Here is a 72089-nt window from a genome sequence, read left to right on the forward strand (position 1 = left end):
AAAATGCAAAGTTAGTTGGGCCAAGGTGTGCACCCCGATTGATTACGGCGGCCTTGGCATCCTCGACCCGCAGAAGTTCAACAGAGTGCTGCGGCTTAGATGGCTATGGCACGCATGGAAGAACCCTCAGCGTGCTTGGGTTGGAATGGAGTCATTTTCAATGCGGTGATAGTGATCTCTATTGGCAATGGTGAACGAGCCAGATTCTGGACCTGCTCTTCGGTTAATGGGCAACCCCTTAGGACTGCTTTTCCTAGGCTCTTCAAGCACTCCCGGCGGAAGACAAGATTAGTTAGAGCTGCTCTGTTTGACGATATCTGGATCAAAGACCTGGCACATGGTGACACTACCCCTCTGCTGCATGATTTCCTGTCTATGGCACGACTGATAGCTGGAGCTAGGACGAGCTTAAAGCTAGAGGCCGAAGACGACATTCGATGGAACTGGACTGGCAATGGCATCTATTCTGCTGCCTCTGCCTACCAGGCACAATTCCAGGGCATGCAGAGATCATGATTCAAAGGCCTGATATGGGACACCTGGGCCCCGAGGAAACTGAAGGTGTTCGGCTGGCTTCTGCACCTCAACAGATTATGGTGCAACGATAGATTGCAAAGACGCGACTGGAGCAACGGGTACTTCTGCCATTTCTATTTCAGAAGTCTGGAATGCTTGGTGCATTTGTTCAGGCGCTGCTCGATCGCCAGGAAGGTTTGGGAGACACTGGCAACCTAGACCGGCTGCGGAGCAGCGAGCCCGGTAACGTGGAGCTGCATTGACAGGGTGACTGGCATTGTCGAAGCAATCGTCGCTGCCACACCAGGAGAAGGCCGGAAGGGGATCAAGTCTGTCATCCTGTTGGTGCTCTGGGAGATATGGCTCGAGCGAAACAACTGTATTTTTCGGGCAAAGCAGGTGCTGGCCAGCGACATGGTGGCAGCAAGCCGTCGTGCCATTCAATTATGGCGCCAAGCAGGAGCACGATGTCTAGAACTACCCTTCGCACAGCCTCCGACAAGAATTGGCTAATGTAATTTTCAGTTCTTTCTGACCCTATGATCCTAGGATCTACGCCATGTATTTGTTTTTCCCATTGCTTCCTGCCTAATATATGAATGCCAGCAGTGTTAGATCTTTCAAAAAAAAGAATCACAAGGCTGCAAGTAGCATCAGACCAGACCAGCGATGGCAAGGGCTATCAGTGGCATGTGACAACTACATGAGCTATTCTCCGTAATTTACAGAGAAATTCTGCAATTAAATGTTGATCGTGCCATTTCTAGTTGGACTTATTCAAATTTTAGGTTTGTGAAGTTTCTCTTAATATTATTGTATCTAATAGTTCTGCTTACAACTATACCTAAATGTGTGATACTTGTGATTCTTGGTAGCTCTAAGTGAAGCATTTTAACTTGTGGTGTTCCCAGGCTTTGACAATTTGCTAGCTCCGCCGCTAGGAAAAGGAGGAGGTTGATTAAATAGAAATGCATGCACGTAAGGTTGGCATGAAACTACTGGTGTGAGCTGTGGATGCTAGCAGCGAACAGCAAGGAGCCAAGGACCATTAGAGCTCTGTCTCGCTAACAACAGCTGGGGATGAGATGGCCTCGTTCCTTTGAGGCTTTGAGCACGCACGTACGGCTGGCTATCTACTGCCTGCGCTGTACATATTAGCTCCTGCCTCCATTGGCAATTTGGCCTCACGACGTTCACAGCTGTTCTTTCACGTGCATAAAGACGGCTTGTAATCTGTGAACTCCTACAACTATATACAGATCGACCCATCGAACAATGGCCAGATCCGGAAACAGTGATCAATGGGGTAATCCCGGTCATACAATAGTAATCCCTCCAATTCAAATTAATTGGCGCAACCTCTATACAACATAAAATATACATTGTATAAAAGTTACGTCAATTAATTTGGATTATAGGGAGTACCACTTTTGTATATCATGCCGTGTTACCGACAATCAGAACAAGGAAGAGCAACCGATTTCAAGGAATGCAAAAACTTCATGTCATATTGTCGGATTATTTTTCCCTCGAAAGGGGATTACCCGGCCTCTGCGTCACAAGATGTACACATCCATATATTAAGAATAAAGGGGTGTTTGGTTGCAAAAGACTAGACTCTTTTTAGTCATAGGGACTAAAGAAAAAAGATCCTCCAGTAAAGTTTTTTTCTAGTCTCTTAAAAAAAAAGTCCCTCCTATTTGATTACATAGGGACTAAAAGAGACATTTTCTAATCTAATCCATGTAACCAAACAGGGCCTAAATCCCTTCAATGCATGCAGAAACTTGATGCTGATCGACCAATCTAAAAACAAATACGTAGCGAACCAACCTGTGGTTGAATAATTAGAGGGACTGTGGTATCTCCAGCCCATCAGGGTTAAAATTCTGGTGCACGCATTTATTCCTGTAATTATTTCAGGATTTCCGGCGATGCACATTCAGTGAAAGGTGACGTTCCCGTCGACGACGAGGTGCCTACGGTGACTTCGTAAATTTCAAAATGATATGCCGGCTCAGTCTTTCGAAGGTGCTCATAGGGGTAGGGTGTGTATGTGCGCGTTCATAGAGGTGAATGTATGCGTGTATATGAGCGCTTGCGTTTGTACTGAGTTAAAAAAACAAATACGTACGTAAAGTAAAAAAGAAAAGACGTGCATAAGCGAAGCCTTGTTGGTGCGGGCGAAAAGAACCATGCAGCCGAGCCATGCGTGCGTGCGCCGATCGTCGTCCCCTGCAACGCTAGTGCTGGATCGTCTGGGAATATGCCTTTCTTGTGATAGCAACGTACCTCTCCGTCGTTCTTTTTCCCTTTCGATGGAAGGCTTGCTAGCTGCCCGAGTCGGACGCATGCAGTTGTTGGGAGGGCGGAAAGCTACAAGTGGGCAATGCAATGCCTGCATGCCGTAGCGTTGATTGTTGGCTTGCAAGCGACGGCACGCAGATGCGCATCATATTGCTGTCGCCGGGCTAGCTAGCTATCGCTGTGTTATACCTAGATTAGTAGATGGATGGATCAATTGGTTGGCTTAATTAGCCCACTCGTGTGAGTCTGTGAGAGAGGCACGCGGTTGTTGGTTAATGGTCACAGGACTGTGTGAGCCACATATGTTCGTTGGTTGGCCGATGAAATGTTGGGTGGTGGGACTGTGATCGATCGGTCATCGGTGTTTGCTGGCTCAATTCAAGTGAGGTCCACGGCCTCCTGTTGAACTGGACTACTAGCTAGGTTCGGCACGTTTCGCCCAACCAGCTTGGATACGTGTGTATACATGTGACTGACTAGCCTCAACCTCATGTTCTTGGAGCATTAAGTGGTGGTACGTGCACGAGTGGTGTATGAGAACAGGACAGGTCAACTAGAACATTAAAGCGCAAAAACACAAAATGCATCAAAATTGGTTCTAGGACCAGAGAACCCAACCAAAATGACAACGCGAGGCCTGAGATCCCCTTTCCTCTCGGTGTTAGATTCGATTGCACCATCAATTGCGCAATTTTAAGGAATGTGCTATATATGTTCACTCTCAAGTTTAATTGTCATACCTACTCCGGTTTAGACCATTTTTGCGGACCACACTAGCCCGACTGTTGTAGTCCACTCCAGACAATGGAATTTTCAAATTCCCTTTATATTGTGAGAGTCCAATTAAATTTTTATGAAAATGTATTTTTTTCCCCAACCACGGGATCATTTTAGGACATGATGGCACCATGTTGGACAGAGGCCCACCATGAGTTCCAGTGGGTGGTCTAGGTGGGACAAGCCTTACCCAAATTTTCGGAAAATTTGCAGATAGTAGATCTTCGGACTAAAAGCCTTCGCCATTGGTGTCAAGCTTATTCTTGTACAGGAAATATTAAATATGCCAAGTTGCCCCATCTATTAAAAAGACCGTGTATCCTCTACTGCTACTGACGGGTTCTCATGTCTCAGTTTACAATGCTGACATTGGCACTATCATGTGTGCATTTTTGTTGTTGAATTTGATGTAGTTTCTCCATAATATGTTTCCTTGATAAACCTATGTTCTTTTCCATATTAGCTTTCTTAGATTTGAGAGTCCTACAAGTCTAATGCAAGTGCAGTATGTGTCAGTGGTTTTCATTTTCCACGAAAGGAAGGAGTGAAAGTGAAGGTTTGAAGTAGACAGAAGCCATGGGGCAAGGCAACAACAAGAGAATAAAAATGATGAGTGAGCATGTAAGTAAAAACTGGCCGCCTGGATAATCAAAACATAACACACATGACAACCGAGAGGCCAAAGGGCCAAACCAGGGAACGTTGGCAGAGACAGAGGGGACCAGCAACCCCCACCACACCTAATGTCACCTATTTAAGCCTAGCATTAATGTGAACAACGATTTTTTTTCTTTTTTTGCTAAAATGATGCATTTTCATGGAATGGCCCTCCCCAACAAGACTTAAGAACACTTGGCCCTCCTCGTCCCATTTTCCTGGCTCCGCCACTGCCAGGGAAGGTTGGTCATGTCCCTTGTCAAAGAAGCCACGGCTAAAGTGTTTGGTAGGTTTTTCTATCTCTCTCTTTCAGATGTTCCACACAAATGTGTAGATAGCAATGCGGTTGAAGAAATGTTTCGATCATGTGGGTGCTACACCATCTAAAACTAGAAAGATTTAGGAGAGGATGGTCTTCTACACCGATTTTGTGAGGTGTATAGCATGTCAAAACCGAATGGTTTGGACCCAAGGAGTGTCTCCCGGGCTCTAATCTTACTTTGGAGGTTAAAATAATTTGAAATTCCTATAATAAAGTGGCCAGGATAATTTGAAAATGCAACGCAAAGATACTAAATAATTAAACAATGTGAATAACACGTTGTCACCTCCTCGAAAAAAGCAGCAACACATTGTGATCAATTCCTAAACACGCTTCTCTTCTCGGTTTTTGTCCTCTACATGTTCCACTCGAACCCGTCCTACACAACTAACGGACATGTACATGAGCATTCACACATGCATTTCACGCGATAGATATAAACGAGAAAAAAAAGAGCAATATGGTACTCCCTCCGTAAACTAATATAAGAGCATTTAGATCACTACTTTAGTAATCTAAACGCTTTTATATTAGTTTACAGAGGGAGTACAACAGAATTCACGGGAAACAGCAATATGGTACAAGATGGGTTCAACGCCCTGTGACCAAGTCTTGTTTTTTTAGATGGTGTGATCAAGACTGTTAGCACAATTGCAACCGACAAGCTAATAGCTAGTCGTCTTCCACTCACCAACAACCACCAGCAGAAAAAGAAGCAACGCCCATCATGTCTCATTTTGCACGTGCATTCCCATGGAAGATCTCTGCGTGCCCAAAGTTCGTATCAACTCGTGAGAAAAATACTGGGCACGCCTCACTCGCAGCTGAGAGATCTTGGGCGTATCATATTTCATCCGGGTCCCACTGCCCTGCGGGCCCGGCAGCAGGATATCGGAGAATTTCCTTTCAAGGCAAGAAGGAAGACCGCCGAGCTTTAGAAGGAAAGGGCATGGGTCGAAAAGCCGTCGCCTTGTATGAGCATATATCATTACCTTGAAAATGGATAATATGTGTGTATGGACCTACGCCCGAATCCGTAAAGGACGTGGATACGGACGCAGTGGAGATTGGGTCATCATGGCTACAGATCTTGGCGTGTGTGCGATGAGATCTTGTCGTGACCGGCCGTGATGCGCCATGGCATGAAGTCTCGTCTCATTGCTGGTACCGTGGTACGTCGTCGTAGTGATCCATGCACCTTTGATGAGAGATTTCCGTCTAACATACGCGGTGTGCACGTATATCTAACTTTGTTCCGCTAATGACTCCGTCCCATTATATCAAATTACGCTTCGGAACTGATTAATGATTGAAATGGTAGAACCTGCCACCAGCATATCGTTGCCAGGATTCAGGCTTACCCGCTACTGTTATAGACAAGTTATTTGTTGTCCAAGTTTTGTCGAAATTTATGAAAGGGTAACCAGAGTTCAATGACGGCTTCTCTATGTTTGGACAAGTAAGTCGATGGCGAAGACAACCAGCAGCCAGATTTGTCGAGATATGAATACCTCTCATGTTCTAACTACGACTTTGATCAGACTAAGAACATTCAGTCGAACACCATCAGATGTTTACAGGCGAGCATCTTCGCATAGTCTCGGCTAACCTGGCTGTAAGAGGTTGAGTGATATTTTTGCGTTCTGGTACACAGTACCAGAACATTTATGTAAAGATGGTACTACTCCGATGGCTGATTATCAGTAACCGACGTCATTTTCATCTCGCAACTGTCTTCAGGCTTGCAGGAGTTTCCGACTGGTAGACAGCACAGCAAAAAAGAGTAAGAATTGACCTGTCATCCAAACTTACACTATGATGACTATGTCATGGACAAAATGTAGGTTTACCTAGCTTGATGAGGACCAACCACAACTTAGGCATTCTTCTTGCCATCCGAACGCGACAGCGGGATGTCTCCTGACTGCAGCTGGTCATGGAGATGCTTGTTGTCCTCCAGCAGGCGGTCATATTTGCGCGCAAGACCTTCAGACTGCGTCTGGGCAGCTAGTGCTTTGGCCTCTGCATCCTTGGCCTCCTCCGCCTTTTCTTTCAGTTGCCGCTTCAGCTTCTTGATCTCCTCGTTCAGCGAAGCAATGTCGTTGTGGTGTGGCTTGCTCTCGTCGGACCTTCCAGATTTTGCTTCTTCTAAGGTCTTGTTCTGCTTCGACACAGCCTCCAGGTTCTTCTTCAGCCCTCGCATCTCTCTGATGTAGCTGTGTAGCCGGTCAATGACGAGAGCAAGGAATAAAATGTATCCTGAAACAAGTAAGAAGTGGGTTAATACTGTGTGACTCGGACCAAAATGTAGATTCGACTCGACTTAGAACCAGACACGGACTAAACTCTCTCCAACAAAACAATATATCACATTATAAATGATATTTTTATCACGAAACTACCAATGGCTAAACAAAACACTAATGTGCTAAAGACCTCAGGTGGAACAGCATTCTGAGAAAATCCCTGAATTTGGACACTAAAATCCACATGAACATAAAAAGATGTTACTCTGTAATTTAATACAAGAATGTCATATGCATCCAGAAACATGCTGCTGTGTTACATCAAACCAAGATGAATCACAAAGAGGGAAGTCAAGAGAAATCCCTTTTTGAGGATTAAAAATTATGGATAATTTTTCTGAAGCAACCGATCCACTGGCTTACTTGGCTGTTGACAGAATATAAAAGTCTATTTTCACTGTAAGAAACCTCAAAAGATTGAAAAGAATGAAAGACTTGTTCAAAAATAATAAAGAAAAATAATATAACAAACATAAGATCAACCACATAAAAGTTGGGCCATAACAAGGTGTTTTGGCAACGCCACAGGCAACAAAAGATAACATCACAAATATAGCCCCGGCCCAGCCCAAGTACAGCAGAGAGATGTGCAATGTTTGGCCCAAAAAATACCGAATCCTGGAGAGAGCACACTCTGGCCCAGTTCAGCCCACTGATCCTGGCCCGCCCCCTGGACTGGACTACACTCTTTTTTTAGCGGGGACTACACTCTCACTATTAAAAGAATGAAAAAGAGGACAACTGAGCAATAACCCAGGATCGCAGTAGCAGATTCCTGCTGATCAGGATTCAACTCCTGTCAGCATCAGAATTCTGGTATCTCACCTGGTCGCTTCTACTGTATGTAGAAGGTTTTAATATGATAAAAGAGCAAATCCTCCCCATGTTTTTATCTTGAACAACCTACTTATTAAAAAATGTTATTGTAATGTTTTTACGACTTCTTAAATGTACACAAGTTTGTTAGTTTCAGGACTAAATAGCTAATGAAGGCAAAAAATTGGAATTGCAAAAACTAATAGAGAAACTGACAATAAATGCTTGAATAGGAGTGATCAAGATCCCACTCCACCAATGAACTGTCCCGGAGCAAACACAAATATCAGATACAGGACAAGTATAAGAGGAAAGTCGTCCTATAAAACTTCCACTTAATGATGTTGAGGTCCGTGTCTCCTAGATATAACTTCAGTGGTTGGGTGTTGCATGATCTAATCAACTCACGTCTGAATCTTTAAGAATCATAGTACGAATTAGGCCGGTCAAATTAGCCCCCCAACTCTAGGGACCCCATCATCCAAATAATGAGATGGGTGTACCAGAACAGAACAACTTTCAAGAGCAAAGCGAAAGCTGTGTCATTCATCACCTCTGGCAAAAGATCAAGTCACTTGGAACAAGAAGAATAGTTGATGAAAATAAATCAAATAATGTGAATTTTTTCCAAGGATTTAATATATGAAAAAGGCAAAGCACCCAAAAAACCAAAATAGCATAAATGTCAATACATCAGGTATAATAGATGCCATAATTTGTTTTTGCATTTGCTATCAGGGTAATCACAAAAGATTTCAGGCCAAACTGAACACTGCATAAAAATCACAGGTTGTATGAGAACGCTCCTAAATATACCCATAAAATAGTAGGGATATAGCACAAACAGCAAATAGTATGCATATAACACAAACGGCCTGAGCAGCATAAGCTTTGTCCTATGTACGATCCTACTTCCTAAACAGAATCATCAATGGCTTATTAAACAAGGGTATGATAAGAAATATTATCACAGCTGATAAGTTGCCTCACTTTCTTGAATACTTAGGCCATACAAAGTTCCCAGTACATCTTAACAAGTCAGAGCATAATAGTTTGAGAAGTGGAACAAAATAATTTTGTAAATATGACATTGGTTTCAAGACCACCGAGTGAATTTATGAATACTATAATGTCTAGTACATAAATTATAGCAGAGAAATAAGACAGTTAACTTGAAAGGGGGGCAAATGGCGAACCCCAAAAGGTTAACCCATCTGGGTAAAAGACACCCTACCTTCCTACTTCTAATTATGCGATAAACAATTTTACTGCAGACACTATATCTATAACTCAATTGAACAGTAATCAGAAAATTACATTACAGGTACGGAGCATGAAGTAAGATATAATGGGTTTTACTCTATAACATTAAACTACAGATACTGAGCATAAAGTAAGGTACTATGAGGAAATCTTTTGCTCCATACCATATATCATTAAATCGTACTACTAAGATTACACCGGAATCTTAGACAAATGCAGCTAATAAATTAGTACTTATTAACCTTTCATAGCATGATTGAACAACTCATCATCAGACTAAAATCAACGGAATGTTGCGATGCGCTAGAGCGAAATCAAGCCATACGTGCTCGTCTAAATTCAAGAAACCGGGGACATCTGGACGATCGACCGAATCAAAGCGAGGAAAATAGACAAGAAGAGGGGACCGGTCGGTCCCCTAGGCAGGCACACGTACCCATGAGGGAGGCCTCGAGGAGGTGGCGGGCGAGGAGGACCTGGTCGGTGGGGCTGAGCGCGCCGGGCGCGTCGAGCTCGCCGGCGCCGGCGTGGCCGTGGATCTTGGCCATGCTGTGGAGGCTGGAGGCGAGGACGACGAGGACGGTGGCGGCGACGGTGCGCACCATGACGGGGGCCCGGCCGCGCTTGAGGCGGTCGAGCGCGAGCATCGCCAGCTTCCGCAGCGGCGTCTTGAAGAGCAGGACGGCCGCCACGCCCGCCTCCGCGCCCAGCAAGGTGAAGAGGAGCTGGATCATCGCAGCCGGGCAGGCAGGCGGGCGGGCGGGCGGTTGCGGCGTGCAGGGGTTCGGGCCGGGGTGGTGGGATGCGGTACGGGGGCCGCTCCTCACTTTCTCTCTGCGCCTTTTGTATCGCGAGGAGGGTGCGGTGCCTTTCCTCGCCTCGGGGGTGGGTTTTGGAATTTGGAATTTGGAACACCGGAGGCGCAAGGGGAGAAGGATAGAGTCCTTTGCTATGGTCACGGACGCCGTGTTGGAAGGGTTTTGGCACCTACGCGGCTTGCTTGGACCGTTTGCTCCATCTTTTGACATTATTAGTGTATATAGTGTGTGACATCATCTTTTCTTGCCCACGGTCCATCCATGTGTGCTATCACATTTTCCGCGTCTCACAAAAGCCAAAATTGTAGTGGGATTTTATTTGGCACCCCCAAGGATTTTTCATGTAAAGATGACTTTATTCCTTGTTTGCTGATTCCAGAGAATTTTGTCTTTTTTTTCTTCTTCTCATTCACATTTTGGTTTTACTCCTTCAATTTCGATGGTGCTATTAGTTTGCCTGGTTCATTCTATATTCCTGTGATAATGGTAGATCTTATTTTCTTGCCGAATTAAGGCGGTTGCAGCCCAACGCAAAGAGTTTCCCTAGCTTTTGCATTCACATGTACACGACCAAAAGTCAAAAAAGTTTGCCAAGCCAGACAAACACTAGATTCATACAAAGCACAATACATATACGTTGGAAAACGTTGCATGGAAAACAAAAAAAAAATCTACACACACGCAAGATCTATTCATGAAGATGCATAGCAATGAAAGGGGAGAGTGTGTCTACGTACCCTCGTAGACCGTAAGCGGAAGCGTTTAACAACGCGGTTGATGTAGTCGAACTTCTTAGCGCTCCAACCGATCAAGTACCGAACGTACGACACCTCCGCTTCTGCACACGTTCAACTCGGTGACGTCCTCCGCCTCCTTGATCCAGCAAAACGGCGAGGTAGTGGATGAGTTCCGGTAGCACGACGGCGTGATGACGGTGATGATGAAGTGATCTCCGGAGGGCTTCGCCTAAGCACTACGAAAATATGATCGAGGGTGTAAACGGTGAAGGGGCGCCGCACACGGCTAAGCAATTGTTCTGGGTGTGCTAGGCGCCCCCCTCCCACATATATGTAGGTGGGAGGGAGAGGGGAGAGGCCAAGGGGCGCCCCAAGTAGGTTTGAATCCTACTTGGGCTCCTGCCCTTGCCCCCCTCCCTCCTGCCATATTTGTCGGAGGAGGGGAGGAAAGAGGGAGAGGAAGGAAGGGGAGGCCGAATCCTCCTCCCTTTCCTTTCCCCACTTGGGCGGCTGCCATGGGGGTGCGCCAGCCCCTTGTGGGCTGGTGTGCTCCCCTCTAATGGCCCAAAAGGCCCACTAACCTTCCGGGGTGTCCGGTATCCCCTCCGGTACTTCGATGACTACCCGGTACACTCCGAAACACTTCTAGTGTCTGAATATCATCGTCCTATATATCAATCTTTACATCTCGACCATTTTAAGACTCCTCGTCATGTCAGTGATCTCATCCAAGACTCCGAACAACATTCGGTCACTGTCGTGGAATTGTCACGGCAGATGTCCTAGCAAAAGGACTTAGTCGTAGGGCCATCGCAACTAGGAAGCTTAAAGGGGTTAATCGGGACAAAGGACACGAGAGGTTTTATACTAGTTCGACCCCTTACGATGAAGGTAAAAGCCTATGTCTAGTTGTGTTGGAATTGCTGGGGTTTCGATCACCAAGAGGCTAATCCGCCGGCTTGGTTATCAATCTCTTGTTTCTTGCCCTAAGCCGCCACCGGGTCGTCCCCTTATATACACGGGTTGACGCCTGGCGGCCTACAGAGTCCCGGCCGGTTTACAAAACTTGTCCGGCTCGGTGACTTCTTTGTATGCCTTTCTTTACAAGTCTTTCTTTACATACGGCGGTTTACACTATTGGGCCTTAAGCCGCCCCTGGGCTTAAGCCTTCTACAAGTCTTAATAAACTGTAGCCTTGAATACTATTGGGCTTCTTTTGTAACCCGTCGTTGGGGTTGACCCGGCCCCTCCCGGGCGGGTCTTACCTAGTAGCTATATTCCCAACATTAGGCCCCAGGTTGACTTTGAACTTTGTTCCTGGTCAATCTTCAATACTTAGATGAAATCCATCTTCCTATCTCTGTAAAAATTCTATAACCCGCCATGACGTCATCTTCTGAAAACACAAAAAACTGTTATGACGTCATCCTCAACGGATCTTTATCTTTTAATGTCTTCCGAGAATCGAGGCGTCCGTTTAGTTGGATAGTCTTTATTTGGGTCTTCCTTGATTTCCGTGCCCGCCTGTTTGCTTATCCCCTTATAAATAGGCACGCCCCGGTCTTTCTCATTCTTCTCTCTTATTTTTCTTCTTCCTCTCGCAACCCTCCCGCTGCTCGAGCTCCGCCGTCGTCGCGCTTCACCTCTGTCTCCGTCGACCTTGGCCGCTGCATCAACCCGAATCGGTCCAGAGAACGGCGGCGACCTCCGCAGAAGATCTGTGGTTGTAAGTGCTCACCTTCCTGCTCCTCAGATCCGCATTAGGGTTTCTAGGTTTCTGCGTGTTCTTCATAGTTCATCACGGTTTCCTTGTAGTTCTTCCACTACGGCTTCTTCTTGATCCAAAGAGAACATGTGTTCATGCGGTAGTTGTTTTGTGCCCATCCTCGGTACCAACAAATCCCTTTCTCTGGTTCAAAGGCCTCATTAGAGCTCATGAACTCATCTGTGCTAGATTTTTAGGTCTAGAATATTTTCCATTTTGAACGACCCTTTGATCCAGAATAATATCAAGAATTTAGGAAACTTGTTTGCTTCAACACTTAGCCAATTCTGTCTCTGATTCCCTTCAAATGTCTGTAGTCATGGCGGCTTACGACGTCGGCTTACTTTTCCCTTATATAACATTAGCCCTTACTTAAGCCGCCATTACCTATTTGCACCATCATCATTTAACTGTTAATTTCGCCATTGAATTGAACCAGAACGTTACTTTCTTTTCAGTTCGTCTTTTGATCATCATGCCGTCAAAAGCTCTGACCGTCTGCAACTGGGTCCCTTCCACAATAACTGAGGACAATCTGAAGGAATTCTTCACCATAGGTTTTTTGCCAGGGAAGAATGTTATGTCTTACCGTGCACCTGACCCGGACGAGGAACGACCCAATCCCAAAGATGGTGAAGTCATTGTCGTTTCTGACCACATGAATCGAGGCTTTTCACCACCCGGCTCAAAGTTCTTCAAAGATGTTCTCCATTTTTTCAAACTCCACCCTCAAGATCTCGGGCCCAATTCCATATCTAATATCTGCAACTTCCAAGTTCTCTGTGAGGTGTACCTTCAAGAAGAACCGACTGTGGAACTCTTTAGAGAGTATTTTTATCTGAACCGCCGGAACGAGTGTACCAATGGCCCTAGTTTGGAACTTGGAGGCATCTCAATTCAGTGCCGACAGGGCGTCGTCTTCCCCCTAATAGTCTTGTCGAGTCATCCCAAAGACTGGAATCAGACCTGGTTCTACTGTCAAGACACTTCAGCAACCAATGAGAAACCACTGTCGGGTTATCGTGCGGATCGTCTAGATTCCAAGTTTGCGCTCCCTAACAAGCTTACTGCCGCCGAACGCAAAAAGCTTATTCCATCAATTAAAAGGATTAACGCCTTACTGGGGAACGGCTTAGCCGGAGTTGATTTGACTCGTTGCTGGGTCATGTGGCGGGTCATCCCTCTAAGTCGCCGATCCAAATTGATGTATGAATATGGTGGAGGTCCAGATGACTCTCTTCGTCACAGCTCCGTTCAACTAACTGAAGAAGATATTGTTTCAATGTTGACCCTTCTGGTGAACGGCAAATATGAAGACTGCAGTAAAGTTGGGTTAAACCCCTTCTGCAAACTTAACCCGGCGCTAGAGGTAAAAACTCCTGATCTCTTTCTCTTTGTATTTTCCTCAGTAGTTTTAAATGCTTGCCTGCCCTTCCATCTTGTTTTACTTGTTTACAGGCCAAATCTGACTTCTGGAAAGCCAAGTATGATCATGAAGCCGCCAAGAAGGCCAGAGCCGCCACCATAACCGCCAAGAAGACGACCCGGAGGTCCAAGAAGAAAAAGAGCACTGCCGAGGACCTGTTGAAGCTTGACGATGATTCTGAGTCAGAGGTAGCCCTTGACTCCTTTGGCCAATTTTTTAATAACCTTATTAACACTGACTATTGCCAGGATGACACGGGGGCCAGTCAGGTCGTAGAAGAAGAGGTAACTATTTCCTCCGACTCAGCCCATTTGCCAAGACAGAAAGTTTGACTGGTAACCTGGAAAGTAAGGTTTTCGCACCCTTTAGCTTACTTGGACCCTCATTTTCTTTTGAAAAAACAGCAACATGAGAGCCGCCTTCAGGCCCGGAACGACGATGAACCGCCTTCCATTGTACAACAAACTCCTAAAAAACGTTAGAATGAGGTCTCTTTTGACTTTATCTTCTGCTTTTATTATTGAGTCTATTCTCTTGCATTACTAACTTTATTTTACCTTTGCAGGAGGTTTCTCGCTCTTCTGGCGACTCATCTCAGACTCAATTTCCAGCCTTCAAGACTGCCCCTGGATAAGGAAGAATTCATTTTTCCTCCGTGTCTTTCAAACTGCATCTTTGTACCAACTGTCTCATAACCTCTTTCTTAGTGGTCAAGCCAAGTCCAAGAAGGCCAAGGTGACTAAGCCGGCGGAAGACCCGTCAGTTCTTGCACTTGAACCGGCCATGCCAACTTCTCCCCCTCAAACTGAAGCACCAGAAGACCTGGCTGCCAATGCTCAATTGGATCCTCCTGAGTCGTCAGCTGATGATACCATTGTTAACCCCTCTACTGCCGGACCATCCAGCTCGGCCAACCCGCCATCATCGTCTGACCATGACGTTCTGATCACTGAAAGCCGTTTTGTTGAGCCGGGGACTCCCACCGTGTTAGCTCGACACACCGCTAAACAAGAAGCCCTGGAGAGACAGAAAGTGCGTTTTGATATCTCTCACTACAGCCATCTGAACGCTAGTGACATATTGTCCGGCTATATCAGCCATGTTCATTCCAGCCATGAGTCAGAGATTGAGATGGTCAAGCAACTTCAGCTGAAATATGAGGTTGTTCTCCGGTTTACTTATACTCTGCCAGCCCCCAAGTCTTCAGATGATGATCCTGAATGATCTGGAGACTTTATACTATAGATGGATACTTTCTCTTTAAGTCTTTCAAAAGTCCAACAGAATAGTGCAAACTTCACCTGTAGTCCCCAAGGGCCGGTTCACTTGATCATAAATGAGCCGGTACTTAATTTCATAACTGTCTTGTGCCAGTCCCAATAAATATTGTAATCCGATTTAATCTTGAGAGACTTTCTGAATATCATGCATTAGCCCCCAAGTGCCAAGTGCCGTTATTTTGTAAGGTACTTGGGACTTGAAGTATATTAGAGTCATAAGAAATTGTTTTGGCAGACATTAGCCCCCAAGTGTCAAGTGGTATTACAGTGCAAAGTACTTGAGACTTGAATCTTGAACTTTAGTTTAAGCCTTGACACACCTGTGTATGTTTTGTAGAACGCGCTATCTGAATTGGGTTCCCAATTAACTGATGCAAAGACCCGGCTGGCGAATCAAGAGGCAGAAATCAAGTCTGCTGATTCTAAACTTCAATTGAGTCTTGCTGAGACGGAAAAATTGAAAACCAGCTTGACTGCCAAAAAGAAATCCTGGGCTGAAGAAAAGACGCTGCTGACACAACGCGCCGAAAAAGCTGAAGCGGCTCTTGAGGAGGTTACCATGGAGCTGGCCGACTTAAAGAACCGGGTGTCTCAAATGGTTTCCGCCATCTTTGGTAAGCCATCTGTACTGATCTTTTATACCTTCTTTTGACCCAAAATATGAGCCGCCGCTGAGCCTTAGTTTAATACTCGCAGGTCCACGCAGCAAAAATCTGAGCCAAGACAGTGTGACCAAACTGAAGGCGGTTTATACCTTGGTGGAGCAATTGTACACTGGCGCTCAACGAGCACTTGCCACCATCTCACATGCCAACCAAGGACCCAATCGGCCGAGCGATGTTTTGAAAAAACTGTCAATCTTACCCGCCAGGTTTCAAGAGGTCAAGCGATCCCGTGCCAGAGCCGGAGCTTTGACTGCCCTGAGCCGCTCCAAAGCCTGGGTGCCAGATCTAGGCCCGGTGGATGTAGCTAGGGGGTACCCGACTGTGAAGGAAGACGGGTCTCTATTTGAGCAAGATGACTTCATTGCCTGCGTGAGGGGAGTTCGACCTCAAGCTACTGTTCTTGGAGATGAAACCAATATTGATAAATATCAGCCGGGTTTTGATTTGGAGAATAAGAAGATGGCGACTCCCTCTTACAAGGTGACAGATCTAATCCCGTCGGTTCGTCAACATATGTTTGCTCCGAAAGTTGATCCGGCTGGCCTGATTGATGAAGAAGCAGAGTTCATTACCGTGAATGGTTTTGACTGGTCCAAACCCAGCTTCCAATCAGCAGAAGGAGGTGAACCGGCGAGGGTAGAGTGATAACCATCTTGTGGGCTCTTTGAAGCCTTGTAATAAATTTAGCTTGAAACAACTGCATATTTTGCCTATGCCATCGTGCATAAGATGTCGTGTGTGGCTCTTTGCTTCCTGATGTCAATATATGCGTCACATTTATGGTTATCTCTATCATATTTCGGCTCTTTTCCTGTAGAAAAAGAGAAAACTGGCTTGGCGGTTTAGCACCGAACAGGTCAGAACACCTGGTATATAACCGATGGTTTATCGTAGTAGAAGAAACAGAAACAGATGCGAAAATAAATAAGGTTGAAACAACCTTTGATTAACACAGAAACAACTGTTCATAAATAACAGTCATACCTGTATCTTTTACCTCTGGGCCACCGGTTTATATGACCCGGGTGATAAGGTTGATGATCCAGTCCTTTTGAGAAGTCAATGCTTCTGTACGCCTGATGACTATCATACCTTGGTGGCTTATTGTCAAATAATCAAGCCGGTGAAAAAAACATGCTGATCGTTTCAATTTGAAACAACAAAGACCAGCAAGACAAATAGCAGATTTCAAACAATATAAATTAACTTTGTAACTAAAAGTGTGTGTGTGTGTGGGGGGGGGGGGTTTCTGATTTGAATACGACTAGTAAACCGGACCAAAGAGGTTAAGCTAAGATTTGAATACGATCATATAGCCCCCAGTGGCTTTGACGTTGCGCCGATCAAGAGGGTACCGACAGCTATGTTCTCTTTGGTTCGAATACGACCTGTGTTTGAACAGGAAGCCCCCAAATGACCTTGAGAGGTTTTTAACGACCCTGATTTGAATACGATCCAAGTCGGACCCAAAAGGGGTTAAGCTATGATTCGGATACGATCAAGAAGCCCCCTAGTGAGTTTGGCATTGAGCCGATCAAGAGGGTTACGACAGCTATGTTCTCTTTGATTCGAATATGACCTATGTTTGAACAGGAAGCCCCCGAGTGATCATGAGGTTTACAACTAGATTCGAATACGATCATAAGCCGGACCAGAAAGGTTAAGCTAAATTCAGATATGATCAGCTCCTTAATAGTCATGAAAAATAGTAAACATATATGACCTTTGAAGAGGAAAAAGGACAGAGGTCCTGCTTTATTACTTATCATAGTATATACAACGTCAAAGTATGTACATGACGAGAGCTGGTGGCTCAGGTGTAGTATGGCCGAAGTTGATCAATGTTCCACGGCTGACGGGTCTCCTCCTCCGACTTACGTGAGTCTTTGTGCTCTCGAACGTCAATGAGGTAATATGACCTGTTGTTTAAGTTCTTGCTGACCACAAAGGGTCCTTCCCAAGGCGGGGATAGCTTGTGCGGATCTGACAGATCCTGGATGACTGGAGCACCAGGTCACCTTCTTGAAAAGTCCTGGACTTAACCAGGCGGCTGTGATAATGGCGCAGGTCCTGTTGATAAATTGCTGATCGAGCCGCTGCTAAGTCTCTCTCCTCATCTAACAAATCAAGTGCATCCTGTCTGGCTTGTTCGTTATTAGCTTCAACATAAGCCGCCACATGAGGCGAGTCATGACGGATGTCACTAGGCAGCACCGCTTCTGCTCCATAAACCATGAAGAAGGGTGTATAACATGTGGACCTGTTAGGAGTGGTGTTGATGCTCCACAGCACCGAGGGTAACTCCTCTACCCAGCAACCCGGCGTCCGTTGTAAGGGAACCATGAGCCGGGGTTTGAGACCTTTTAAGATTTCCTGATTTGCTCTCTAGCCTGCCCATTAGATTGAGGGTGGGCTACAGAAGAAACATCCGGCCGGATGTGCTCTCTTTGAAAAAACTCCTCCATAGCCCCTTGGGACAAATTAGTGCCATTGTCAGTGATAATGCTGTGTGGAAAACCAAAGCGAAAAATCACCTTTTTCATGAACTGAATCGCCATGGCTGCATCACACTTACTCACTGGCCCTGCCTCCACCCATTTTGTGAAGTTGTCAACTACCACTAGAAGATGTGTCTTTTTATCCTTGGACCTTTTGAAAGGTCCAACCATGTCAAGCCCCCATACTACAAACGGCCAAGTGATTGGAATCATCCACAATTCCTGAGCCGGCACATGCGCTCGCCGTGCAAATTTTTGACATCCATCACATCTACTGACCAGATCCTCTACATCAGCGTGAGCCGTCAACCAGTAAAAACCATGACGAAAAGCTTTTGCCACAAGAGATTTTGACCTGGCGTGATGACCATAATCCCCTTCATGGATCTCACGAAGTATTTCTTGGCCTTCTTCAGGAGAAACACACCGCTGAAACGCTCCAGTGACGCTGCGATGGTATAACTCTCCGTCAGAAATCGTCATTGACTTGGACCGCCGGGTTATCTGCCGGGCCAGGGTTTCATCCTCTTACAACTCGCCCCGGGTCATGTAAGCCAAGAACGGTACTGTCCAATCTGGGATGACGTGAAGATCCGCCACCAACTGTGCCTCCGGGTCAGGAACGGCCAAATCTTCCTCTGTAGGTAACTTAACAGACGGGTTATGCAAAACACCAAAAAGGTGTTAGGTGGCACCGGCTTACGCTGAGATCCCAACCGGCTTAAGGCATCGGCCGCTTCATTCTTTCTACGGTCAATGTGTTCCACTTGATAACCTTTAAAATGTCCTGCAACAGCGTCGACTTCACGGTGATAAGCCGCCATGAGAGGATCCTTGGAATCCCACTTGCCTGACACCTGTTGAGCCACCAAATCTGAATCGCCAAGGCACCGGAACCGGCTCAGACTCATTTCTTTAGCCATTCGAAGACTATGGAGCAAGGCTTCATATTCTGCCGCGTTGTTAGTACAAGGAAACATCAATCGCAACACATAACAAAATTGTCACCTCGAGGGGAAGTTAACACAACTCCAGCCCCCGAGCCTTCCAACTTTCTGGACCCATCAAAGTGAATCGTCCAATATGTGTTGTCTGGTTTCTCCTCTGGCATCTGCATCTCTGTCCAGTCATTAATAAAGTCAACCAGTGCTTGAGATTTGATCGCAGTACGTGGCACATACTTCAACCCATGAGACCCAAGTTCAATGGCCCACTTGGCGACTCGTCCAGTAGCTTCTCTATTTTGAATGATGTCTCCCAAAGGAGCAGAGCTAACCACAGTGATTGGGTGACCCTGAAAGTAATGTTTGAGCTTCCGGCTTGCCATGAACACCCCATACATGAGCTTCTGTCAATGTGGATATCTTTGTTTAGATTCAATCAACACCTCACTGACGTAGTAAACCGGCCATTGGACCGGATGCTCCTTCCCGGCCTCCTTGCGTTCCACCACAATGGTCACACTAACAGCTCGTGAGTTAGCAGCTACATATAACAATAACGACTCTTTCTCAATTGGAGCAGCAAGAACCGGTGGCTCAGCAAGCTATTTCTTCAGATCCTCAAAGGCAGAATTTGCAGCTTCACTCCAGACAAAGTCATCCATCTTTTTCATCATCTCATACAAAGGCATCGCCTTCTCCCCTAACCGGCTTATGAACCGGCTCAGAGCAGCGACCCGACCCGCCAGCCGTTGAACGTCATTGATGCACGCTGGTCTGGCCAGGGATGTGATTGCCTTAATTTTCTCCGGGTTAGCTTCAATACCTCTGTTGGACTACATCAACCGCGTCGTGCTAACGCTTCCGCTGTCGGTCTACAAGGGTACGTAGATCACACTCTCCCCTCTCATTGCTATGCATCACCATGATCTTGTGTGTGCGTAGGAATTTTTTTGAAATTACTACGTTACCCAACAGTGGAATCCGAGCCTAGGTTTTATGTGTTGATGTTATATGCATGAGTAGAACACAAGTGAGTTGTGGGCGATATAAGTCATACTGTTTACCAGCATGTCATACTTTGGTTCGGCGGTATTGTTGGACGAAGCAGCCCGGACCGACATTACGCGTACGCTTAAGCGAGACCGGTTCTCCCAACGTGCTTTGCACAAAGGTGGCTAGCGGGTGACAGTTTCTCCAACTTTAGTTGAACCGAGTGTGGCTACACCCGGTCCTTGCGAAGGTTAAAACAGCACCAACTTGACAAACTATCGTTGTGGTTTTGATGCGTAGGTAAGATTGGTTCTTGCTTAAACCCGTAGCAGCCACGTAAAACTTGCAACAACAAAGTAGAGGACGTCTAACTTGTTTTTGCAGGGTATGTTGTGATGTGATATGGTCAAGACATGATGCTAAATTTTATTGTATGAGATGATCATGTTTTGTAACCAAGTTATCGGCAACTGGCAGGAGCCATATGGTTGTCGCTTTATTGTATGCAATGCAATCGCGCTGTAATGCTTTACTTTATCACTAAGCGGTAGCGATAGTCGTGGAAGCATAAGATTGGCGAGACGACAACGATGCTACGATGGTGATCAAGGTGTCGCGCCGGTGACGATGGTGATCACGACGGTGCTTCGAAGATGGAGATCACAAGCACAAGATGATGATGGCCATATCATATCACTTATATTGATTGCATGTGATGTTTATCTTTTATGCATCTTATCTTGCTTTGATTGACGGTAGCATTATAAGATGATCTCTCACTAATTATCAAGAAGTGTTCTCCCTGAGTATGCACCGTTGCGAAAGTTCTTCGTGCTGAGACACCACGTGATGATCGGGTGTGATAGGATCTACGTTCAAATACAACGGGTGCAAAATAGTTGCACACGCGGAATACTCAGGTTATACTTGACGAGCCAAGCATATACAGATATGGCCTCGGAACACGGAGACCGAAAGGTCGAGCGTGAATCATATAGTAAATATGATCAACATAGTGATGTTCACCAATGAAACTACTCCATCTCACGTGATGATCGGGCATGGTTTAGTTGATTTGGATCACGTGATCACTTAGAGGATTAGAGGGATGTCTATCTAAGTGGGAGTTCTTAAGTAATATGATTAATTGAACTTAAATTTATCATGAACTTAGTCCTGGTAGTATTTTGCAAATCATGTTGTAGATCAATAGCTCGCATTGTTGCTTCCCTGTGTTTATTTTGATATGTTCCTAGAGAAAATTGTGTTGAAAGATGTTAGTAGCAATGATGTGGATTGGATCCGTGATCTGAGGTTTATCCTCATTGCTGCACAGAAGAATTATGTCCTTGATGCACCGCTAGGTGACAGACCTATTGCAGGAGCAGATGCAGACGTTATGAACGTTTGGCTAGCTGAATATGATGACTACTTAATATTTTAGTGCACCATGCTTAACGGCTTAGAATCGGGACTTCAAAAGACGTTTTGAACGTCATGGACCATATGAGATGTTCTAGGAGTTGAAGTTAATATTTCAAGCAAATACCCGAGTTGACAGATATGAAGTCTCCAACAAGTTCTATAGACAAAAGATGGAGGAGAATCGCTCAACTAGTGAGCATGTGCTCAGATTGTCTGGGTACTACAATTGCTTGAATCAAGTGGGAGTTAATCTTCCAGATAAGATAGTGATTGACAGAATTCTCTAGTCACCATCACCAAGTTAGTAGAACTTCGTGATGAACTATAGTATGCAAGGGATGATCAAAACGACTCCCGAGCTTTTCATGATGATGAAATCGATGAAGGTAGAAATCAAGAAAGAGCATCAAGTGTTGATGGTAGACAAGACCACTAGTTTCAATAAAAGGGCAAAGGGAAGAAGGGGAACTTCAAGAAGAACGGCAAGCAAGTTGCTGCTCAAGTGAAGAAGCCCAAGTCTGGTCCTAAGCCTGAGACTAAGTGCTTCTACTGCAAAGGGACTGGTCACTGGAAGCGGAATTGCCCCAAGTATTTGGCGGATAAGAAGGATGGCAAAGTGAACAAAGGTATATTTGATATACAGATTATTAATGGGTATTTTACAAGTGTTCGTAGCAACCCCTCGGTATTTGATACTGGTTCAGTTGCTAAGAGTAGTAACTCGAAACGGGAGTTGCAGAATGAACAGAAACTAGTTAAGGGTGAAGTGACGATGTGTGTTGGAAGTAGTTCCAAGATTGATATGATCATCATCGCACACTCCCTATACTTTCGGGATTGTTGAACCTAAATAAGTGTTATTTGGTGTTTGCGTTGAGCATGAATATGATTTGATCATGTTTATTGCAATACGGTTATTCATTTAAGTTAGCGAATAATTGTTGTTCTGTTTACATGAATAAAACCTTATATGGTTACACACCCAATGAAAATGGTTCATTGGATCTCGATCGTAGTGATACACATATTCATAATATTGAAGACAAAAGATGCAAAGTTAATAATGATAGTGCAACTTATTTGTGGCACTGCCGTTTAGGTCATATTGGTGTAAAGCGCATGAAGAAACTCCATGCTGATGGGATTTTGGAATCACTTGATTATGAATCACTTGATGCTTGCGAACCATGCCTTATGGGCAAGATGACTAAGACTCCGTTCTCTGGAACAATGGAGCGAGCAACTGACTTATTGGAAATAATACATACTGATGTATGTGATCCGATGAGTGTTGAGGCTCGCGGCAGGTATCGTTATTTTCTGACCTTCACAGATGATTTGAGCAGATATGGGTATATCTACTTGATGAAACACAAGTCTGAAACATTTGAAAAGTTCAAAGAATTTTAGAGTGAAGTGGAGAATCATCGTAACAAAAATAAAAAGTTTCTACGATATGATCGCAGAAGTAAAATATTTGAGTTACGAGTTTGGCCTTCAGTTAAAAACAATGTGAAATAGTTTCACTACTCACGCCACCTGGAATACCACAGCATAATGGTGTGTCCGAACGTCATAACCGTACTTTATTAGATATGGTGCGAACTATGATGTCTCTTACCAATCTACCACTATCGTTTTGGGATTATGCATTAGAGATAGCTGCATTCACGTTAAATAGGGCACCATGTAAATCCGTTGAGACGACACCGTATGAACTATGGTTTGACAAGAAACCTAAGCTGTCGTTCCTTAAAGTTTGAGGTTGCGATGCTTATGTGAAAAAAACTTCAACCTGATAAGCTCGAACCCAAATCGGAGAAATGTGTCTTCATAGGATATCCAAAGGAAACTATTGGATACACCTTCTATCACAGATCCGAAGGCAAGACTTTTGTTGCTAAATTCGGAAACTTTCTAGAGAAGGAGTTTCTCTCGAAAGAAGTGAGTGGGAGGAAAGTAGAACTTGACGAGGTAACTGTACCTTCTCCCTTATTGGAAAGTAGTTCATCACAGAAATCTATTCTTGTGACTACTACACCAATTAGTGAGGAAGCTAATGATGATGATCATGTAACTTCAGATCAAGTTACTATCGAATCTCGTAGGTAAACCAGAGTGAGATCCGCACCAGAGTGGTACGGTAATCCTGTTCTGGAAGTCATGTTACTAGACCATGACGAACTTGCGAACTATGAGGAATCGATGATGAGCCCAGATTCCGCGAAATGGTTTGAGGCCATGAAATCTGAGATATGATCCATGTATGAGAACATGTATGAGAACAAAGTATGGACTTTGATGGATTTGCCCGATGATCGACAAGCCATAGAAAATAAATGGATCTTCAAGAGGAAGACGGGCGCTGATAGTAGTATTACTATCTACAAAGCTAGACTTGTCGAAAAAGGTTTTTGACAAAGTTCAAGGTGTTGACTACGATGAAATTTTCTCACTCATAGCGATGCTTAAGTCTGTCCAAATCATGTTAGCAATTGCCGCATTTTTATAAAATCTGGCAAATGGATAAACAAAACTACATTCCTTGATGGATTTAAAGAAGAGTTGTATATGATTCAATCAGAAGGTTTTGTCAATCCTAAAGGTGCTAACAAAATATGCAAGCTCCAGCGATCCATCTATGGCCTGGTGCAAGCATCTCGGAGTTGGAATATACGTTTTGATAAGTTGATCAAAGCATATAGTTTTATACAGACTTGTGGTGAAGCCTGTATTTACAAGAAAGTGAGTGGGAGCACTACAACATTTCTGATAAGTATATGTGAATGACATATTGTTGATCGGAAATAATGTAGAATTATTCTGCAAAGCATAAAGGAGTGTTTTGAAAGAAGTTTTTCCAAGAAAGACCTCGGTGAAGCTGCTTACATATTGAGCATCAAGATCTATAGAGATAGATCAAGACTCTTATAGAGATAGATCAAGACTCTTGATAAGTTTTTTCAATGAGTACATACCTTGACAAGATTTTGAAGTAGTTCAAAATGGAACAGTCAAAGAAAGAATTCTTGCCTGTGTTACAAGGTGTGAAGTTGAGTACGACTCAAAGCCCCACCACGGCAGAAAATAGAATGAGAATGAAAATCATTCCCTATGCCTTGGCCATAGGTTCTATAAAGTATGCCATGCTGTGTACCAGACCTATTGTATACCCTACACTAATTTTGGCAAGGAAGTACAATAGTGATCTAGGAGTAGATCACTGGACAGTGGTCAAAATTATCCTTGGTGGAATAAGGATATGTTTCTCGATTATGGAGGTGACAAAAGGTTCGTCGTAAAAGGGTTACGTCGATACAAGTTTTGGCACTGATCCGGATGACTCTTAGTCTTCATCTGGATACATATTGAAAGTGGGAGCAATTAGCTAAAGTAGCTCCGTGCAGAGCATTGTAGACATAGAAAATTGCAAAATACTTACGGATCTGAATATGGCAGACCCGTTGACTAAACTTCTCTCACAGGCAAAACATGATCACACCTTAGTACTCTTTGGGTGTTAATCACATAGCAATGTGAACTAGATTACTGACTCTAGTAAACCCTTTGGTGTTGGTCACATATCGATGTGAACTATGGGTGTTAACCACATAAAGATGTGAACTATTGATGTTAGATCACATGGCGATGTGAACTAGATTATTGACTCTAGTGCAAGTGGGAGACTGAAGGAAATATGCCCTAGAGGCAATAATAAAGTTATTATTTATTTCCTTATTTCATGATAAATTTTTATTATTCATGCTAGAATTGTATTAACCGGAAACATAATACATGTGTGAATACATAGACAAACAGGGTGTCACTAGTATGCCTCTACTTGACTAGCTCGTTAATCAAAGATGGTTATGTTTCCTAACCATAGACAAAGAGTTGTTATTTGATTAACGGGATCACATCATTAGGAGAATGATGTGATTGACTTGACCCATTCCGTTAGCTTAGCACTCAATCGTTTAGTATGTTGCTATTGCTTTCTTCATGACTTATACATGTTCCTATGACTATGAGATTATGCAACTCCCGTTTACCGGAGGAACACTTTGTGTGCTACCAAAGTCACAACATAATTGGGTGATTATAAAGGAGCTCTGCAGGTGTCTCCAAAGGTACATGTTGGGTTGGCGTATTTCGAGATTAGGATTTGTCACTCCGATTGTCGGAGAGGTATCTCTGGGCCCTCTCGGTAATGCACATCACCTAAGCCTTGCAAGCATTGCAACTAATGAGTTAGTTGCGAGATGATGTATTACGGAACGAGTAAAGATACTTGCTGGTAACGAGATTGAACTAGGTATTGAGATACTGACGATCGAATCTCGGGCAAGTAACATACCGATGACAAAGGGAACAACGTATGTTGTTATGCGGTCTGACCGATAAAGATCTTCGTAGAATATGTAGGAGCCAATATGAGCATCCAGGTTCCGCTATTGGTTATTGACCGGAGACGTGTCTCGGTCATGTCTACATTGTTCTCGAACCCGCAGGGTCCGCACGCTTAAGGTTTCGATGACAGTTATATTATGAGTTTATGAGTTTTGATGTACCGAAGGAGTTCGGAGTCCTGGATGAGATCGGGTACATGACGAGGAGTCTCGAAATGGTCGAGACGTAAAGATCGATATATTGGACGACTATATTCGGACATCGGAAAGGTTCCGAGTGATTCGGGTATTTTCGGAGGTACCAGGGAGTTACGGGAATACGAGGAAGAAGCAATGGGCCTTAATGGGCCTTAGTGGGAAGGACCAGGAGGTGGCGCGCCCCCCTCCCAAGCCCAGTCCGAATTGGACAAGGGATTTGGGGCGCGGCCCCTCTCTTCCTTCCTTCCCCTCTTCCCCCCTTTCCCCCCTTCTCCTAGTTGGACTAGGAAAGGTGGAAACCTACTCCAACTAGGAGTAGGAATCCTACTCCTCCTTGGCGCGCCCACAAGGGCCGGCCGACCTCCCCCTTGCTCCTTTATATACGGGGGCAGGGGGCACCCCATAGACACAAGTTGATCCACGTGATCATATTCTTAGCCGTGTGCGGTGCCCCCTTCCACCATAATCCTCGATAATATTGTAGCGGTGCTTAGGCGAAGCCCTGCGGCGGTAGAACATCAAGATCGTCACCACGCCGTTGTGCTGACGGAACTCTTCCCCGACACTTTGCTGGATCGGAGTCCGGGGATCGTCATCGAGATGAACGTGTGCTAAAACTCGGAGGTGCCGTAGTTTCGGTGCTTGATCGGTCGGGCCGTGAAGACGTACGACTACATCAACCGCGTTGTCATAATGATTCCGCTGTCGGTCTACATAGCCAATCAACGGTTTGCTAGGACAGGGTGGGTTAGGGGCTTGGTTCAACAATATAGGAGGCATGATAAGCAAGTGGTAGGTATCGCAGCATAGGCATAGCAAAAGAGCGAGCATCTAGCAAGCAGAGGTAGAAGTGATTTCGAGGGTATGGTCATCTTGCCTGAGATTCCGCAAGGGAGAAGAACGAGTCCACGAAGAAGACAAACGGACGTAGACGAACGGGTCCTCACAAACGCGACGTTACCGGAACCAACCCAAAGAAGCAAACACCGGAAAAAAGCACACAACATAGTAAACAACCAACACATGAACATGGTATGATATGCGGGATGCGGTATGCGATGCATATGCATGATTTGCAAAGGAATGATGGAACCTGGCCTCAACTTGGAAATCCAAGAGTTCCACTGGAAAGGTGAGGTGATTTCGGTTGAAATCGATATAAAAAACACCGGAATCGGATGCACGGTTTGGAAATGGCAAGCAAAACAAATATGGCACCGGTCTGCGATAAACAGCAAATAGCCATCTAAATGCATCAAGATAAATATGCTACAGCACTCAAACATGGCAACAAAATACATGGCAGGGATCCACTCATAATGCTTGACAAAAGATGAACACTGAGCTACGGCCAATTCATCCATTAACAGGTTCAAACAAGCATGGCAAAAGTGCAAACGGTAAACAGATTTCAGACAGTGAAATTAACACAAGTCTGGAATTTCAGATCAGGTAGCACACTTTGGAGCATGAAAACTATATGCTACAGGAACTTAACATGGCAAAGCAAGGCATGGCATGGAGCTACTCAAAGAGCTTAACAAAAGTCCCTTAGTGACCTTGAGCCAAAAGGGATCAGAAAATACAATTACAAGCATGTGAACATGGCAAAAACATAATCAGATCTCAGACTTAGTGAAAAACTGGAACATGCAAATCTGTTAACGATTAGGCATGTTTACGAGCTCGATGCACTCACTACAGAGCATGTCATGACAATCTAAGCATACACCCATCAAGAATACACATTATACAAGCTAGACATGGCAAGAACAATAACATAGCATGCACGGATCAACTACAACATCCTCGGCAAAATCGCTAACAAGTAGACAATCTGCCCAGATTCACGAAATAGGAAAAGTAGATCTCGATTGACTCAAGCTAGGGTGCTCCACAATTGCAAACAAAGACATGGATGGATAGATCACCACAAGATTAATAAATCATCCTTACCGATCATCCTCAAAAGAGGCACGGATCACTAGGAAACAACATGAACATATGGCATATTGATAAAAACAGATCAAGGACTTAGTGGAATTGCTAAGTCCCTGAAATCAGCATTAACGAATGCACCACTTTGCAAGCTCGTGCTAGTCACCACACATATCACAAAAATACATGGATGTCACCTCTGTAAGGATGGCAAAGCATATAACAAAACACATGTAGAGCTCAGGGGCATATCATGCACACAATAATCATGGCAAAAATGACAAATAGCTATTTGATGCAGCAGATCTGACAATTAACTCAAATAGCACTTTTCCAACAGCATTTCGGGCATCAAGATGAACTCAAAGGAAAATGACGCAATGAGATGAAATGATGTGCTCTCTGAGACGAACATTTTGATATGCTATACGCCCAAAACGGAGTTATGGACGATGAATTATGACACGATGAACATGGGCATTTGAAACATGGGAATCTCGGGGAATTGGTAGAAATGTAGACCTCGCGAAAAAGAATGCACCGAGCCGGAGGAGGTGGGCCGGCGGGGACGAAGCTGGACCGCAGGCGAGGCCGATTGGGCCGGCCCACGCGGGCGGCGCTGGAGGTCAACGGGGCGCGGCGAGGGGTTCCCGACCCGATCCAGGCGGGGCGGCGGCCATGGCGCGGCTCCGGCGAGCTCGAAGCGCGGGGCAGCCGGAGGGGGCGCGAGGAGCCCGGATCTGGCGGTGGGCAGCCGGATCCGGTCATCTCCGGTGAGGGGCGGCGGCAGGGACGCGCATGCACGACGACAGCGAGTCACCAGCGAGGTGGAGCTGCCCGGCGAGGAGGAATGGCAGCGGGGCGGCGCGGTGGAGTTAGTCGCCGGCGACGCGGCGCGGGGTCGCCCGCGGGAGAGATCCGGCGGCGCGGACGAGCAGCGCGCTCGGGCGGCGGATCGGGCAAGCGGGCCGGGAGGGCCCGCCCCGGGCCACGGCGGGCCGCGGAGGAGAGAGAAAACGGCAGAGGTGATGTGGCGGCGGCGGATTCGCTGAGGAGGGTGGCGCGGACATGTCCGGCGGCGCAGGGGTTTTTGTCCGGGCGCGAGGTGGAGGAAGGCTAGGGTTTCATCTGCGAATTTCGGGAGGGGAGCACATATATATAGGTAGAGGGAGCTAGGAGAGTCCAAATGAGGTGCGGTTTGCGGCCACGCGATCGTGATCGAATGACCGAGATGATGGAGGAGGTTTTGGTGGGTTTTGGGCCACTTTGGAGGGGTGTTGGGCTGCAACACACACGAGGCCTTCTAGGTCCCTCGGTTAACTGTTGGAGTATCAAACGAAGTCCAAATGGCACGAAACTTGACAGGCAGTCTACCGGTAGTAAACCAAGGACGCTTGACAAGTCTCGGTCCAATCCGGAAATGTCTAACCCCCACACACGAAAGAAAGGTAGAAAGGACCACCGGAGGAGATAGGAGCGCCGGATTGCAAAACGGACAACGGGAAAAATGCTCGGATGCATGTGACGAACATGTATGCAAATGAAATGCACATGATGACATGATATGCAAAGCATGACACGCAAGCAATGACAAGGCAACAACAGCAAATAACTGGACGACACCTGGCACATCGGTCTCGGGGCGTTACATAGGTTAGTCCCAAAAATAATATAAAAGTGCATATTAAAGCCCATTGAACATCCAAAACAGATAATATAATAGCATGGAACTATAAAAAATTATAGATACGTTGGAGACGTATCAAGCATCCCCAAGCTTAATTCCTGCTCGTTCTCAAGTAGGTAAATGACAAAAACAGAATTTTTGATGTGGAATGCTACCTAACATTATTTTCAATGCAATTCTCTTTATTGCGGCATGAATGTTTAGATCCAAAAGATTCTAGACAAAAGTTTAATATTGACATAAAAATAATAATACTTCAAGCATGCTAACCAAGAAATTATGTCTTATCAAAATAACATAGCCAAAGAAAGCTTATCCCTACAAAATCATATAGTTTCGCCATGCTTCATTTTCGTCACACAAAATGCTCCCATCATGCACAACCCCGATGATAAGCCAAGCAATTGTTTCATACTTAGCCTTTTCAAACTCCTTCAAGTTTCACGCAATATATGAGCGCGAGCCATGGACATAGCACTATGGGTGGAATATAATATGATGATGGTGGTTGTGTGAGAAGACAAAAAGGAGAAAGTCTCACATTGATGCGGCTAATAAACGGGCTATGGAGATGCCCATCAACTGATGTCAATGCAAGGAGTAGGGATTGCCATACAACAGATGCACTAGAGCTATAATATATGAAAGCTCAACAAAAGAAACTAAGTGGGTTTTCATCCAACTTGCTTGCTCACGAAGACCTAGGGCATTTTGAGGAAGCACATCATTGGAATATACAAGCCAAGTTCTATAATGAAAAATTCCCACTAGTATATGAAAGTGACAAAATAAGAGACTCTCTATCATGAAGATCATGGTGCTACTTTGAAGCACAAGTGTGGAAGAAGGATAGTAACATTGCCCCTTCTATCTTTTTCTCTCATTTTTTTATTTGGGCCTTTTTCTCTCTTTTTATGGCCTCTTTTTTTCGTCCGGAATCTCATCCCGACTTGTGGGGGAATCATAGTCTCCATCATCCTTTCCTCACATGGGACAATGCTCTAATAATGAAAATCGTCACACTTTTATTTACTTACAACTCAAGAATTACAACTTGATACTTAGAACAAAATATGACTCTATGTGAATGCCTCCGGCGGTGTACCGAGATGTGCAATGAATCAAGAGTGACATGTATGAAAGAATTATGAAGGTGTCTTTGCCACAAATACGATGCCAACTTCATGATCATGCAAAGCAATATGACAATGATGGAGCGTGCCATAATAAACGGAACGGTGGAAAGTTGCATGGCAATATATCTCAGAATGGCTATGGAAATGCCATAATAGGTAGGTATGGTGGCTGTTTTAAGGAAGATATAAGGAGGCTTATGTGTGATAGAGCGTATCATATCACGGGGTTTGGATGCACCGACGAAGTTTGCACCAACTCTCGAGGTGAGAAAAGGCAATGCACGGTACCGAAGAGGCTAGCAATGATGGAAGGGTGAGAGTGCGTATAATCCATGGACTCAACATTAGTCATAAAGAACTCACATACTTATTGCAAAAATCTACAATTCATCAAAACCAAGCACTACGCGCATGCTCCTAGGGGGATTGATTGGTAGGAAAAGACCATCGCTCGTCCCCGACCGCCACTCATAAGGAAAGCAATCAAAGAACACATCATGCTTCAAATTTGTCACACAATGTTTACCATACGTGCATGCTACTTGACTTGCCAACTTAAACACAAGTATTTCTCAATTCCACAATTACTCAACTAGCACAACTCTAATATTACCCCCTTTATATCTCAAAACAACTATCAAGTATCAAACTTCTCATAGTATTTAATGCACTCTATATGAAAGTTTTTATTATACCTTTCCTAGATGCCTATTATATTAAGAATAATTTTATAGCTAAAGCAAATTACCATGCTGTTCTAAAAGACTCTCAAAATAATATAAGTGAAGCATGAGATATCAATAATTTCTATAAAATAAAACCACCACCGTGCTCTAAAAAGGTATAAGTGAAGTACTAGAGCAAAATTATCTAGCTCAAAAGATATAAGTGAAGCACATAGAGTATTCTAATAAATTCCGATTCATGTGTGTCTCTCCAAAAGGTGTGTACAGAAAGGTTGATTGTGGTAAACTAAAAAGCAAAGACTCAAATCATACAAGACGCTCCAAGCAAAACACATATCATGTGGTGAATAAAAATATAGCCTCAAGTAAAGTTACCGATAGACGAAGACGGAAGAGGGGATGCCTTCCGGGGCATCCCCAAGCTTAGGCTTTCGGTTGTCCTTGAATTTTACCTTGGGGTGCCTTGGGCATCCCGAAGCTTAGGCTGTTGCCACTCCTTTTTCGAAAATCCATCAAATCTTTACCCAAAAACTTGAAAACTTCACAACACAAAACTCAACAGAAAATCTCATGAGCTCCGTTAGTATAAGAAAACAAACCACCACTTTAATGTACTGTAATGAAATCATTCTTTATGTATATTGGTGTTAAACCAACTGTATTCCAACTTCTCTATGGTTCATACCCCCCCCCATACTAGCCATAGATTCATCAAAATAAGCAAACAACACGCGAAAAACAGAATATGTCAAAAACAGAACAATCTATAGTAATCTGTAGGTTTCGAATAATTCTGTAACTCCAAAAATCCTGAAAAATCAGGACGTCCTAAATAATTTGTATATTGATCTACTGCAGTTGGAATTGGTATTTTATCGCTCTCTGGTAAAAAACGAAAGTTATTATCGTGAGCGCATACTTTCTGTTTTTTCCAGCAAGATCAAACAACAATCACTCAAGAAGATCCTAAATGCTTTACTTGGCACAAACACTAATTAAAATATAAAAAACACAATCATAACAGAGGATAGATGATTTATTTATTACTAAACAGGAATAAAAATAAAATTGGGTTGCCTCCCAACAAGCGCTATTGTTTAACGCCCCTAGCTAGGCATAAAACAAGAATAGATCTAGGTATTGCCATGATAATGATAAGGCAAATCCCGAAAACTCATCTCATACTCCCTACGTTCAGCAGCAATTTTTATTTGTGGCAAGCAAAAGTAATCAAAAGGGCTAACTTTAATATGACAAAAGTCCCCAAGATCAAGCTCGGGAGGTATTAGTTCCTCCTTTGGCCCCTCATATTGCACAACCAATTCATCATTATAAGCATTCTTTTGGCAAAAAATCATGAGCCTTTGTTGAAGGGAAAAATGTAACCCATTGTTCTGGATAGCAAAATTATCAATAAGTTCAGAAAATCATGTCAACTAGAACATCGGTAGGAACCTTTTTTCTAAGGTTTTCATTAAAAGCAACATGATCTAAAGATCGTAAGAGCATTATGTCTTCTTGATAGAAAAGGATTGCTTGTTTGGGAGGACGACCGACATCCACCCTATAATGCGCAAAAATTTCATTGGCCTCTTTTATTATAAATTTGAACTCATGAGCTAAAAAGATGGTAACTACTCGCTTAACAGAAGAATGCTCAATATTAGAAAATTCTAGAAAAATCCTCTGTATGCAAGGATGCATGTGGATAAATTGTCTTTCAAGTTCAACCACGAGCCAAGATATAGCATCCGCAAGACTACTAGTTTTATGAAGAATAGACCCGCTCATGGGGGCAAAGCACCGGCGCAAGTAAAGAAATCTTGAATAACTCCTTTTCCAATAATATTACCACTACCAATCCGAAACTTTGTAGTGTGTAAAATAGTAGGTTCTTCATGAGGATAATCAAAAGCATCAACGTTTCCCCCATCGTTACTACTATCCTTTTCAATGATAACCTCCCCAGTTTCAGACATGATGGCAACACACAAGAGGCAAGCGGAAAGAGACGAACGGAAAAAGGGCGAATAAAATGGCAAAGGTGAAGTGGGGGAGAGGAAAACAAGAGGCGAATGAAAAATAATGTAATGCGAGGGATAAGAGTTTGTGATGGGTACTTGGTATGTCTTGACTTGAGCGTAGATCTCCCCTGCAACGGCACCAGATATCCTTATTGCTACCTCTTGAGCATGCGTTGGTTTTCCCTTGAAGAGGAAAGGGTGATGCAACAAAGTAGCGTAAGTATTTCCCTCAGTTTTTGAGAACCAAGGTATAAATCTAGTAGGAGACTACACGCAAATCGCCTAGTACCTGCACAAACTATCAAGAACCTTGCAACCAACGCGATGAAGGGGTTGTCAATCCCTTCACGGCCACTTGCAAAAGTGAGATCTGATAAAGATAATAAGATAAATATTTTTGGTATTTTTGTTGTATAGATTGAAAAGTAAAGATTGCAAAATAAATAGTAAACTAGAATTGTAGATCGGAAACTTATATGATGTAAAGTAGATCTGGGGGCCATAGGTTTCACTAGTGGATTCTCTCAAGATAGCATATATTACGGTGGGTGAACAAATCACTGCCGAGCAATTGATAGAAAAGCGTATAGTTATGAGAATATCTAGGCATGATCATGAACATAGGCATCACGTCCGTGTCAAGTAGACCGAAACAATTCTGCATCTACTACTATTACTCCATGATGACCCACAAGTGTAGGGGATCTATCGTAGCCTCTTCGATAAGTAAGAGTGTCGAACCCAACGAGGAGCATAAGGAAATGATAAGCAGTTTTCAGTAAGGTATTCTCTGCAAGCACTAAAATTATCGGTAACAGATAGTTTTGTGATAAGGTAATTTGTAATGACTAGCAAGTAATAAAAGTAAATAAGGTGCAACAAGATGGACCAATCCTTTTTGTAGGAAAGGACAAGCCTGGACAAACTCTTACATAAAGGAAAGCGCTCCCGAGGACACATGGGAATTATCGTCAAGCTAGTTTTCATCACGTCCATATGATTCGCGTTCGGTACTTTGATAATTTGATATGTGAGTGGACCGGTGCTTGGGTACTGTCCTTACTTGGACAAGCATCCCACTTATGATTAACCCCCATTGCAAGCATCCGCAACTACAACAGAAGTATTAAGTTAAACCTAACCATAGCATGAAACATATGGATCCAAATCAGGCCCTTACGAAGCAACGCATAAAATAGGGTTTAAGCTTCTGTCACTCTGGCAACCCATCATCTACTTATTACTTCCCAATGCCTCCCTCTAGGCCCAAACAATGGTGAAGTGTCATGTAGTCGACGTTAACATGACACCACTAGAGGGATGACAACATACATCTCATCAAAATATCGAACGAATACAAATTTACATGACTACTTATAGCAAGACTTCTCCCATGTCCCCAGGAACAAACGTAACTACTCACAAATCATATTCATGTTCATAATCAGAGGGGTATTAATATGCATAATGGATCTGAACATCTGATCTTCCACTAAGTAAACCAACTAGCATCAACTACAAGGAGTAATCAACACTACTAGCAACCCACAGGTACCAATCTGAGGTTTGGATACAAAGATTGGATACAAGAGATGAACTAGGGTTTGAGATGAGATGGTGCTGGTGAATATGTTGATGGAGATTGACCCCCTCCCGATGAGAGGATCGTTCGTGATGATGATGGTGATGATTTCCCCCTCCCGGAGGGAAGTTTCCCCGGCAGAACAGCTCTGCCGGAGCCCTAGATTGGTTCCGCCAAGGTTCTGCCTTGTGGCGGAGGAGTTTCTTCCCGAAAGCTTGCTTCTTATTTTTTTTTCAGGGTAAAAGACTTCATATAGCAGAAGATGGGCATCGGAGGCCTGTCAGGGGGCGCGTCCAGGGGGTAGGACGCGCCCCCACCCTCGTGGCCAGGGCGTGGGCCCCCTCTGGTACTTTCTTCACTCAGTATTTTTTATTAATTCCAAAAAAGACTTCCGTGAAATTTCTGGACTTTTGGAGCTGTGCAGAATAGGTCTCTAATATTTGCTCCTTTTCTAGCCCAGAATTCCAGCTGCCGGCATTCTCCCTCTTCATGTAAACCTTGTAAAATAAGAGAGAATAGGCATAAGTATTGTGACATAATGTGTAATAACATGCCATAATGCAATAAATATAGATATAAAAGCATGATGCAAAATGGACGTATCAACTCCCCCAAGATTAGACCTCGCTTGTCCTCAAGCGAAAGCCGATATCGAAAAATATGTCCACATGTTTAGAGATAGAGGTGTCGATAAAATAAAATATGGCCATGAGGGCATCATGATCATTCTTAGAACAGCAACACACACACACACACATATATATATATATATATTGTCATATGATCTCTAATGCTAAAGTAACAATTCATTCACATACTCAAGTATGAATCAGGAACTTCATTGAAAACTAACAAACTATAACCTCAGTCATTGAAGCAATTGCAATTTATCATAACATAGGAAAGAATCAATATAAGAGCTTTTCAGCAAGTCCACATACTCAACTATCATTTAGTCTTTCACAATTGCTAACACTCACGCAATACTTATGGGTATGGAGTTTTAATCGGACACAGAGAAAGATAGGGGCTTATAGTGTTGCCTCCCAACTTTTTACCTCAAGGGTAATGTCAACAATAATAGTTCATGCAAACCCACATCCAATTAGCCATATATATCAGGATCTTTCCAACACACTGTGCTTGCCAAAGGATAAAATGTAAAAACGGAAAGGTGAAGATCACCGTGACTCTTATATGAAGTAATAGACAAGAATAAAAGATAGACCCTTCGTAGAGGGAAGCAGAAGTTGTCATGCGCTTTTATGGTTGGATGCACAAAATCTTAATGCAAGAGAACGTCACTTTATATTGCCACTTGTGATATGAACCTTTATTATGCAGTCTGTCGCTTTTATTTCTTCCACATCACAAGATCGTATAAAGCTTATTTTCTCCACACTAATAAGTCATACATATTTAGGGAGAAATTCTTATTGCTTGCACCGATGACAACTTAGTTGAAGGATCTTACTCAATCCATAGGTAGGTATGGTGGACTCTCATGGCAAAAACGGGTTTAGGGATATTTGGAAGCACAAGTAGTATTTCTACTTGGTGCAAAGAACTTGGCTAGCATGAGAGGTAAAGGCAAGCTCAACATGTTGGATAATCCATGAAAATATAATTTATCTCAGATGTAAGAAAACATAACCCATTACGTTGTCTTCCTTGTCCAATGTTGTTGGAGATATTACTAGTAGGTATATGATACGTCTCCAACGTATCTATAATTTTTGATTGCTCCATGCTATATTATCTTCTGTTTTGGACATTATTGGGCTTTATTATCCACTTTTATATTATTTTTGGGACTAACCTATTAACCGGAGGCCCAGCCCAGAATTGTTGTTTTTTGCCTATTTCAGAGTTTCACAGAAAAAGAATATCAAACGGAGTCCAAATGGAATGAAACCTTCGGGAACGTTATTTTTGGAACGAACATGATCCAGGAGACTTGGACCCTACGTCAAGCAACCAACATGGAAGCCACGAGGTAGGGGGGCGTGCCTACCCCCCCAGGCGCGCCCTCCACCCTCGTGGGCCCCTTATTGCTCCACCGACGTACTCCTTCCTCCTATATATACCAACGTACCCCCAAACGATCAGAAACGGAGCCAAAACCCTAATTCCACTGCCATAACTTTCTGTATCCACGAGATCCCATCTTGGGGCCTGTTCCGGAGCTCCGCCGAAGGGGGCATCGATCACGGAGGGCTTCTACATCAACACCATAGCCCTTCCGATGAAGTGTGAGTAGTTTACCTCAGACCTTCGGGTCCATAGTTATTAGCTAGATGACTTCTTCTCTCTTTTTGGATCTCAATACAAAGTTCTCCCCCTCTCTTGTGGAGATCTATTCGATGTAATCTTCTTTTGCGGTGTGTTTGTTGAGACCGATGAATTATGGGTTTATGATCAAGTTTATCTATGAACAATATTTGAATCTTCTCTGAATTATTTTATGTATGATTGGTTATCTTTGCAAGTCTCTTCGAATTATCAGTTCGGTTTGGCCTACTAGATTGATCTTTCTTGCAATGGGAGACGTGCTTAGCTTTGGGTTCAATCTTGCGGTGTCCTTTCAAAGTAACAGTAGGGGCAGCAAGGCATTTATTGTATTGTTGCCATCAAGGATAACAAGATGGGTTTTTTATCATATTGCTAGAATTTATCCCTCTACATCATGTCATCTTGCTTAAAGCGTCACTCTGTTCTCTCGAACTCAATACTCTAGATGCATGCTAGATAGCGGTCAATGTGTGCAGTAATAGTAGTAGATGCAGGCAGGAGTCGGTCTACTTGTCTCGGACGTGATGCCTATATACATGATCATACCTAGATATTCTCATAACTATGCTCAATTCTGTCAATTGCTCAACAGTAATTTGTTTACCCACCGTGAATACTTATGCTCTCGAGAGAAGCCACTAGTTAAACCTATGGCCCCCGGGTCTATCTTCCATCATATTAATCTTCCAACACTTAGTTATTTGCATTGCTTTTTATTTTACTTTGCATCTTTATCATAAAAATACCAAAAATATTATCTTATCATATCTATCAGATCTCACTCTCGTAAGTGACCGTGTAGGGATTGACAACCCTTATCGCGTTGGTTGCGAGGATTTATTTGTTTTGTGTAGGTGCGAGGGACTCGCGCGTAGCCTCCTACTGGATTGGTACCTTGGTTCTCAAAAACTGAGGGAAATACTTACGCTACTTTGTTGCATCACCCTTTCCTCTTCAAGGGTAAACCAACGCAGTGCTCAAGAGGTAGCAAGAAGGATTTCTGGCGCCGTTGCCGGGGAGGTCTACGCAAAAGTCAACATACCAAGTACCTATCACAACCCTTATCTCTCGCATTACATTATTTGCCATTTGCCTCTCGTTTTCCTCTCCCCCACTTCACCCTTGCCGTTTTATTCGCCCTCTATTTTCTGTTCGCCTCTTTTCCATTTGCTTGTCGTTGTGGCTAGTCCTTTATCTTCTCCCTTGTCTCCTGAGAATGAAGTTCTAAATTTTAAGCAAAGGGAGGGAGAAAATCTAAAAGATGATTGGTATAGAATTTGCAATGCTCAAAATAGATCTACCAGGAAGCAATCTACTTCCGTTCTTCTTCGCAATTTTTATGTAGGCGCTACTCCTTGGTACAGATATATCCTTGATACCATTACCGGAGGGAACTTCTTGGGTAGCCATACTTTTGATTCTTATAATGCTATGATAGATTTATTTGGCTCACCACCTCTTTTGGTTAATGGAACCATGTTAAATTTGGAGCATGTAATGCAAAGACTTGAAATTATTGAAAATAAGGTTGCTACTGTAGAGTTAATTGAAAATTTGGATAAAAAGATCCACAATCGAATCACTCAATATGGATCTAAAGTAGGAGTCACTTTGAAAAATATTAAAGAAAAGGAACCTATAGTTAATGAGAAAATAAATCAGGATTCCACTAGAATCGATAAACTTGATGATATTATTACCAACTTGGGAACCGCTTTTTCTTCCATAAAAAATACTCCAAATCCTCCCACTAAAATTTCCAAGCTTATGTATGTTCCTAAAAATAAGGGTGAATTCTCTAGTAAGGAAACTGCGGATCTCAAATCTATAAGTATTCATCCCAATCTTTTTGCTATCATTAAGGAACCATTTGTTACAAATGAATTTTTCGATCTTGTGCCTAAAAGTTTGATAATAAATAAACAGAAAGAAATTCCTAAGGATGGTAGATGCCTCGTTGAAGAATTACCTACCAAAGATGGCAATACCTTGATCTATCCTTGCTTTTTATGCCTAGCTAGGGGCGTTAAACGATAGCGCTTGTTGGGAGGCAACCCAATTTTATTTTTATTCCTTGCTTTTTGCTCCTGTTTAGTACTAAATAATTTATCTAGCCTCTGTTTTGGTTGTGTTTTTTGTGTTTAATTAGTGTTTATGCCAAGTAGAACCGTTGAGAAGACTTGGGGAAAGTCTTGTTAATCTTGCTGTAAAAAACAAACACTTTAGCGCTCACGAGAACTGGTGCCATTTTTATTTGGAAAGTTCTATTTAGTTAATTATTTTTAATATGATTAATAGATAAATTCCTCACGTACAGCAATTTATTTTAGAATTTTTGGGGTTCCAGATCTTGCGCTAGCTACAGATTACTACAGACTGTTCTGTTTTTGACAGATTCTGTTTTTCGTGTGTTGTTTGCTTATTTTGATGAATCTATGGCTAGTAAAATAGTTTATAAACCATAGAGAAGTTAGAATACAGTAGGTTTAACACCAGTATAAATAAAGAATGAGTTCATTACAGTACCTTGAAGTGGTCTTTTGTTTTCTTTCGCTAACGGAGCTCACGAGATTTTCTACTTTAAGTTTTGTGTTGTGAAGTTTTCAAGTTTTGGGTAAAGATTTGATGGATTATGGAACAAGGAGTGGCAAGAGCCTAAGCTTGGGGATTCCCATGGCACCCCAAGATAATCTAAGGACACCTAAAGGCCAAAGCTTGGGGATGCCCTGGAAGGCATCCCCTCTTTCGTTTACTTCTATCGGTAACTTTACTTGGAGCTATATTTTTATTTACCACATGATATGTGTTTTGCTTGGAGCGTCTTGTATTATTTGAGTCTTTATTTGGTAGTTTTCCACAATAATCCTTGCTTCACACACCTTTTTGAGAGAGACACACATGATTCGGAAATTATTAGAATACTCTATGTGCTTCACTTATATCTTTTGAGTTATATAGTTTTTGCTCTAGTGCTTCACTTATATCTTTTAGAGCACGGTGGTGGATTTCTTTTATAGAAACTATTGATCTCTCATGCTTCACTTAGATTATTTTGAGAGTCTTAAATAGCATGGTAATTTGCTTAAATAATCCTAATATGCTAGGCATACAAGATTAAATAAATAAAATTTTCTTATGAGTGTGTTGAATACTATGAGAAGTTTGAAACTTGATAATTGTTTTGAGATATGGAGGTAGTGATATTAAAGTTGTGCTAGTTGAGTAGTTTTGAATTTGAGAAATGCTTGTGTTGAAGTTTGTGATTCCCGTAGCATGCACGTATGGTGAACCATTATGTTAAGAAGTCGGAGCATGCTGTACTTATTGATTGTCCTCCTTATGAGTGGCGGTCGGGGACGAGCGATGGTCTTTTCCTACCAATCTATCCCCCTAGGAGCATGCGTGTAGTACTTTGCTTTGATAACTAATAGATGTTTGCAATAAGTATGTGAGTTCTTTATGACTAATGTTAAGTCCATGGATTATACGCACTCTCACTCTTCCATCATTGCTAGCCTCTCTAATACCGCGCACCTTTCGCCGGTATCATACACCCACCATATACCTTCCTCAAAACAGCCACCATACATACCTATCATGGCATTTCCATAGCCATTCCGAGATATATTGCCATGCAACTTTCCACCGTTCCGTTTATCATGACACGCTCCATCGTTGTCATATTGCTTTGCATGATCATGTAGTTGACATTTTAGTTGTGGCAAAGCCACTGTTCATAATTCTTTCATACAAGTCACTCATGCATCATTGCTATCCCGGTACACCACCGGAGGCATTCATATAGAGTCATATTTGTTCTAAGTATCGAGTTGTAATTCTTGAGTTGTAAGTAAATAAAAGTGTGATGATCATCATTATTAGAGCATTGTCCCAGTGAGGAAAGGATGATGGAGACTATGATTCCCCCATAAGTCGGGATGAGACTTCGGACGAAAAAAAGGAGGCCATAAAAAGAAGAGAAAAGGCCCAAATAAAAAAATGAGAGAAAAAGAGAGAAGGGGCAACGCTACTATCCCTTTACCACACTTGTGCTTCAAAGTAGCACCATGATCTTCATGATAGAGAGTCTCCTATGTTGTCACTTTCATATACTAGTGGGAATCTTTCATTATAGAACTTGGCTTGTATATTCCAATGATGGGCTTCCTCAAAATTCCCTAGGTCTTCGTGAGCAAGCAAGTTGGATGCACACCCACTTAGTTTCTTTTGTTGAGCATTCATACATTTATAGCTCTAGTGCATCCGTTGCATGGCAATCCCTACTCACTCACATTGATATCTAGTGATGGGCATCTCCATATCCCATTGATACGCCTAGTTGATGTGAGACTATCTTCTCCCTTTTTGTCTTCTCCCCAACCACCATTCTATTCCACCTATAGTGCTATGTCCATGGATCACGCTCATGTATTGCGTGAAGATTGAAAAAGTTTGAGAACATTAAAAGTATGAAAAAATTGTTTGGCTTGTCATCGGGGTTGTGCATGATTTGAATACTTTGTGTGGTGAAGATGGAGCATAGGCAGACTATATGATTTTGTAGGGATAACTTTCTTTGGCCATGTTATTTTGAGAAGACATAATTGCTTAGTCAGTATGCTTGAAGTATTATTATTTCTATGTCAATATTAAACTTTTGTCTTGAATCTTTCGGATCTGAATATTCATACCACAATTAAGAAGAATTACATTGAAATTATGCCTAGTAGCATTCCACATCAAAAATTCTGTTTTTATCATTTACCTACTCGAGGACAAGCAGGAATTAAGCTTGGGGATGCTTGATACGTCTCCAACGTATCTATAATTTTTGATTGCTCCATGCTATATTATCTTCTGTTTTGGACATTATTGGGCTTTATTATCCACTTTTATATTATTTTTGGGACTAACCTATTAACCGGAGGCCCAGCCCAGAATTGCTGTTTTTTGCCTATTTCAGAGTTTTGCAGAAAAAGAATATCAAATGGAATCCAAATGGAATGAAACCTTCGGGAACGTGATTTTCGAAACGAACATGATCCAGGAGACTTGGACCCTACGTAAAGCAACCAACAGGGAAGCCACGAGGTAGGGGGCGCGCCTACCCCCCCAGGCGCACCGTCCACCCTCAAGGGCCCCCTTATTGCTCCACCGACGTACTCCTTCCTCCTATATATACCTACGTACCCCCAAACGATCAGAAACGGAGCCAAAACCCTAATTCCACCGCCGTAACTTTCTATATCCACGAGATCCCATCTTGGGGCCTGTTCTGGAGCTCCGCCGAAGGGGGCATCGATCACGGAGGGCTTCTACATCAACACCATAGCCCTTCCGATGAAGTGTGAGTAGTTTACCTCAGACCTTCAGGTCCATAGTTATTAGCTAGACGGCTTCTTCTCTCTTTTTGGATCTCAATAAAAAGTTCTCCCCCTGTCTTGTGGAGATCTATTCGATGTAATCTTCTTTTGCGGTGTGTTTGTTGAGACCGATGAATTGTGGGTTTATGATCAAGTTTATCTATGAACAATATTTGAATCTTCTCTGAATTATTTTATGTATGATTGGTTATCTTTGCAAGTATCTTTGAATTATCAGTTTGGTTTGGCCTACTAGATTGATCTTTCTTGCAATGGGAGACGTGCTTAGCTTTGGGTTCAATCTTGCGGTGTCCTTTCCCAGTGACAGTAGGGGCAGCAAGGCATGTATTGTATTGTTGCCATCGAGGATAACAAGATGTTTTTTTAATCATATTGCATGAATTTATCCCTCTACATCATGTCATCTTGCTTAAAGCATTACTCTGTTCTCTTGAACTTAATACTCTAGATGCATGCTGGATAGCGGTCGATGTGTGGAGTAATAGTAGTAGATGCTGGCAGGAGTCGGTCTACTTGTCTCGGATGTGATGCCTATATACATGATCATACCTAGATATTCTCATAACTATGCTCAATTCCGTCAATTGCTCAACAGTAATTTGTTTACCCACCGTGAATACTTATGCTCTCGAGAGAAGCCACTAGTGAAACCTATGGCCCCCGGGTCTATCTTCCATCATATTAATCTTCCAACACTTAGTTATTTTCATTGCCTTTTATTTTACTTTGCATCTTTGTCATAAAAATACCAAAATATTATATTATCATATCTATCAGATCTCACTCTCGTAAGTGACCGTGTAGGGATTGACAACCCCTTATCGCGTTGGTTGCGAGGATTTATTTGTTCTGTGTAGGTGCGACGGACTCGCGTGTAGCCTCCTACTAGATTGATACCTTGGTTCTCAAAAACTGAGGGAAATACTTACGCTACTTTGCTGCATCACCCTTTCCTCTTCAAGGGAAAACCAATGCAGTGCTCAAGAGGTAGCAGTATAAACCGGCCATGACGGGCCGGGTTATGCCCACAATGAGTTAGTCATGTTTGAAGCCCATGAAGACAATAAGTATGGCGCTTTACGGAGGAGATTTAACATGAAGGCCCAGGGCCGAAAGGCGGATTACAGCCCATAGACATAAACCGTCATATGATATGTAACTTATGTTGTAAGGCAAGGAAAGGTAGAAACCGAGCCGAGCACGTTTATGAACCGGCCTCGGGATTCTGTAAATCGCCGGGTGTCAACCTGTGTATATAAAGGGACGACCCAGCGGCGGTTTAGGGACAACAAAACAATAACTCGAGAGCCAGGCAAAGCGGATTCACTCCCTGGTCATCGAAACCCTTGAAATTCCATCACAACTGGACGTAGGCTTTTACCTTCATCGTAAGGGGCCGAACCAGTATAATTCCTCGCATCCCTTGTCCGCTTTAACCCCTTCAAGCTAACCCGTCGTGATGGCTCCACGACTAAGTCCTTTCACGAGGACATCTGCCATGACAAAACCATGACAGTTGGTGCCCATCGTGGAGCTGTCGCACGATGGTTTCGAGTTCTTGAAGGGCGGCTTTGAAGGACTCAAGGGATATGCTGTGGGCCGGATGACCAAGAGTTGCCGCGGCAAGCTCTACATCGACGACGCAGGCTAGGGCCCCGAGGCCGCCTCGATTGAGTACGGGTACCAGGTCCCCTTTGGTGGAATACACGTTTCCATTGGCAAGATCGGCGAACCGGGCCCTGAGCCGGACATCTGCACCGACATTGTCGAGACGGCTCAGCGTGCAAGACCTGCCCGAGTTCAGCCTATCGGAAAGCGTGCCTTCGTGGGAGTCATCCACGGAGCGGAATCTGAGGATAGATCGGTATCTGGTGGCGAAACCGTCGTTTTCTCTGATGACGAGTCTTCAACCGGAGAGACCGAGTCGCTGTATCAGCTGCATGATGGTCGGATTAGTGGCGGTTCCGATGGCGACAGTATTTCGGATCTCTCTGATCCGCCGAGCCGGGTTGCGATCTTCATGGTCGGTACTCAATCGGTGCAACATTCTTCTACTGCCGCAGCGGTGGTTTCCGGTTCAACAGCTGCGACACTAGCTTGAGCAGGGGGCTCTGCACCACCGTCAGCTCAGGCTTTGTCCGATTTATTCGACACTTTGGCAACTTTGCTAGTGGCCGAGGTTAATCCGGCAGATCAGGATCAGCATAACATAGAGGTTGCAAAGGTGAAGGATTAGATAGCTCAGGCTAAGGTGGATTTGGCGGCAGAGAATACCAGGATGGCCACAGAGCGGGCCGAGTTAGAGGCACGGGCTTATCGGCTTATGCTGGATCAGAGCGCGTCAGATGATGTCATGAGGAGAAGGTACCGGTCTCACCTACCGTCGGTTTACAAGGGAAGGAACCTCTTTAACACGCCGGGAGCAGGCACTAGCAACCAGCCAGTGGTAAACCAGGTGGAGGCACCTGGAACAGGGGCGCCGGTTTAGCCGCGCGCGATGGATCCGCCTTGTCAGAACAATATCCCATCACAACACGTCTCAACGCCTTCGGGTCATTACTCTAACCCGTTGGATAACATCATTGCCGCCGCTTCATGATTGGAAGCTCTCTCAATCGATGATGAATCTCCTGTAGTAGTTGAAACACGACGGGCTAGGGAGCTCCTTCAAACAGCTTTGACTCAACAGCAGGCTTATTCGCACAGTCGTGAGAGGATTCATTCGACCCCCCGCCCAAGTCGGAGCTACAACAGGCATATTGATGAACCAGTCGTATCAAGCAGTGCGTGAAATCGTAACCCGCCGTGAGGTAATAACCCGGCGGTGGCGGTGCTAATGCCCAGGATGTGGTGGATCACAGTAGGGCACGTCGAGAAACCGAGTTAGCAACGCAGTACGCGGGCTGTCTGCTTACTCCGGTTTGTCCAACTACTTCGGTGGAACCGGGCGTGGTTTTCAGTTCTTTGGGGGTGCCGTGTCTTACCCCGGCCATACGTAATGTGCAGCTGCCCAAGGATTTCAAGGGTCCTCGTAAGGTGCCCAATTACACTGCCGATTTACCCCCTGAGTCATGGGTGGAGAGCTATGAGATGGCGATGGAGATGCTGGACGTGGATGATGCAGCATGTGCTAATTACTTCACCATGATGCTGGAAGGGACAACTCGTACTTGGTTAAAAAGCTTCCCAGCTAACTCCATCCTATCATGGGCCGAGTTAAAAAGCTGATTTATCCAGAATTTCAAAGCTACGTGCAAACAACCCATGTCAATTGTGGACTTAGCCGCCTGTGTTCAAGAGGAGTGGGAGTCTACAACCCATTGGGTGAAGCGGGTATCAGCCATTCTGCATTCATCAGACCACATCAATGCTGACACGGCGGTCCTGACATTGGAAAGCAACTGCCGGTTTATGCCTTTGAAGCTGAAGTTGGGAAGGCTCAAGCGTCACTGCAATGACATGGCCACGCTTATGGCAGCTCTGGTTAAGTATGCCGATTCAGATAGTACTAAGCACCCTGAGTCTTAGGATGAAAAGACGGGGAAGGGAAAGAAGAATGGCAGTGCCAAGGGGCAGCAGCATAACCCGACGGGTCATGGGTACAACGGTAAGCGTAAGGCGGATAATAGCTTGGACTTTATGGCGAACACCAACGCCCAGGATAATGGTCAGCGCCGTAAGGGTAAACCGCCCCAGCGGGGTGGAGGATCAGGTCCCAATCTTAAGCGCCTGCTAAATTAGCCTTGCCCAAAGCACGGGTCGAAGGAAAGGCCAGCTACGCATCTTTGGAAGGATTGCTTCATTATGCGGGAGTTCAAGAATTCAAATCTCTTTCAATAAGACCATGGACCGCCCGGCGGTTCAGGAGGCGGTTTTCATGGGCCGGGTTATGGTGGAGGCAACTCCGGTTCAGGATTCCAAGGCAACCAAACTGGACATGGCAATCAAGGCAATCAGGGTAACTGGGGAGGTTATAATCATCAAGGGAGTCAGCAGCAGCAACAATCGGGTTATCAGAGTAATCTGAAGCAGTTGAATAGTGGGCAGTACCATGTCTTCTCCACTAGTTTGTGTAAGCACGACCAGAAGCTTCATAAAAGGGTAGTAAACTCCATTGAACCAGCAGTGCCCCGTTATCTGCGCTGGTCTGAACTACCCATTTTGTGGAGTTGAGAGGATCATCCACCCCTGGTTGATAATCTGGGTCACCTGGCATTAGTGGTGGCACCTCAGGTTGGGGGGGGTACAAGTTCACCAAGGTACTCATGGATGGAGGGAGCAGTATCAATATCCTTTATTATGAAACCTTCCGTCGCATGGGGTTGACAAATAAGAATCTTAAACCGCCGAACATCGTCTTTCATGGTGTGGTGCCTGGTAAATCGGCGTACCCAGTTGGTAAGATAGTTCTAGAGGTTGCTTTTGGAGATGATCATGATTCAAGATCAGAAACATTGACTTTTGAAGTGGTGAAAATCAAGAGCCCATATCATGCCTTGTTTGGACGGCCGGCTTATGCTAAGTTCATGGCAAGGCCTTGTTATGTTTATCTGCAGCTTAAGATGCCGGGTCATAAGGGGACCATCACAATGCATGGGAGCCGGAAGATTGCTTTGGAATGTGAAGAAGGTGATGCGGCCTATGCTGAGTCGGTTTGTGCAACAGAGGAGTTGAAGTTTTACAAAGACAATGTTGATCCAGCAGATATGACTTCTCTGAAAAAACCAACTACAGAGCATGATCCGGCTTTGAAGTTTAAATCAGCTGAAGAGACTAAGCTGGTTGACTTTGTTCCCGGCGATTCATCCAGGCAGTTCAGCATCAGCGCTAACCTGGATCCAAAATAGGAAAGCGGGCTCATCGAGTTCATCCGTGAGAACCGGGACATCTTTGCATGGAAACCTTCTGACATGCCAGGTGTACCGAGGGAACTCGCTGAGCACACTGAGGGAGTCCTGGATTAGGGGGTGTCCGGATGGCCGGACTATACCTTCAGCCGGACTCCTGGACTATGAAGATACAAGATTGAAGACTTTGTCCCGTGTCCGGAAGGGACTTTCCTTGGCGTGGAAGGCAAGCTTGGCGATACGGATATGCAGATCTCCTACCATTGTAACTGACTTTGTGTAACCCTAACCCTCTCCGGTGTCTATATAAATCGGAGGGTTTTAGTCCATAGGACAACATACACAACAACAATCATACCATAGGCTAGCTTCTAGGGTTTAGCCTCTCCGATCTTGTGGTAGATCTACTCTTGTACTACCCATATCATCAATATTAATCAAGCAGGACGTAGGGTTTTACCTCCCTCGAGAGGGCCCGAACCTGGGTAAAACTTCGTGTCCCTTGCCTCCTGTTATCATCCGGCCTAGACGCATAGTTCGGGACCCCCTACCCGAGATCCGCCGGTTTTGACACCGACATTGGTGCTTTCATTGAGAGTTCCTCTGTGTCGTCGCCGTCAGGCTTGATGGCTCCTACGATCATCAATGGCGATGCAGTCCAGGGTGAGACCTTCCTCCCCGGACAGATCTTCGTCTTCGGCGGCTTCGCACTGCGGGCCAAGTCACTTGGACATCTGGAGCAGATCGAAAGCTATGCCCCTGGCCGTCAGGTCAGATTTGGAAGCTTAAACTACACGGCTAACTTCCGCGGGGACTTGATCTTCGACGGATTCGAGCCACTGCTGAGCGCGCCGCACTGTCACGACGAGCATGATCTAGCTCTGCCGCCGAACAGTGCCCTGGAGGCCGCACCCGCATCGGCTTCGACCCTTAATTCGGAGCCAACTATGCCGATCGAGGATGGGTGTTTGGACGCCGCCTCGGGGGCTGCGATGGCGATCGAGCCGAACACCAGCCCCGCACTCTGCGAGACTCGTGACTCCAAGGAGCCGGACTCCTCTCCGGACTCCAAACCCTCCGCGCCCCTGCCGATCAAATCCGATTGGACGCCAATCATGGAGTTTACTGCCACGGACATCTTTCAGGACTCGCCTTTCGGCGATATTCTGAAGACACTAAAATCTGTCTCTTTATCAGGAGAGCCCTGGCCGGACTACGGTCAGCAAGGTTGGGATTCGGACGATGAAGAAATTCAAAGCCCACCCACCACCCACTTTGTAGCCACTGTCGACGACTTAACCGACATGCTCGACTTCGACTCTGAAGACATCGACGGTATGGACGCCGATGAAGGAGACGATGAAGAACCAGCGCCTATCAGGCCCTGGAAAGCCACCTCGTCATATGACATATACATGGTGGACACCCCAAAAGAAGGAGATGGCGATGGAACAGCGGAGGATGACCCCTCCAAGAAACAGCCTAAGCGTCGGCGTCAGCGGCGCCACTCAAAATCCCGCCAAAACAAATACGGTGATTCCAGCACGGGAGATAATAATACTTCGGAAAGTGCCGAAGAAAATCCCCTCCAGCAAGATTTAGCATAGGAGGATGGAGAAACCAACCCTCATGAGAGAGCGGCAGACAGAGAGGTCGAGGACGATACTTATATGCCTCCCTCCGAAGACGAGGCAAGCCTTGATGACGATGAATTCGTCGTGCCAGAGGATCCCGTCGAGCAAGAGCGTTTTCAACGCAGGCTTATGGCCACGGCAAGAAGCCTCAAGAAAAAACAGCAACAACTTAGAGCTGACCAAGATTTGCTAGTCGACAGATGGACTGAAGTCCTTGCGGCCGAAGAGCATAAACTCGAACGCCCCTCCAAGAGCTACCCAAAGCGCAGGTTCCTACCTCGATTAGAAGAGGAAGCACTTGATGCGGCCGACCGGCCACCTCGTGGCCGCGACAGAGTGGCCTCTCGGCCCTCCACTCAAGCCGCACCCCGTACCAAGGCACGGGAATATGCGCCGGACTTACGAGATATGTTGGAGGACAAGGCAAGGCAAACAAGATCGATCTACGGATCGCGTGGGCGCCCCACGGCTCGAGACGGTAACCGTCACGCCGGCCACAAATTTGGCAGGGCCGAACACAGTAGACAAAGCTCATTGGAGCTACGTCGTGATATAGCCCAGTACAGAGGCGCCGCACACCCACTATGCTTCACAGACGAAATAATGGATCATCAAATCCTCGAGGGTTTCAAACCCGTAAACATCGAATCATATGATGGCACAACAGATCCTGCGGTATGGATCGAGGATTATCTCCTTCATATCCACATGGCCCGCGGCGATGATTTCCACGCCATCAAATACCTCCCACTCAAGCTTAAAGGACCAGCTCGGCATTGGCTTAACAGCTTGCCAACAGGATCAATCAGCTATTGGGAGGACCTCGAAGCCACATTCCTCGACAATTTCCAAGGAACTTATGTGCGACCCCCAGACGCCGATGACCTAAGTCACGTAATTCAGCAGCCAGAGGAATCAGCCAGGTAATTCTGGACACGGTTCCTAACAAAGAAAAATCAAATAGTCGACTGTCCAGACGCTGAGGCCCTAGCAGCCTTCAAGCATAATATCCGTGACGAGTGGCTTGCCTGGCACCTTGGACAGGAAAAGCTGAAGTCTATGGCAGCACTCACGATACTCATGACCCGCTTTTGCGCGAGAGAAGACAGCTGGCTTGCTCATAGCAACAATATGACCAAGAACCCTGGTAATCCGGATACCAGGGAAAGTAGTGGCAGGTCGCGTCACAACAAGCAGAAGCGCCACATTAACGACGACAATACTGAGGATACGGTAGTTAATGCCGGATTCAGAGGCTCTAAATCCGGTCAGCGGAAAAAGCCATTCAAAAGGAATCCTAGGGGCCCATCCAATTTGGACCGAATACTCGACCGCTTATGCCAGATACATGGCACCCCCGAAAAGCCGGCCAATCACACCAACAGGGATTGTTGGGTGTTCAAGCAGGCAGGCAAGTTAAATGCCGAAAATGAAGACAAGGGGCTGCATAGCAATGACGACGAGGAGCCCCGGCCGCCGAACAATAGTGGACAGAAGGGTTTTCCCCCACAAGTGCGGACGGTGAACATGATATACGCAACCCACGTCCCCAAAAGGGAGCGGAAGCACGCGTTAAGGGACGTATACGCAGTAGAGCCAGTCTCCCCAAAGTTCAACCCATGGTCCTCCTGCCCGATCACCTTTGATCGAAGGGACCATCCCACTAGCATCCATCATGGCGGATTCGCCGCATTGGTTCTAGACCCAATTATTGACGGATTTCATCTCACTAGAGTCCTTATGGACGGCGGCAGCAGCCTGAACCTGCTTTACCAGGATACAGTGCGGAAAATGGGCATAGATCCCTCGAGGATTAAGCCCACCAAAACAACCTTTAAAGGCATAATGCCAGGTGTAGAGGCCAACTGTACAGGCTCAGTCACACTTGAAGTGGTCTTTGGATCTCCAGATAATTTCTGAAGCGAGGAGTTAATCTTCGACATAGTCCCATTCCGCAGTGGCTATCATGCACTGCTCGGGCGAACCGCATTCGCCAAGTTCAATGCGGTACCGCACTACGCATACCTTAAGCTCAAAATGTCAGGCCCTCGAGGAGTAATTACGTTCAATGGAAACACCGAACGCTCCCTCTGAACGGAGGAGCACATGGCGGCCCTTCCAGCAGAAGTACAAAGCAGCCTATCTAGGCAGTTCTCCAGTCCGGCCATTAAACGACCGGACACCGCACGCCCGGAGTAACCTACAACAAGACCGCCTGGCACGACCCAAGCAGGCGTAGCAATGCGGCCCCAACCCCAGCCCTCGCAAAAATGCGATACTAGTACTTTGCGTACATAACTACGCTCTAGAAATACCATGGGTACAGGGGGAGGGGCACCATCACGGCACGCTCGAAACACGGCTTAAACCGCACCAGGGGCTGCCGATTTTTTAATTTTCTCTTACTTTCAGGACTCCACTCTTCGGAAGGCCTGTTCGGCAGTTCAATTGCCGCACGAACGATGCAAGAACCAGGGAAGCAGACAAGCCACGCCGCATTACGGAACTCCCAGGTGGTCTCTATCACAAGCAGTATACCTGTTTCGCATACTATTCCGCAGCTTGCCCCTGGAACAGACATGTTACATAGTCCAACCTTTTGCTTATTGCATTATTTGTATCGTTCTGCTTTGATCGCAGCCCTCTTTAATAAACAATGCATAGCTTTTGTCTATTTTTGCATTACTCTTTTTTAATATATGTTCCTTAACAACATGTTGCATCCGTACACTTTGGTACGACCAAAATACGCCAGAGGCTTTAGTACCCCACAATATGGTGTGAGAAGTCCGAACACTTTAACAAGTGCGGCACCCCGAACTTATAGCATTATATGCATCGACTCCGAATCATGTCTTGGGTCAATAGTTGGGTTTGCCCGGCTCCTATGTTTTGGTGCCTTACGTTTCGCTATATCGGCTAAGGTAGCACTAGGAGAACCACTACGATTGTGCCCCAGTTGAGCTGGGTCGAGCACGTCAGTGGAGAAAGCTAAAACTGACTGTCATAATGAAGCGAGAGCTGGTCGCTGTTCTAGAGGTTTTTCGAGTCCCTAAATACTTATGCCGCTTAGAGCGAGGAGCCGGCTCTGTCCGGCCAAGGCGTGGATAGCACCCCGAACTCGGTCTTCCGAATACCAGGGGCTTCGCCGAAATTTAAAATTATAGAATTCTATGGCTAAGTGAGAGTGTTCACGCATTATAGTCCGATTGCCTTGTTCGTTGGGCTGAGCACCTCCCTCGAAGGACCCAAACATGGGAAAAAGAGCGCTCAGGTTTATCCCCGAACACCCCAGCACTAGCGGCATGGGGGTAGAAGCCGACGACTCGCCATCTCTCAGAATTGATAAACAGCCGCACATAAGGTAATATTTTAAATTCAAACAGCATTGCTTAGCGCATATGAACAAGTTTTCAGCGCACAGGACAAAACGAGCGAGTTTTACTCAAAAAATTACATCTCTGGAACATTCATCCGCCACAAGGCAGGCACCCTTCAGAACATCCTTATAATAATTTTCGGGCTTGCGATGCTCTTTCCCCGGCGGTGGCCTGTCCTTCACAAGCTTCTCAGCATCCAGCTTGCCCCAGTGCACCTTAGCATGGGCAAGGGCCCTACGGGCACCTTCAATGCAGACAGAGCGCTTGATGACTTCGAGCCTTGGACAGGCCTCCACCAGCCACCGCACCAGCCCGAAATAGCTCCCAGGCTGAGCCTCTCCAGGCCACAGCCGAACTATGAGGCCCTTCATGGCCTGTTCGGCCGCCTTGTGGAGCTCGACCAGTTGCTTCAGCTGGTCAATCAAGGGCACGGGGTGTCCGGCCTCAGCATACTGAGACCAGAACACCTTCTCTGTTGAGCTGCCCTCCTCGGCTCGATAGAATGCATCAGCATCGGACACGCTACGGGGAAGATCTGCGAATGCTCCTGGAGAGCTCCGGATTCGGGTAAGTAACAAGTAACTCACGTTTATGTGTTTGCTTTGCATAAAGAATGCCTTACCTGCCGCTATCTTTTCGCCTCATCCAATTCCTGGAGGGTCTTCTGGGATTTGGCCTTGGCAGACTTGGCATTTTCAATAGCCACCGCGAGCTCGGATGCTCGCGTCTTTGAGTCAAGCTCGAAACTCTCATGTTTTTCCATAAGAGCCTGGAGCTCTTGCCGCACCTTGCCAACCTCGGCCTCATACTTCTCCCACTCGGTGCGCTCCGCGGCCGCCGTCTTCTCGGCCTCGAGCAGCGCTTGCTTAAGGGTCGCCACCTCAGACGTGGCCCCTACAATAGCCACGATAATCCTGTCAATTTTTTTGCAATTGCACCTTTTTATATATATATTTAAACAAGGTATTTCTTACCTTCATTGTCCTTGAGCTGCTTCTTGGCACTCCTGAGCACTTGCTCGGACCGCTCGAGGTTCTACTTTAGCGTGTCCACTTCCGCTGTCACTGCGGCGGACGCAAGTAGAGAAGCCTGCATACGCATATTGACTCCTTTTTGTTAGACTCCCGTGAATTTTATTTGATCCTCTATTCGGCTTTTCTTCCCGAACGCCAAAAAGAGCATCAGGGGCTACTGTCTATGCGGTAATATTATTTACACATTCTTTACTTACCTCAAAGCCTGTCAAAAGGCTAGTACAAGCTTCAGTCAGTCCGCTTTTGGCAGACTGAACCTTCTAGACCACCACACTCATAATGGTGCGGTGCTCCTCGTCGATGGAGGCGCCCTTGAGCGCCTGCAACAGATTGTCTGGCACCTCCGGTTGGACGGGGGTCACCGGCACGGAGGGCCTGCTCCTCTTGGAAGGAGGTCGCCCGCTGGACTCTGGAACCTTTGAAGGTTCCGGAGCGGTGTCCGGCCTAGAACTGGACTTGGAGCCCTGGGAGATTTTTTCCCCGTCACCCCTGGAGTCCGGGAGGTCGCCTTGCGGCGCCTCCAGGACCACCTCCTCCTGGCTTGGAACCTATTGGGACAACACTTCGGCGTCGTCCGTAGGGCGGGGGGAGGAAGCCGTCGGAAGCGAATTCACATCCGACGAGTCCAGTGAACCGCTCGACGATGTGTCGAGCCGGTCTTTGGGTGGGCTGCATAATCATATTCGACATAAGGGAAAGCTGTGCAATAAAGGAATACTATGAATTACTCTGGTATCCGGATACTTACGATTTCGCCAGGGGCTTGGCCCTGGTCGGCCACTCCTCTTCGTCGTCATCAGCGTTGGTGGAGTAGTCCGGAGGAAGGGTTTTCCCCTTCTTGGACCCTTCGGCCTCCCCAGTTGGGGCGGCCTTCCTTTTCTTCCCTTCCCCCGCTGGAGGGGAGAGGTCTCTTCTTCCTCCTCCTCGTCTTCATGGGAGGAGTGCGTCTTGGAGCCGTCGGATGATGGATCCGACGCCTCCTGGCGCCGGGCACTCTTTCGAGTCCCCGTGGCCTTCTTCTCTGGCACCACATAGGGTGCCGGAACCAGCAGCTTCGCCAAGCGGGCATCAGCTGGGTCTTCGGGCAAGGGAGCCGGACAGTCGATCTGTCCGGACTTCGCCTTCCAACTCTGTCAAAGGGAAGGGAGCTTAGATCCCACATTGAGTTAAACTATGGAAAACCAATACCCTGTAAAAAGGTACAAACAACTTACCGCGCTAGCGTGACGCTGCGCGCTGAATCTGCGATCCTCGGTGGCGGATGCGGGGGCCTCGGCGCCCTTGAAAAGCACCTTCCAGGCATCTTCATACGTAGTGTCGAAGAGCCTGCTCAGAGTTCGGTGCTGCGCCGGGTTGAACTCCCACAGATTGAAGGCCCGTTGTTGACACGGGAGGATCAGGCGGATGAGCATAACCTGGACTACGTTGACGAGCTTGAGCTGCTTGTCCACCAGGGTTTGGATGCATGTTTGCAGTCCAGTCACCTCTCCTTTGTTGCCCCACGACAGGCCCGTCTCTTTCCAGGACGTGAGCCGCGTTGGGGGTCCGGACCGGAACTCGGGGGCTGCGACCCACTCAGGGTCGCACGGCTCGATGATGTAAAACCACCCCGATTGCCACCCCTTCAGGGTCTCCACAAAGGAGCCCTCGAGCCATAAGACGTTGGGCATCTTGCCCACCATGGCGCCTCTGCCCTCCGCCTGGTTGCCGCGGACCACCTTCGGCTTGACATTGAAAGTCTTGAGCCATAGGCCGAAATGGGGGCAGATGCAGAGGAAAGCCTCGCACACGACAATAAACGCCGAGATGTTGAGGATGAAGTTCGGGGCCAGATCATGGAAATCCAGGCCGTAGTAGAACATGAGTCCCCGGACGAATGGGTGGATCGGAAAGCCCAGTCCGTGGAGGAAGTGGGGAAGGAACACTACCCTCTCATGGGGCCTTGGGGTGGGGAGGAGCTTCCCCTTTTCGGGAAGCCGGTACACGATGTCGTTAGACAAGTATCCGGCCTTCCTCAGTTTTTTGATGTGTCCCTCCGTGACGGAGGAGACCATCCACTTGCCTCCCGCTTCGGACATGGCTGGAGAAGGTTGAGGTGGGGAGTGCGGACTTGGGCACTGGAGCTCGAGTGCGCGAGAATGGATAAGCAAGGGAGGAAGAAGGCGTAGGTGAAAAGGTGGATCCTTATCCCCTTATATGGGTGGACACAACTACGTGTCCCCACCAGCCTAGTAAAACTCGCTTATCTCCAAGCGCTGTAATCAATGGCGCGGTTTGGTTACCCACGCCCGTATTGATGAGAATCCCGGAATAAGGGGACACGATCTCTGCTTTAACAAGACGTGCCAAGGAAACCGCCTCGCATGACGCGCTGAGGTGGGATAATGAAACGACTCGGATAAAGGCTTGGCCGTGGTGTGTCACACTACGGAATACGTCAGCAGATTAGATTTGTGTAAATATTATTCTCTCTATGGCAATATGTGGAAAATTATTTTGCAGAGCCGGACACTATCTTTGTGTTCAAAATCTTCTATGAAGTACTTGGAGGAGGAACCCGCCTTGCAATGGCGAAGACAATCTGCGCGCCGGACTCATCGTCATTGAAGCCTGGTTCAGGGGCTACTGAGGGAGTCCTGGATTAGGGGGTGTCCGGATGGCCGGACTATACCTTCAGCCGGACTCCTGGACTATGAAGATACAAGATTGAAGACTTCGTCCCGTGTCCGGAAGGGACTTTCCTTGGTGTGGAAGGCAAGCTTGGCGATACGGATATGCAGATCTCCTACCATTGTAACCGACTTTGTGTAACCCTAACCCTCTCCGGTGTCTATATATACCGGAGGATTTTAGTCCGTAGGACAACATACACAACAACAATCATACCATAGGCTAGCTTCTAGGGTTTAGCCTCTCCGATCTCATGGTAGATCTACTCTTGTACTACCCATATCATCAATATTAATCAAGCAGGACGTAGGGTTTTACCTCCCTCGAGAGGGCCCGAACCTGGGTAAAACTTCATGTCCCTTGCCTCCTGTTACCATCCAGCCTAGACGCACAGTTCGGGACCCCCTACCCAAGATCCACCGGTTTTGACACCGACACACACTCTTAATATAGATCCTAAGTTTAAACCGGTCAGGCAGTTTCTCCGCCGCTTCAATGAAGAAAGGCGCAAGGCTATTGGTGAGGAGGTAGCCCGACTCTTGGCAGCGGGGTTTATTGTGGAGGTATTTCACCCTGAGTGGCTAGCTAATCCGATGCTGGTACTAAGGAAGAACGATACTTGGCGTATGTGTGTAGACTACATAGATCTGAACAAGGCCTGTCCAGCTGATCCCTTTGCTCTCCCTCGTATTGATCAAATCATTGATGCTACGGCGGGTTGTGACCGTTTGTGTTTTCTGGATGCTTATTCTGCTTATCATCAGATCAAAATGGCAGTTAAGGACCAGGAGAAGACATCTTTTATAACTCCCTCTGGAGCCTTCTGCTATGTATCTATGCCTTTTGGGCTCAAGAGTGCCCAGGCGACTTGTTAGCGCTGTGTACAGAATTGTCTTCATAATCAAATTGGGCGCAACGTTCATGCTTATGTGGATGATATTGTGGTAAAGTTCAAAAAGGAGGAAACATTGATAGATGATTTTAAGGAGACTTTTGATAACCTCCGGATTTATAAGATGATGCTTAATCCGGCCAAATGTGTCTTTGGTGTACCTGCAGGCAAGCTCTTGGGTTTTCTGGTGTCTAACAGGGGCATTGAAGCTAATCCGGAGAAGATCAAGGCTATTACGTCTCTGGCTAAACTGACGTGTATTGATGATGTTCAGTGTCTGGTGGGTCGTATTGCAGCATTGAGCCGGTTTATTAGTCGGTTAGGTGAGAAGGCCATCCCTTTGTATCAGATGCTGAAGAAGACGGATGACTTTGTTTGGAGTGAGGCTGCCAATGAAGCGTTTGAGAGTCTCAAGCGGTAGCTAGCTGAGCCGCCTGTCCTTGCTGCTCCTATTGATAAAGAGCCTTTGTTATTATATGTGGTTGCTAATGTCCGGGCTGTTAGTGTGGCTATTGTTGTGGAGCGCAAGGAGGCCGAAAAATAGTATCTGGTTCAATGGCCGGTTTATTATATCAGTGAGGTGCTTATTGAGTCCAAGTAGAGGTACCCACATTGGCAGAAGCTGGTGTATGGAGTTTTCATGGCAAGCCGGAAGCTCAAGCACTATTTTCAGGGTCATCCTATAACTATGGTCAGTTCTGCCCCCTTGGGGGATATCATCCAAAATAGAGAAGCAACTGGCCGGATTGCCAAATGTTCTATTGAGCTTGGACCTCACGGGTTAAAATATACGCCTCGCACAACAATCAAGTCCCAAGCACTTGTGGACTTCATCAATGACTGGACAGAGTTGCAGGCATCGGAGGAAAAGCCAGATAACACTTATTGGACTATTCATTTTGATGGGTCCAAACAATTGGAGGGCTCGAGGGCTGGAGTCATATTAACTTCCCCACGAGGTGATAAGTTTTGTTATGTTCTCCGTTTAATGTTCCCTTGCACTAACAATGCAGCTGAATATGAGGCCTTGCTCCATGGTCTTTGGATGGCTAAAGAGATGAATTTAAGCCGGGTTAAGTGTTTTGGTGACTCAGACCTGGTAGCTCAATAGGTGCTTGACACTTGGGATTCCAAGGATCCACTCATGGTGGCGTATCAACGAGAGGTGAACATAGTGGCTGGCCATTTCAAGGGTTATCAGGTTGACCATATAGACCGGCGAAAGAATGAAGCGGCGGATGCTCTAAGTCGCTTGCTGCCCAATGTCTTTCTGGATGTGCTACATAATCTGTCGGTCAAGATACCTACAGAGGAGGATTTGGCAGTTCCTGACCCGGAGGCTCAATTGGTGGCAGCTCTTCACGCTATCCCGGATTGGACAGTCCCATACCTGGCGTACATGAACCGGGGCGAGTTACCAGAGGATGAAGACTTGGTCAGGCAGATAATGTAACACCCCGGATGTAATTTACCTTATATGTATCCCAACTCTTGCCGTTTCTGGCACTAAGTTATTTCATTTCATCGTTGTTGGGTTTTTTTCTCCATGTGTTCTTGTCTTTGTCATGCATCTCATATCATGTCATCATGTGCATTGCATTCGCATACGTGTTCGTCTCATGCATTCGAGCATTTTCCCCGTTGTCCGTTTTGCATTCCGGCGCTCCTATGTCCTCCGGTGGTCCTTTCTACCTCTTTTCGTGTGTGGGCTTTAAACATTTCCGGATTGGACCGAGACTTGTCATGTGGCCTTGGTTTACTACCGGTAGACCGCCTGTCAAGTTTCGTGCCATTTGGACTTCGTTTGATACCCCAACGGTTAACCGAGGGACCGAAAAGGCCTCGGGTGTGTTGCAGCCCAACACCCTTCCAATTTGGCCCAAAACCCACCAAAACCCCTCCATCGTCTAGAGCATTCGATCACGATAGCGTGGCCGCAAACCGCACCTCATTCTGAGCTTCCTAGCTCCTCCTACCTCTATAAATAGGTCCCTCCTCGAAATCCCGGGTCTCCTTCCCCTAACCCTAGCCATTTTTCCCCGCCGCCGCCAGACAATGTCCGCCACCTAGCAGACACACCGCCGCCAGCCACTCACCGGCCGCCACATGGCAACCGGCGCCCACTTCGCCACCACGGGCCCGAGAGCCCGAAGCCGGCCCTCCCCGTCGCCGATCTCGGCCGCGCCCCGTGCGCCTCGGCTCCCTCGTCTCCTCCGCCCGAGGCGCCCCGCTCGCCGCTCCACCGTTGCGGGCTGCCGCCGCCGCCGCAGTCCGGCCCGCTGGCGCCGCCGCCGACTGCCTCGCCACCGCGCGTCCACGCCACCTGGAGCCCGCGCCAACGCCGCCTCCTCGCCGCAACCTGGCTGTCCCGCCCTCTCCTCTCCGTCCTCCTCTTCCCGGTCGGCCACCGGAGCCCCAATCCGGCGACGTCCTCTAGCTCGGGCGACCTCGAGCTGCTACAGTGCGTGAACAGTGCTCCCGGGCCAGATCTGGATCCGAAGACGGTTGACTTTTTCCCCTCTAATCCTAATTGTTTTGCAAACTTTGGCATGTCATAACTCTCTCATCGTAGATCCGATTTGTGCGTGTAGCATATCAAAATGTTCGCCTCGACGAGTACATCATTTCATATCATTGCATCATTTTCATTTGAGCTCATCTTGATCCCGAAATGCTGTTGGAAGAGGGCTATGTGAGGAATTTGTGAGATCGGTTTCGGCAAATAGCCTTTTGTCATTTTTTCCATGATTAATGTGTGCATGATATGATCCTGAGCTCTACATGTGTTTTGTTATATGCCATGCCATCTTTACAGAGGTGCTTGCCATATATTTTTGTGATATTTGTGGTGACTAGCACAAGCTTGCAAAGTAGCGTAATCGTTGATGCTGATTTCAGGGACTTCGAATTCCACTAAGCCCTTGTCCTGATTTTGTTGTTATGCCATATGTTCATGTTGTTTCCTAGTGATCCGTGCCTCTTTTGAGGATGATAAGTAAGGATGTTTTGTTAATATTGTGGTGCTCTATCCATCCATGTCTTTTTTTTGCAATTATGGAGCACCCTAGCTTGAGTCAATCGAGCTCTTTTTTGCTATAAAGTGAATCCTGGCAGATTGTTGACATGTTTGCGATTTTGCCGAGGATGTTGCTATTGATCCGTGCATTCTATGTTGTTGCTCTTGCCATGTCTAGCTGCTATGCCATGTCTTCTTGATGGGTGTATGCTTAGTTTGTCATGCAATGCACTAAAGTGAGTGCATCGAGCTCGTAAATATGCCTACTCGTTAACTGTTTTGCATGCTCCAGTTTTTCACTAAGTCTGAATCTGTTTGTGTTTTTGCTATGTTCACATGCTTGCAATTGTACTTTCTGATCCCTTTTGGCTCAATGTCACTAAGGGACTTTTGTTAAGTGCTTTTAGTAGCTTCATGCCATGCCTTGCTTTGCCATGTTAAGTTCCTGTAGCATGTAGCTTTCATGCTCTAAAGTTTGCTTCCTCATGATGAATTCCAGACTTGTGTTAATTTCACTAAGTCTGAAACCTGTTGTCATTTGCACTTTTGCCATGCTTGTTTGAACCTGTTGATGGATGAACTAGCCATAGCTCAGTGTTCATCTTTTGTCAAGATTCATGAGTGGATCCCTGCCATGTATTTTTTTTGCCATGTTTGAGTGCTGTAGCATATTTATCTTGATGCATTTAGTTGGTCACTTGCTGATTATCGAAGACCGGTGCCATATTTGTTTTGCTTGCCATTTCCCAACCATGCATCCGATTCCGGTGATCTTTATATCGATTTCAACCGAAATCACATCACCTTTCCAGTGGAACTCTTGGATTTCCAAGTTGAGGCCAGGTTCAATAATTCCTTGTCAAATCTTGCATATGCATCACATACCGCATCCCGCATATCATACCATGTTTGCATCATGTTGTTTGAGCATTGCATGTGGTTGATTGTGTTCCGTTTGCTTGTTGTTCTTGTTTGGGTAGAGCCGGGAGACGAGTTCATGAACGAGGAGCCTGTTGAGTTCGCTTACGAGGATCAAGTCAACTCTGAGTACTTTGCAGGCAAGATGACCATACCCTCGAAATCACTTCTATCTTTGCTTGCTAGATGCTTGCTCTTTTGCTATGCCTATGATACGATACCTACCACTTGCTTTTCATGCCTCCCATATTGCCATGTCAAACCTCTAACCCACCATGCCTTAGCAAACCATTGTTTGGCTATTTTAGCGCTTTGCTCAGCCCCTCTTATAGCGTTGCTAGTTGCAGGTGAAGATTGGAGATCGTTCCTTGTTGGAACATTGTTTATTGTTGGGATATCACCATATTATCTTGTTTATCTTAATGGACCTATATACTTGGTAAAGGGTGGAAGGCTCATCCTTTTGCCTAGTGTTTTGTTCCACTCTTGCCGCCCTAGTTTCCGTCATATCAGTGTTATGTTCTCAGATTTTGCGTTCCTTACACGGTTGGGTTATAATGGGAACCCCTTGACAGTTCGCCTTGAATAAAACTCCTCCAGGAATGCCCAACCTTGGTTTTACCATTTGCCACCTAGCCTCTTTTTCCCTTGGGTTTCCGGAGCCCGAGGGTCGTCTTATTTAAACCCCCCCGGGCCAGTGCTCCTCTGAGTGTTGGTCCACCTCGTCAGCCGCCGGTGGCCACCAGGGCCAACTCTGGGCTGGCCTACCGGAAGTTTGGATAATCTGAGTGTGCCCTGAGAACGATATATGTGCAGCTCCTATCAGGATTTGTCGGCACATTCGGGCGGTGTTGCTAGACTTGTTTTAACATTGTCGAGGATGTCTTGTAACAGGGATGCCGAGTCTGATCGGATTGTCTTGGGAGAAGGAATATCCTTCGTTGACCGTGAGAGCTTGTGATGGGCTAAGTTGGGACTCCCCTGCAGGGATTTGAACTTTTGAAAGCCGTGCCCGTGGTTATGGGCAGATGGGAATTTGTTAATGTCCGGTTGTAGATAACCTGAAACTTAACTTAATTAAAATGAATCAACCACGTGTGTAACCGTGATGGTCTCTTCTCGGCGGAGTCCGGGAAGTGAACACGGTGTTGGAGTAATGCTTGACGTAGGTTGTTCTAGGATCACTTCTTGATCATAGTTGTTCGATCGTGCTTTTGCCTTCTCTTCTCACTCTCTTTTGCGAATAGGTTAGCCACCATATATGCTAATCGCTTGCTGCAGCTCCACATCATACCTTGCTTTACCTATAAGCTTAAATAGTCTTGATCGCGAGGGTGTGAGATTGCTAAGTCTCCGTGACTCACAGATTACTTCCAAACCAGATGCAGGGACCGATGATACCGTTCCAGACGATGCGCTTGAGCTCAAGTGGGAGTTCGATGAAGACTCTCGCCGTTACTACGTGTCTTTCCCAGATGATCAGTAGTGGTGCCCAGTTGGGGCGATCGGGGACTATGTCGCATCTGGGGGTTGATCTTTATTTTGGTACCGTAGTCAGACCATGAGTGTATTGGATGATTGTAATGTTATTCATGTATTTGTGTGACGTGGTGAGTGTAAGCCAACTATGTACCCTTTTCCCCTTTTATTTATTTACATGGGTTGTTGTGAAGATTACCTTACTTGCGACATTGCTTTCAATGCGGTTATACCTCTAAGTCGTGCTTCGACACGTAGGAGATATAGCCGCATCGAGGGCGTTACAAGTTGGTAATCAGAGCCTTCCCCGACCTTAGGAGCCCCCTGCTTGATCGAATCGTTGGCGTTGTTGAGTCTAGAAAAATGTTTTGAGTCATTTAGGAATTATATATCAGAGAGTTTAGGAATTCTTTTACTCCCCAGTCCCTTTGTTGCTCTGGTGAGGCATCCTGACGTAGAGTTTTGACTATTCTCTTCTCAAATTTCACTAAAAAAATTTTAGGATCACGCAGGTATCTTGGAATCGTTCCGATCAATTTGTGACGAGAACATTGTTCTTGGTGCCTCCTTTCATTTAGGGGTTGTGGCAGTGTCCCGGGGAGTTGAGCTCCGAGGTGTTGTCATCACAATTTTATCGCTGAGATTCTGGAATACCTGAGTTTCGCCGACATCGAAAATCTCTTTTATGTAGTTGTTTGTGAGATAACCTCGACGCCACCCAGTACTAGGGCGGGAGTTCGGGAGTATTGCCATAACTTGTATAACGGATGCTTTTCAAAGGTTGAGGTAAATGATTTCCGAAGTTTTTCTCGGTTATGTGTTGAAGGATGGATACAACTGGATGTAGGATTTGCTAGTGAGATATTATGCTTCCCCTGTATCCCCAACACCTGATTGCATAACCGAAAAGGTTCGGGAGTTTCATAGGTGGGAATTCTTGTAGATCTAGTTCTTCTTCCGTGGATATTTGGTTTGGGATTGGGTAATCCTCACCAAGTATTTGTTCTTGTCCGTACCTTGTTTTTATTCTTCTACCTCAATTCTAAGTGGCTTCTCAATTTATGGATATGTGACCATTTCGATTGGAATGCATTCATTCATTTTGTTCAGATGTGAAGACTTTATGTTGCAATTTCAACCCGTTTGATTCAGCTTCAATATTTGTCTGTCAAGATGCTAACGGATGTCACCCTATTCAGGATGGCCCCTCCAACGCGCACGACTCCGAATCCTGATCCGCCACCACCACCTCCACCTCCGGAGGCATGGCAAGCTGTGATGGCCGCTACCAATGCAAACATGCAGCTGATCATGCAACTTCTTCAAGAGCGCAACCAAGGGAACCAGGGCCATGGCAACAATCAGAATCAGTTCGCTACACTCAACCAGTTCCTTGCTAACCAGCCAAAGACCTTCAGCAATTGTGTTGAGGCAACATATGCTGATGATTGGCTCGTGGACATATGCAAGCATTTCGAGTGCAGTAACGTCAGGCCTGAGGACTTTGTCAAGTTCGCTTCCTTCCAACTCAAAGACCAAGCTGCAAAATGGTTTCAGCAGTACAAAGATTCCAGAGGAGGCCGTGTGATTATCTGGGATGAATTCCGTCAAGACTTCAAAGCTCATCATATTCCTCAGAGTGTGGTTGAGAGAAAGCGTGAGGAATTCCGCAACCTGAAGCAAGGCACTATGTCTGTTTACCAGTACAACATCATGTTTCAGAAGCTTGCCCGTTCTGCTAAGCAGGACGTCCCTGACGAGAAGAACATGATATACCAGTTCAGGGGTGGTCTCAGAGAAGAACTCCAGCTAGCTCTCGTCCTTTTTGAGCCCAAGAAGTACGATGAGTTTTACAACATGGCAATGAAGCAAGAGACTTCTCAACTGAAGTGCGATGCTTCCAAGAAGCGAGTCAGAGATGCAACTCCTTCTTTCTCAACTCAAGTGGCTAAGCAGCAAAAGTATTGGCTTCCTCCTCCTCCATTCCGTCAGCTTTATCAACAGAAGAGAAAAGGTGGCAGTGGATCTTCCAGACGATGCGCTTGAGCTCAAGTGGGAGTTCGATGAAGACTCTCGCCGTTACTACGTGTCTTTCCCAGATGATCAGTAGTGGTGCCCAGTTGGGGCGATCGGGGACTATGTCGCATGTGGGGGTTGATCTTTATTTTGGTACCGTAGTCGAACCATGAGTGTATTGGATGATTGTAATGTTATTCATGTATTTGTGTGACGTGGCGAGTGTAAGCCAACTATGTATCCTTTGCCCCTTTTATTTATTTACATGGGTTGTTGTGAAGATTACCTTACTTACGACATTGCTTTCAATGCGGTTATGCCTCTAAGTCGTGCTTCGACACGTAGGAGATATAGCCGTATCGAGGGCGTTACAGATAATTTGGCGATCCAAGTCAATGACCATTATCAATGGGGAATTACATCATTGCAGTGTAACCGGGGTGTTTCAGCGTTGTGTGTCTCCTCAAGAAGGCTATGAGATTTTGTGTGAGATCCACGAAGGAGATTGTCGTCACCATGCCGGTTCAAAATCCTTGGTAGCTAAGGCCTTTCGTCACAGCTTCTATTGGTCGACGGCTCATGCTGATGCCGAGGATTTGGTAAAGATGTTTGACGGTTGTCAGAAGTTTGCACGCCACGCTCATGTTCCAGCTCAAGAATTAAGGATGATTCCGATCACTTGGCCATTTGCAACTTGGGGGCTGGATATGGTTGGGCCCTTTAAGAGGTCCAAGGACAAGAAGACCCACGTACTGGTGGCGGTTGATAAGTTCACCAAGTGGGTAGAGGCAGAGCCAGTCAGTAAGTGTGATGCAGCCACGGTGGTTCAATTCATCAAAACGGTGATCTTCCATTTTGATTTTCCACACATCATCATAACTGATAATGGTACTAATCTGCCCAAGGGTGCCATGAAAGAATTTTGTCAACGTGAGCACATCCGGCATGACGTATCATTAGTGGCTCACCCCCAATCTAATGGTCAAGCAGAGAGAGCCAATCAAGAGATTTTGAGAGGCATCAAGCCCCGGCTTATGGTTCCTTTAAAGCGGATGCCGGGTTGTTTGGTGGAGGAGTTACATTCCGTGTTATGGAGTATCAACACCACCCGAACAGATCTATGGGTTACACGCCTTTTTTCATGGTTTACGGAGCAGAGGCGGTTCTCCCTAGTGACATCCGTCATGACTCGCCCCGTGTGGCGGCTTATGTTGAAGCTAATAATGAGAAAGCACGTCAGGATTCACTGGACCTGTTAGATGAGGAGCGTGATATTGCAGCGGCTCATTCGGCGTTTTACCAGAAAGACCTGTGACATTATCACAGCCGCCGGGTTAAAACCAGAACTTTTTAAGAAGGTGATTTGGTGCTCCGGCTCATCCAGGATTAGACTGATATGCACAAGTTGTCCCCACCTTGGAAAGGACCTTTTGTGGTCAGCAAAAATCTGCACAATGGATCATACTACCTTCTCAATGTTTGAGAGCACAAAGACTCACGTAAATCAGAGGAGGAGACTCAACGGCCGTGGAATATAGCTTATCTTCGACCTTACTATACTTGAGCCACATGCTCTTCTTATGTACATATTTATGACAATGTATATATTATGATCAATATAATAATCCAGAACCTCAGCTAAAGCCGGGTCTCTGTTGTTTTTATTACATCATGAGTGGTTACACGGGAGCTTATGTTCATAAAGCGGAGTTCTATTTCCCATTGATCCGGCATATAAAGCCACATATATCCAAGGAAATCACTAGGGGGCTTGGTCGTATTCGAACCATAGCTACACCTCTTGATTGGCATAAGGCCACTAGGGAATCACTTGGGGGCTTGGTTGTATTTGAACCATAGCTACACCTCTTGATCGGCTTAAGGCCAAAAGGACATCATGTGGGGCCAAAGAGAGTGTTGCCACAACACAACTCAAACATAGGCACCAACCGAGCACAGCTCAAATGTTGCTTGGGGGCTCTTTGCTTCTCAAAGAACAAAGAAGCTTACACCCTTGCAATAGGCTATCAAGCCAGGCTTGGAAGCCATGTGTATTCACCTAAAACCCCGGGTTATCCTGCCTTTTTAAGTAAGCCACTCCGTCCAGGTAATCCTGGTATGACCCGCCGAACGTTTGGCAAGTCAATCTCATAGACCCTGAACTTGTCAGAGTTAAAACGACGATTGGTTAATGTGAGGTCTATCTTAAAAGGCTTTGAAAAATGGTTTAACTCAGTGGCCTGGCAGCCCATGAAAAGCCTCGATTTAGGGCCTGGCAGCCCATGAAAAGCCTTGCATGTTCTTTTTGTGTTTTTATTTGCTAAGTTTCTTCTCCTTTGGTAAGATTCATAATATCTTATGATAAACCGGTGTTCATTGACCCGAGTTGGCTTTCAAACGATAAGTTGTTAGTACATGATCAATTATAACCCGGCGTTTATTGACCCAGTCTGGTTTTGACTACAAGTCACCAGTATTATATGTGGATACATCGGTGTTTATTATAACCCGATACGGTTTTATCATAAACCGACAAACACATGGAAGGAGTTATCAATACTCAAGATTGGGGTTATCACCCTACATATACAAAAGTTGGTCAACCAACAGTGTGATTCAATATCACAGGTATCGTCTTTTTCATATTTGATTATTTTTCAAAGTACAACCTTGGTTATCAACCCCGACTATATATTTGGGCATCATGACCCGTCTAGCGGTAAACCGCCAGGACACTTTCAAATTTCTTGTGGGCAGAAACAGTTCGCATAACGCCGCTGTAGATTTTGAACATAATATGTCCTAAAGTTGGATGGATTAACAGTATCAGGCAACATAAGTATGTACAATGGCATAGCAGACCAAGTGTTTTCAACTAGACTATTACAAGGTGCTTTAATGCCCAAAAAGAATAGTTGTTTTCAGCAAGTGTGGCAGTACGCGTAAGGCTAAACCGGCCTCCGGATCATGACTCATCACCAGGATGGCTTGAAGGCTGTCGATCGTCCTGTGCTGGTGCATCTTCCTCCGCTCTACCCAGTGGCTGGAAGTCAATGATTGCCCAATCAATTCCAGTTAAAGCTTCGAACACAACTTCATCACTTATAAGGTTTGAGGGGTCAACATCAGGGGCATAGGTGTGCTTACGGATTGGCGGAATAAGATCCTCTACATCCTGTGTTGGCGCAGGATATCTTTTATTATCAGAATCATAAACCGGCTGATAGTGAGAGAGATATGTTTCCTCAGCCAATTTGCTCACTAAGGGGCGCATTTCCCTTGTCAACCTTCGAAGATGGTCGTTGTTAAAATCTGAACCGTCCTCCTTCATGCCAGGGTAGCCGCTGCCTATATCCGACGGTTCAAGATCTGGTATCCATGCCTTAGCCCGGATTAGCACAGTCGACGCACCGGACCTTGCAGCTGATCTTTTTAGCTCATCCAACCGGGCAAGAAACATTGATAGTTTCTCAATGGTTTCCTTTATCAAGGTTGGATGCGGTTTGTTATGAGCAGCAGTGCAGATGGCCCGTTGAGCTTCGGAATATAACTGCTCTATCAGAGTATAGGCAGCCTTCAGCTTCATCCGCATGTCAGAGCCCAGATGGGTAATGTGAGTTCATGTGTCATTGCGAGAATCAGTAAACCGGTAACTGATGTGATAATGTATGTTGGAAACTTCAGGTGAAGGTACATACCAAAAACAGCAGAGGTCATGGCATTGATCTGCCGCTTTAAACCGGTCAGCTCTTCGACCACCGGTTTAAGGGTTGCTTCTGCATCTTCAGCTCTCTTTTGTAAAGCGGTTTTCTCTATGCCCCAGTCTGCCTGTTCCTTCTTAAAAGTTTCCTTCAACTTCTCCATGGCTGCTAAGGCACTGGTCAGTTCCTCTTTGGCTTTGGAGGTCTCTCCTTGCTGGGATTTGATATTTTCTTGAAGGTCAGTGGTTTGGGCTTCTTTTTTGCTCAGCTCAGCCTATAAGAGAAAGACATATTATGAGGTGGCAGTGAAATTTGGAAGTCCCAAGCACATACCAAGTTATACACTTGGCACTTGGGGGCTAATGCCTATTTGCTTGATTATCTGGAATTTTTTAACAAGTCCCAAGCACAATACAAGTATTATTCTTGACACTTGGGGGCTAATGTACGTTTGCTCAAAGTAACATTGGTTAAAGTCCCGGTTCAGCTTCGAAAGATAAAACCGGCCCTTGGAGGATAATCATGCAGAGTTGAGATATTGCAAAGTCCCGGTTTAGATTGGCATCATAAATCGGCCCTTGGGGGCTACTGGAGTTGTTACTCGAAATTGGACATAAGAGAGAAACAGTTATGTAGTTACCTCATATCGCTCCTTCATTAGATTCACTAAACCGGCTTTGTAGTCACGGTTTGTGTACAAACGGTTTAAAAAACCATAATGAAGTTCTTGGGCATTGAGGTGGGCATATCTTGACAAGTCTGTGCTCCACTTGCCTTTGCCCACAGCGGAGAGTTCCTCCTTGGCACTATGCTTTGATAACGCAACAGGATTGCCAGGGGTGGTGTGGCCAACGCCGGTAATTATAATATCATCTTCCTTGTCACCAGCGGCCTTTACTGGAGTTGATGATTCATCAGCAGCCTTAGCTGGACTTGATGGTTTATCATCAGTTCGGACCGGGCTTGCGGGTTTATCAGCATGACATGTTGCATCAACTTCTACTTGTTCAACAAAATCATGGTCTTAAGGGGGTGGATCATCAAACATGGCATAAACATTTGTTCCTTCCGGTTCTGGAGTTCCCTCCGGTTCAACAACCACATGGTCATCAGACGGTTTAGTTACCCGAGCTTTCTTGCTGGGTCTGGCCTTGGCCCTGAAAGGAAAAGATATAAAGGTCAGTATAACACGCAAGTATAAAGTGTCAAAAGATTAAGTTTAAAGTATTTACCCAGGAACGGTCTTAAGAGGAGGGAGCTATGTGGTCGTTGACTCGCCAGATGATGAATGAGGCGTTCCATGATAATTTGAATCGGATGGATTAAGAGGTTGTCGGAAATAACCCACCTTGGGATAAGAAGTATCGGAAGTGTGTGAGACCTCAGATCGACGTTTCCGAACCAGAGTGTTTGGTAAACCGGCCAAAGTGACTACTTGGCCACTGTGCCGGGTTGTGCGGCGAGCTTCGTGTTGCTGCTTCTTCAAAAGAAAGTTTGGTTCCAAGTGAGCTAGGGGGTGAGAAAATCTTACTTTACAGATTGCTTGACGGATTTTTTGTGTTGGCAGAGGGTCTGAACTGGAGGAAAGGATAATTACCTCTGCGTCATCTGCTTGGCTGCCTTCAGCGTCATCCTGATAATAATCATTGTCAATGAGGTGTATGAAAAATGTACCAACAGAGTCAAGTTCTACCTCTACGTCCGGATCATCAAGGTCGTCATCAAGGTTTAACCCGATGGGTTCAGCTGCCTTTTTGCTGGCAGGTCTTTTAACAACCTTCGTCTTTGGTCGAGGGGTCTTGGCCAGTTTATCCTGCGGCTTCTTCTTCCAGAATGGGTCGTCACCCTGTTAAAAGATAGACAGAGGATATAAAAGATTACACAGTTAAGAATATCAAGTACAAGCAGGAGTGAGGCAAGTCTTACAACTGGCGGTTTATTGGAAACGAAGAAGGGACTAAGCCCTGTTTTGCTGCAGACAGCCACCGATTCGTCCAATATTTTCTTAACAGACTCAGTAACTTTAGCCTCTGTTATCTGAATATCAATATGTCGTTGAGGATCTTTTAAGTCCCCTGTGTACTGACACATTAAACCGGGGCGACGGCTTAACGGTAAAATGCTCCAAGATATCCAGCAACGAGCGAAGTCAACTCCAGTCAAACCGTTAGCTGTAAAAGCTCCGAGCTTGGTGAGTTGTGGTGCATATGTGGCCCGTTCCTTGGCAGTCAGCCGTTGCGGAAAGGGATGTGTATTGGTAAGCCGGTGAGCACGATAACCCGACAGAGGGTTCTCATCATCAGGGGAAGTATCCTTACAGTAGAACCAAGTCTGGTTCCAATATTTGGGATGACTTTGATGTTTGGCATGGGGAAAGCTGACGTCCTTCCTTTTATGAATGGAGACACCGCCAAGTTCAGTGTTGGGCCCGTCTACAGATTCAATATGACGGTTCAAGTAGAAAAAATCCCTGAACAATTCAACGGTTGGCTCTTCTTGCAGATAGGCCTCACAGAACACTTGAAAGTGGTAAATATTGGACACATAGTTAGGTCCAATATCTTGAGGGTGGATCTGGAAGCTGGCAAGCACGTCACGAAAGAACCTGGATCTGGGCGGTTTAAAACCACGGCTCATATGATCAACAAATACTACCACCTCGCCATCCTTGGGGGTAGGAGGATTTTCTGGACCGGGAACTCACGAGTGGATTTCGCTTTGCTTTGGTAAAGCGCCAGTTCTGACGCATCCATCTAGTTGCTCTTCAGTAACCCGGGAAGGGACCCAGTTACAGGCATAAAATTGTTTGGCCATTGCAAATGAAAAGCTGGAAAAAGATCAAATACCGGTTTAAGGTTCATGACAGACAAGCGTAAAACATAGCGGATTAAGGGAAAGATATTCAAGCATGCAAGATTGTTAAACCGAAGGTTGATGCTATTATAAATGGTAAAGTGATTGGCGGTTTCCAAGGGGACTAATGGCATATGGCAGATATTTTCTAAAGGATAAATCGCCCACGCAGACGATGAAAGTACAGATCTGAAGCAAAAATGACTAAGTGAGGAAAAACAACTTTCACTGTTTTACATTGGAATTTTGGATCTACCACATGTCAAGAAAAGGAAAATAAGTATAGACCTAAAAACCAGTACAGAGGAGATCATCAGTTCTAAGGAGGCCTTTGTACAAGAAAAGGGGATCCACTAGCATCTGAAATGGATACGAAACAGCTACCGCGTGAGTTTCATACTTCTTTTAGATCAAAAGAGTATGCAGTGTAGAAAATATGAAGAATCCGTAAGGAACAACGAAGAACACAGAAGAAATTGCAAACTCTAGCGGATCTACAGAGGAAGGGAAGAGGAACTTACCAAAGCTGTTGAAGCAGCAGAGGCGCGCCGCGTTTTTCTGGAACGATCAGGTTGATGCAGCGGCCGGAGGTGAAGACGAGGGCGGAGCTTGACGACAGCGGCTGCGCGTATGGGTCAGGTCGGCACGAGGAAGAAGAAGCGAGGAGGCAAGAGAGAAAAAATGAAAAGGACCCCTGGTCTTATTTATAAGGTGATAGGATAAGTGATAGGCACGAAAATCGAGGAGCCCAAAAGTTGGATATGTGACAGAGCGGTCGCCTCGATTGTCGGAGGCTCATTA

The 72089-nt window shown here is 45.6% G+C and overlaps 2 protein-coding genes across 2 annotated transcripts; one reads left to right on the forward strand and one right to left on the reverse strand.

The window, feature by feature from the left end:
• Window positions 1-6047: 6047 nt before the first annotated feature.
• On the reverse strand, window positions 6048-9866 carry LOC125523829 (uncharacterized). The gene is made up of 3 exons (XM_048688897.2): window positions 9401-9866; window positions 6430-6838; window positions 6048-6337 (listed from the first exon to the last, which is right to left on the reverse strand). Exons 1-2 carry the CDS (start codon window positions 9696-9698, stop codon window positions 6456-6458), a joined length of 681 nt encoding a protein of 226 aa, XP_048544854.1. The 5' UTR covers window positions 9699-9866; the 3' UTR covers window positions 6048-6337; window positions 6430-6455.
• Window positions 9867-14493: 4627 nt separating this feature from the next.
• LOC147960144 (uncharacterized) lies at window positions 14494-57726 on the forward strand. Its single transcript, XM_087533178.1, has 4 exons — window positions 14494-14871; window positions 15328-15604; window positions 15687-15829; window positions 57580-57726. The coding sequence occupies exons 1-4, from the start codon at window positions 14494-14496 to the stop codon at window positions 57724-57726; spliced, it is 945 nt and encodes a 314-aa protein (XP_087389304.1).
• Window positions 57727-72089: the final 14363 nt, after the last annotated feature.

Source organism: Triticum urartu, chromosome 7A, assembly GCF_056163025.1.
Source record: "Triticum urartu cultivar PI428250 chromosome 7A, HENAU_Tu73, whole genome shotgun sequence".
Taxonomy (NCBI): domain Eukaryota; kingdom Viridiplantae; phylum Streptophyta; class Magnoliopsida; order Poales; family Poaceae; genus Triticum; species Triticum urartu.

Excerpts from the sequence above, each read along its gene's own strand:
- LOC125523829 (XM_048688897.2), bottom strand. The coding sequence starts at position 9,698 with ATGATCCAGCTCCTCTTCACCTTGCTGGGCGCGGAGGCGGGCGTGGCG. Across the intron at positions 6,839-9,400 it reads CCTCGAGGCCTCCCTCATGG|GATACATTTTATTCCTTGCT; the intron begins GTACGTGTGCCT and ends TACTTGTTTCAG.
- LOC147960144 (XM_087533178.1), top strand. The coding sequence starts at position 14,494 with ATGCCAACTTCTCCCCCTCAAACTGAAGCACCAGAAGACCTGGCTGCC. Across the intron at positions 15,605-15,686 it reads AATGGTTTCCGCCATCTTTG|GTCCACGCAGCAAAAATCTG; the intron begins GTAAGCCATCTG and ends TAATACTCGCAG. Across the intron at positions 15,830-57,579 it reads GACCCAATCGGCCGAGCGAT|TGTCTGGTGGGTCGTATTGC; the intron begins GTTTTGAAAAAA and ends GATGATGTTCAG.